At 40.9% G+C, this 72,089-nt stretch overlaps 1 protein-coding gene across 24 annotated transcripts; it reads right to left on the bottom strand.

The window, feature by feature from the left end:
- Positions 1 to 18,123: 18,123 nt before the first annotated feature.
- vit (vitrin) lies at positions 18,124 to 45,678 on the bottom strand. 24 transcript variants are annotated; one of them, XM_079439535.1, is made up of 21 exons: positions 45,575 to 45,676; positions 36,351 to 36,447; positions 35,550 to 35,609; positions 35,304 to 35,460; positions 33,638 to 33,771; positions 32,275 to 32,352; positions 31,736 to 31,885; positions 30,661 to 30,711; positions 29,738 to 29,776; positions 29,596 to 29,649; positions 28,402 to 28,464; positions 28,224 to 28,286; positions 25,796 to 25,870; positions 25,549 to 25,614; positions 24,986 to 25,048; positions 24,120 to 24,194; positions 23,873 to 24,020; positions 23,285 to 23,388; positions 21,588 to 21,814; positions 20,967 to 21,480; positions 18,124 to 20,035 (listed from the first exon to the last, which is right to left on the bottom strand). In XM_079439535.1, exons 2-21 carry the CDS (start codon positions 36,382 to 36,384, stop codon positions 19,857 to 19,859), a joined length of 2,334 nt encoding a protein of 777 aa, XP_079295661.1. In that variant the 5' UTR covers positions 36,385 to 36,447; positions 45,575 to 45,676; the 3' UTR covers positions 18,124 to 19,856. The 24 variants fall into 24 exon arrangements, with proteins under 24 accessions (XP_079295661.1, XP_079295672.1, XP_079295678.1 ...); XM_079439546.1 differs by having other exon boundaries at positions 28,224 to 28,283; XM_079439552.1 differs by lacking the exon at positions 30,661 to 30,711 and adding an exon at positions 30,562 to 30,594.
- Positions 45,679 to 72,089: the final 26,411 nt, after the last annotated feature.

Below are 72,089 nucleotides of genomic sequence, written 5' to 3'. Positions count from 1 at the left end.
TGTAACCTGAAGGTCGTGGGTTCGAGTCTCAGGTCCGGCAGGGATTGTAGGTGGGGGGAGTAAACAACACTCTCTCCACCCTCAATACCACGACTGAGGTGAGACCCTTGAGCAAGGCACCAAATCCCCAACTGCTCCCCGGGTGCCGCAGCAATGGCTGCCCACTGCTCCGGGTGTATGTTCACTACTGTGTGTACACTTGGATGGGTTAAATGCAGAGCACAAATTCCGAGTATGGGTCACCATATTTGGCCACACACCACTTCCCCCTGACTGGGTCTCCACCTCTAGCTACTCCTTCTCAGTCAGTCTTCTCCTTGGCTTCACCTAGCATGTTTAGCCCAGCTAAAAATAATATGGAGATTAAATTTTGGATTAATAAGGGCATGGTTCGACTGATGGATTTGATTAATGATAATATTTTAATGTGATTTGATGTCAAAGTTTCACCAATGAACAAACAGAACTGATAACACATGACAAGACAATGAACCTATGAGAACATGACAGATGGACTAAAGGAACACATGAGGAGGAAATTAATACAAAGTAAAAGACATGAACACCAGCAAAGCCTAAAACCAACCGTGACTACATAATATAAGTCAATATATGCTTACAGTTGTTGTTATTTTAATCCTGCCTGGGGTATGTTCTGGTGAGTTGTGTTACGGTGTTTTAAAAATCTTTGTAAAAACTCAAAGATATGTTATAAAAATGGTTGTGATTTAAAATGAAATGCTTGTTCTATTCCTCATTTGTAAGGAATTACTTATAAGGATAAAAGCTTCCACTAAATGCATAAATGCAAATGTGAACGACTGGATGACTGCGACAGCAGTGACACAGAACACGTGCATCACACACCTGCTCCCACAATCCACTGGGGTTTGTTCTCAACTCACTGGTTTGTATCAGAGATTGTCTTATTCAGCATTTTTAAGCCAGACAGGTTGCACAGACCCCTGGAGATTTTTCAACCCTCACAGTAAAGCCTTTTCTTATTTTTCCCATATACACCATTGTTATTCTAGAATTGACTATTTTTTTATAGACAAAAGTCTCCTTCCCTCTGTAAAGGGAGTAGAATATTCTGCTATTGTAGAGTCTGATCATGCTCCCTTATTACTAGATCTCTCCTTTCCATCTAATTTTACAAGCTATACATGGCAATTAAATTCATCGCTGTTGTCTGATGAATCATTTTGCGAACACGTGTCTTCCTCAATTGACAACTTCTTAGAATTTAATTCAACAGAGCATATCTCCCCTTCTCTTCTTTGGGAGACTCTAAAAGTGGTGCTTAGGGGAGACATTATATCATATACTGCTTTTATTAATAGAGAGAGGGAAAGGAAAAGGCAGCATTTGATCGATGCAATATCCAAAATTGATAGTCAATACTCTATCTCTCCTACACCAGAGCTCTATAAGGAGAGGATTGATCTTCAGACCCAATATAATTTAATTTCATCAAATCATGCAGAACAGCTTATTCTTCGGTCTCGAGGTTTTTTTTATGAACATGGTGATAAGGCTAGCCGATACTTAGCCCATCAGCTTAAATCCAGGTCATCAGCACAACATATTTCCGAAATTGAAAATGATGCAGGGGACTTAACGATTGACCCCCTTACAATTAATAATATTTTTATGAGCTTTTATTCTAACCTTTACACTTCAGAAACATCTAAGGATCAATCTAAACTGGTAGAGTTCTTTGATAAAATAAATGTCCCCACTATTTCTTTGGAGCATAAAAAAGACTTAGATCATCCCCTTCAGTTGCAAGAAATATCTGAGGCCATATCAGCCCTGCAGAGTGGCAAAACCCCAGGGCCCGATGGCTTTCCGATTGAATTCTATAAGAAGTTCTCAGTTAAATTATCCCCACTTCTTCTTAGTATGTTTGGATATTCTTTATCTCAAGGAACTTTGCCAAAGTCCCTTACCGAAGCACTGATTACCCTTTTACTGAAGCCCCAGAAAGATCCAACAAAGTGCAACTCATATCGACCAATTTCTCTGTTAAATGCGGATATCAAAATTTTAGCTAAATTATTGGCAATTCGATTAGAGTCTCCTTTAGTTAATATCATCTCAGTTAACCAGACGGGTTTTATAAAAGGTCGGCACATATTCTCTAACATCCGTCGCCTCTTAAATGTTCTTTACACTCCCTCATCCCAAGATACCCCTGAAATTGTAGCGTCACTAGATGCCGAAAAGGCATTTGATCGGGTGGAGTGGGACTATCTTTTTTTTGCTATGGGTAGGTTTGGTTTCGGTCCCGAATTTATAAAGTGGGTTCGTCTGCTTTATACTTGTCCGGTTGCTTCAGTGGTTACTAATAAATGGAGATCAAAAAATTTTCCTTTGTTAAGGGGCACTCGGCAAGGGTGCCCTTTAAGTCCTCTTTTGTTTACAATTGCAATTGAGCCATTATCTCTAGCATTAAAATCTATATCCTCTTTCCATGGCATAGTTAGGTGGGGGGTTGAACATAAGCTCTCATTATATGCTGATGACCTGCTCCTTTACATCTCAGATCCTTTATCATGTATCAATGACATTATCGAAGTTTTGCACAATTTTGGGACTTTTTCTGGCTATAAGCTGAACATTTCCAAAAGTGAATGCATGCCTGTTAACTCACTTGCCAGACATATGCCTGACTCCATGTTTCCCTTCTGCATGGCAAGATCTAAGTTTAAATATTTGGGCATTAATATCACTCAGAACTTTAAAGGACTATATGAAAATAACTTCACCTTTCTATTGACTAAACTCAAATCTGATTTTCAAAAATGGAGGCCTCTCCATTTGTCTTTGGTTGGCAGAGTGAACTGTGTTAAAATGACAGTTCTTCCAAGATTCTTATATTTATTTCAGTGCCTCCCTATCTTTCTTTCTAAAGCCTTTTTCAATACATTGGATAAACTTATCTCCAATTTTATCTGGGATGGGAAAATCCCAAGAATTAGTAAAGAGTTTCTTCAGAAAAACAGAAATGATGGAGGTTTAGCTCTCCCTAACTTTCTATACTATTATTGGGCGGCTAATGTCCAAAAGATAATTTACTGGATGCGCTCATCAGAGGGCACTGATTGGTTTGAAACAGAATCTAAATCCTGCACAGCAACATCTTTACAAGCTCTTGTAACATCTAGCTTACCTATTAAAATAGTTAAATATACATCAAATCCAGTTGTTCATTTCACTCTTAAAATATGGACTCAACTACGTCAGCATTTGAAGTTAAGACAAGCATTCTTGTCTCAGAGTCCAATATGCAATAATCATGCATTCCTCCCAGCAAAACTAGACTCGGCATTTAAACAGTGGCAAGATAAGGGCATTTCTCGTTTCAGTGATCTTTATTTCGATGGTATTTTTGCAAGTTTTAATGATTTGCGTTCCAAATTCACTCTTAATTCGGTTGACCTTTTTCGTTATTTTCAGATACGTCATTTCGTTAATGCCCAAAGCTCATCATTTCCAAACATCCCTTCTAAGTCTCCTGTGGATTCTCTGTTAGAAGTACCCTCCCATCTGCAAGGTCTTGTTTCAAGAATATATACAATTCTAATATCTTTAAAAAGTGCAAGAACAGACAAGATTAGAAGCAGGTGGGAGAGCGAGCTCAGTATGCAATTTTCAGAGGAATTTTGGAGGAATGCCCTCTATAGAGTAAACGGTAGTACTACTTGTGCCAGATTGAGTTTAATACAGTTTAAAGTATTGCACCGTATGCACTTAAGCAGAACACGGATTGCCTCCTTTGGTTCTACTTTTGACAAGACCTGTATTAGGTGTCATATGGGTGAAGCAGACTTGACTCACATGTTTTGGGCATGCCCCACACTTACTGCTTACTGGTCAACCATATTTGATACACTTTCCAAAGTGTGTGGAGCACAGCTGAAGCCATGCGCAGAAGTTGCAATATTCGGTGTTCCAGGTAATGAGTCAAATTTGACTCAAAGACAACTAAATATCATTGCCTTTGCATCCTTATTGGCTCGCAGACAAATTTTATTACATTGGAAATCTACAAATTCACCTAAAGCATCGCAATGGCTTCGGGATCTGATGTTATACCTACATCTAGAAAAGATTAAATATTCAATTAGAGGTTCCCATAAATTCTCTTATGTCTGGCAACCCTTGTTATCATATTTCACTGCTATAAAGGTACTTCCTTGACATTGTAGTATTCCTGATTATGGTATCCAGTTTAATTTATCTATTCATGTATGTATGTATTTATTCATTTTATTTTACTTTAACTTTCTGTAACTATTAATTTATTTTTCCAGTTTTATTCAACTATTGCACATCCATTTCTGTTCTGTCTAATCAATATCATTATTAATATTAGGCAGTATGTTCTGGGTTGGTTGGGGAGGGTTTAAGAATGTAAAAATGCAGTCTCTGTACAAATAATAGCATTTGTCCTTGAAATAAAAATAAAGGGAAAAAAAAAAAAAAAAAAAAGAGATTGTCTTATTATTGGGAGATGAGAGGGTCTGTATTACTATAAAGCGTAACAGCTGACTTGGATCCTGTGAAGCACCTCAGCCTATCTTCAAAGCCACTGGAAAGCAAGCCAGCAACCTTTAACCAAAAAAGCGTAACAGCTAATTCTAACGCTTCTGCTTTGGCAGTATGTGGGAAAGGAGACAAGAGGCCATTTTGTATGACTAGGTGTCAATGGAGGAGAGGCTTCACTACACTGAATAAAAAACAGCTTATAATTTAGTGATGCAGCAGTGCCCAGCATTTTATGACAGTCAGTTACCATTTACGACACACAGTTTCTTGAGGATAGGTGCACTTGTCTTGTGAATAAATGTTCTATAATTGTTGCTATATCGCTAATAAGCAGTGTATCTATACTTCAGTGATACCTTTACACCAGAGACTTCTCGGGAAAATGTGGGAAAAACGTGAAATTTGAAAGGCGTTAGTTAAGAGTTAAGACTAATAATGTTAATGTACTTACAGTCGGATTCCTTTGCAAACGTTTTTCTGCATCTGCCTTAGATGGGAGGCTTGCTTGCTGCAACTGCTTGCTTTCAGACTTGTATGACAATGATTATGTATTCAAAAAATATATACTTGAAATCTTTTCACTTGTTATTTCAGTTTATGTCATTCCTTGGATAGTTTATTACACTGTGTAAATTAAATTCCCTTTATAGTTTAGCAATAAAAAGACAAACAGCATGATTATGTTTTTATTTACTATGGGAAAATGACATGGACACAAATCATATTTTTATATTAAATATTTTTACCACATGGCAAATTGCACATCCATAAATGCAAGTGGTCTGAAAAGAAAACGATCCAGTTCAAAAATAAAATGCTTAATATTGAAACAATGCAAAAAGGCCCGCCGCGTAGTGCTACAGAGCTTTGGACTTTTAAATTCCTCCATTCACTTTCACTTTAACTACATGTATACCTTGTTTTTTTTCTTTGTGAATTATTATTGATTAATATGATCGATTGTACTTCATTTTCGTTATATTATGCAATGTGATGTTAAAAAAACAGCTATGACACGTGTTTTATATTTATTTACACAAATACTCGCATTTGTTTTTAACAGTAAAAGCTTTTTATGTAAACTTAATATATTTAATATTTATTTCTGAATTACTTTGTTATAAAAATAAAAGGGAAAATTATAGACCCAATTTTATTGATATTTAAATAGTACAAGCTTGTTTTTTACTTGACAGTAATTTACTTGACATAAATTACTAAATGAAAAAGCTTCCCGTTACCACATGTAAATGTCTAAAACGTTTGTTTATTTGACAAATATATCTAGCCAACTTCATCTAACTGCAATAAAGACAGTAAACATTGCGCCAGAGTGGCAGGAATCAGAAAGTATGACTTCAGTGCTGCGTTTCCAACTCCTCCCTCGACTTCAAACAGCAAATCCTGCCGACCGGTATTCAGTAAATTCGTTTGAGATGTCAGATGCCTCTCCTTGAATAAGGACGACAGTAGACAGCGGCAGTAATCCCCTAACCATATTTTTGTTAGATGTACAAGCGTCTGGGTGCACTCCATGCTGGTAGAGATAGTGCTTTCCTATGCTGGCGGAAGTAAGAATACCCTGCTTCGCGACAGAACGGAGGTTGTGTGACGTCATGTGAACAGGGCCTATTGCTAAGACCTGAAAATCCAAATAAAGAAAACCTTTTTTTTTCTTTAGACAATAATCACTCAATATTACACAACGCCTATTATTAAATACAAGATAACATTTTCCTCATAGTAAAAGCAACTTATAGTTCCCAACAAAAGTATTGTTTAGCATGAACAAGATTAGATGACAGGCAGTCAATTTCTTAAATGATAAGCTGTTTCCTCACAAAAGTGATTTATTCTGTGCCGTGAAGCCTCTCCTCTATATTGCTATATTGCAATCGCATATTGCTTACTTCCTCTACCCACATGTCTTTACTTAAGGCCGGGCATACACTGTGCGATTTCATTAAGGTACCAACTCACAATCTACGAGCAGATCCCATGCAATGTAACGTCAAAGCTCACGATTTATGTGCTCACACTATACGTGTGAAATACGAGTTGCGCAGACGATGACACCATATATGGACGGTAGTCAGAGATATCTGAAAAAAAAAACATCAGCTAACGGTGATATTGAGAGAATATGCCCCCCCCCTTGGCGACAGGCCTGACCCTACATTACCCAAAAATAACTCTTAACAAATAATTAAAGAAAACATTAAAGTAACTCATCAAAAAGTGCAATAAGCGCTTACGGGCTTGGAGAGCGGAACAACCTCAAACACCGCAATGTCTCTCTACTTCCCCATACTTTCTCTGCCATTCTTATACTGGAAACCAGCAAACACGCACCAATCAGGGCATGGACAGCACACACAGGTGGATGAGCGCAGGGGATCATCATTAACCCATTAGGCACAAACACACTAGAAAGAGAACAACAATACAAACACCAATAACACTCTTTATATAAATAATAGAAGCAAAGTTAATACGTGGATTTACTATATACTTTCTGAAAGGCTGCATGGCCATATAAACACTCAGCAACTATGAACGCTGAACCATACAAGAGAGAACATCCTGAAAGAGGTGGAGGGGGAGAATGAGTCAAAAGATCACATTATCTTTAGCGTGAAAAGCTACATAATTATGAATCATTATAAAATAATACAAATAATTTAATCCCACCACAATATAACAGCAGTTTCTTCATCAGCTCACACTTCTCTGCAAGTCTGTCAATTACAGTGTCTGTGTCCAGAACCACAAGAATGTCCTTTTCAATGGCCATCAACATGAAGGCTTCTGAAGGACTGGAAGACAGGTAACGCCTGAGCTTGCTTTTTATGTATTTCAGGGTTGAAAATGATCGTTCACATGCCACTTGGGTTATTGAGTGTCAGCAAGAACTTTTATGCAAGTCCAAGCAGGTAATATGCATCTGTGAGCATGCTGAATCTTTGGAGAATCTGAAAGCAGCACAGTGCTCACAGCTTTTGTTTTTATTATCCACATCCTCTTCCTTTCCATCAGGTCCTTCCTCCACTGCCCTGACTGTGTACTCTTTCAATGGAGATTGTTTCAGCATGTCCCACTGACCTGCTAAGCTTTTCAGCTCTGACTGAATATTTTCAACTGTTGGCCTGCTATCAAATTTACTCAGGCACTTGCTGAGATCTTCAAGTGCAGATTCTGGGAGAGCACTGGTTTGGATCAGGGGGAAGGTTTTAGTATCCAGCAAGGACAAATCTGCATAAAGAGTGCCATGGGTCAGACATCTTTGGTGGATGGCCTCAATAGCTGCATCAAGAACTTCATTGTGAACCTTCACCTCATAGGCTTTCTCTGGATCATTCATAGTTTAATCTTGAGCCATCTCCAGGCATGTTTTTTTCTTCTTCATTCTCTTCTGTGGCAGTGCAGTTTCCACGTCCATGTCTGTCTCCTCATCCAGCTCCTCAATTTTTTAATTAGCCCAATTCACAAAGATGTCAGCAGCATCCTTGACAGCCTGGAAATCGCTGGCTATCTGTTTGAGAGCATCTTGTGTTGATACGACCATCTTATGGGCAGAGAGGATGTCCATGCCTCCCGTCTGCAGGTATTTTGACAGTGGACCTGTATGCTGTATGGGATTGTGATGCCAGAAGTGCAGAGAAGCCTCTGTACTCCCCCTGCATATTTAAAGCCCCATCTGTGGAATTTCCAATGCACATGCTTATATCCAGGTTCAGATGCTCAAGGACCTCTGTCAGTAACTGTCCAGTGATGTTTTAAAAATGATATTTTAAAAATGCCTGTATTTTGGCTGGGTCAGGATGAACAAAGTTCCCTGTTCCCTGATCCCCCTCTCTCTCCTCCACTTCTATAACCTGGCTTGACTAGATAGAGAGATGATTAATTGAAGCATTTCTCTGCCAAAGTATTGCTAAAATCAGTACAATTTAAACAATACCATACTGGTGATGAGCAGAGGGGTTTATTCAGCATTTAATACATGGAGCGGTTCAAATTGGTTTTTTTTCAATTGAAAAGACAATTAAATATTCAGTTCATTCAGGTTTCAAATATCCAAATACTGATGATGAATATACCATAGGTTTACATAAGTGTATGAAAATGTAAAAATATATATTGACTCTAAAACTACAATAATAAAAAAAACCTGAATAAGTTCCACATTTTGATCTAAAAAAATTACAGTTAGATATTGTTTTTGCACAGTGCAGTACCAAACATTTCCACTAGATGACACCTAGGCTCAATTTTAGACCATATAATCATCTTTATCAAATGATGATTACCAAGGCAAAGTGACTCGCAACAAAAATGCAACAGTGACAAAATAATAGCTAGTTAATGATATATTATAATAGTCAGTCAAAGTTATGCCTACTTTAGGAACTAACGAGTAGTCTAGGCCTAAACATTAGGAGAGGTAACCTCTCTCATTCCTCCATTATAATGAAGCTACTTCTTACCAATTCAACTACCCTCTTCTCCTTCTCCTCCTTGTCTCTGCTCTGGCCCTCATCACTCATCACAGAGCAACAAGCCTGTTCATCATGGCTCGTCACCTGCTCAGCCTCTTGTTGTTGCACAGACTTCAGCACTGCTGTCGAAGTAGAGGCTACTGCAGAGGTAAACATATCTGTAACTTTTGCACATTTGGTGGCATCCACCTCCAAACTTTTAATTCTCTTTTCCCAGAGCTTTTCAGCACCACCTTTGCATTTTGGTCTGTCCATTTTGAGATGCAATTCACACAACGGTGAAGTTAGGAGGGGTGAAGCAATCTTTATATAGGTGGAGCAAAATACTTGAGATAGGTATAAACGGAGGTCAGAGCCAGCTCCAAATGGGCGGGTCAGCTCCAAATGGGTTGGGCCTTGTTAATATGCCCTACACCAAACCCAACCCTAAGCCTACCCTCCCTCTTGGAGCTGCCCAACCTACTTGTGGCATAAATCCCTCCCACTTGGAGGTCTCCGGGCTGCAGCGATTATATACTTGAAATACTTCATTACTTCGTCTATAGTGTGTTGTTATTGGGTGGTTTATGCTGTCCATACAGGAGATAAACCAACTGGCTGCTCACTGTCCAGCGTAGTAAAACTGCTTGATTTTATTTTGTGTGATTTCTGAATGCTCGAGACTATAAAAGCTATCAGACAACTGTATTAATAAAATCAGTTAACTGTCTAGAGCTACAATTGTAATAATAATACAATTTAATTACAATTTATTTACTTTTATATTTTAATAAAGTCCTATTTTGACCCCTCATAGTAGGTGTTTTTTTTGTTTTTGTTTTTTTGAGGGATGGTGCACAACAATACTGTTCTGCTTAAGGCACCCATTTGGCCAGCAGCAGCCCTGTGTATTACACCCAACAACAAAACAGGAGACATTCTTGTTTACACTTGCTCCGGCATCATGACAATGGCGGACTGATGACAGCTCACTCAGGGCGGGTCTAAGGTAAAACACCAGTGTCAATCAACAATGGTGGGAAGGGGCTGCCAAAACTACATCACATTGCCAAGAATCTGTGAGCAGCTTGTTTTGAGAAAGAGCTTATTTATGAGGATTAAAAAAAAAACACACTGGGTTGATTTTTGTCAATATAGGGTGGTTGTGTACACACATTGCCAACACACATTAATGTTCAAACACCATGTAAAAGTTAATTCTGCATCTGATGTCCCCTTTATAATAATCTTATGAACTATGCTATTTTGGGACCCCATGAATATGAACTAAAATGTCCTTTTAACCTACTATCACTCTATTAAAAAATGTATTTAGTTTCCACTTGTAGTACACTTGCACCCATCTTTCATACACTAGTGGGTTCAAGTGGTATCTAAATTATTATTATTATTGTTTTCAATACAGGGATAGTATGTTAAAAGCACATTTTAGTTCATGTTCATGATGTCCCAAAATAGCATATTTGTGTACACCTAACTGTTCTTAATATTATCTTAAGAAGTACTAAATAATTTTTTTTTTTAGCATATTAAGTACAAAATTAGTTTGTGAAATTAGAGAATTTTAAGTACATTATGGAAGTGCATTTTTCCCTTTGGTGTTCAGGTAAAGCACAGAGGACAAAGATATGTTGCCCAGGATCCCACAATAAACCCAGAGATGATGCCCAAACTCACCATGGAACCAAAGCCTGAGTCCATGTCTGCTGCGTACCACAAGCTTGAGCCTCCTCCATCACTAGTGATAGAGCCAGCTACAGTGTCCACCCCAGAGCCAGAGCTGGTCTCCTCGTCCGCTCCGAGGCTGGAAATAATCTTTACCTCTCAGAACTCACCTGCCCCAATGATGCTTCGCAGCTCCTTGGCTATGTCCACACCGCATCTCCCTCCATCTCGTCAGCTCTGCCTCAGACCCTCTCACTGCTAGCACGGCACTGTGAAGCAGATACCCTGGCTTCACCTCTGGGCATCTAGGCCCATTGCTCCACCTCACCCTGTCGGCTCTATATACTCTATATACAGCCGTGGTCTGCCATCACTCAGGCTCCACCAGGCTCCCTCATACTTCTGGCTCCACCTTGGTTCATTGTCACCCTGGTTTCTCTGCAGACTTTCAGGCCTCCATGTGCACCTCAGTCCTCCATTCCCTCAGCTCTGGTTCTGCCCTGGTTCTGACTACCTCCAGTTGTCACCCGGTTCTGTCTGGCCTCCATCTTCGCCTCATCCAATCAAGCACTGGGTGGCAGGGGGACTAATGTCAGGGTTATGTTATGTTTATTGTGTTTTTGTGTTTCATTTGAGTTTAGTTCCTGTTTGCAACTTCTGGGTGTGCTCATGGTGTTCGTGTGTGAGTGTGTGCACTTGGATGGGTTAAATGCAAAGCACAAATTCAGTGTATGGGTCACAATACTTGGCCACACATCACATCATGTCACTTTCAATTTAAGTTCTCTGTGCTTAAGCATTCCTTTGTCAGTTCTATGTTATGAGTTACTGTGGTTATTCTGTGTCTTTGACACAATATGCATGATGCTGAATTTCTAGGAACCACCACACATATGACAATACATCAGAAAAAAACTGAATAATAGCATTAAACAAGAGTGTAAAATAGGAGCAGAATTGAGAACTACTGGATTATGAGCTTTGACTCTTTTTCAAGGTCAGGGTCAAAGTTTATTTATTGTGACGAGTCGGCTGCCTCCCCCCTTATTGTCATCACCACCCCGTTCCGTATTCGCCGCCCTTCACCAGGCTCCCGACGGGAGTGGGTGTGTGAGAGAGGAGGGGCGCTGAAACAGCCAGGGCTGGCGGCGTGTGATGAGGCGCACCTGATGTGAATAGAGCCTCATCACCGCCGCCGTTTAAATGCCGAGCGCGCCTCTCCTCGGGAGACCGGTCTCTTCCCCGTGCATGCACGCTGGTGTCCTCGTGGGTCCAGGAAGGGAGTGTCGAGAAGTAAGACTGCCGCACCCGTTAGATGGCCGACGGGCCAGGATGCCGGGCCCTCGAGTCCCCCAGAAGCTCCGGGGGCTTAGGAGAAGGACGTCGCCGCTGAAGGAAGCCGCCGCCACTCGCCCCCGGACCCGAGAGGGGAGCGCGTGTGGCCACTGGACTCCGCCCCTTCCCTGGACCCTTTCCTCCTGAACACTGCCCTCCTTCACAAGCCCCGCAGCACGACGAGGACACCAGATCCCTGTTTATTTTGGACACTTTTTCCCCTTGGACACTTTATTTTAATATTTTTGTTTAATAAAAACCTCTCCGAGGCCTGACGCCACACCCACTGTGTCTGTCGTTTGCTCCTCCCGCCACATTATATAGCAACTTAAAACAACACAAATGTTGACCAAAGTGCTTCACAAGCAGAGAAAAAGACATACATAATAAAACAGAAACACAGCAAGTATTTTATCTGATAACTTAAAAATAATACAAATAGGAATCATAATAGTCAAAAAACAGTAATGACCTGCTACATCACAAACCGCTACCCCTACCATTAAAAAAAAAATACATACGAGAATAAAACCAAGTTATGAGTAAGCAGAAAAAAGATATGTTTTTGCATTTCTAAATTGATGCTTTAAAAATTGTTAATGTAGGGGAAGTTCTAATCTTTAGGGGTAGTGTGTTTCAAAGTCTATTGAGTATATTGTTTTAATAGAAATAGGAATAAAGGAATATCTGTTGTCAGAGAGTCAATAAAAGTTCGGGTGTTCTTTGCAAACAAACGCATTCCTTTGGAACGCAGGGAGGATGAAAGGGGGAGTTGTCTGGGGGTCATGAGTGTCCCGTTGGGCATGTATCTGTGAGACTTCAACGCCCAGTCTCATCATAAAAACGTCTCTCCTGGTTGATACAATCATTGAATTACATGTTAAGCAGTCAGGAGGTCGTGTCCAGATCCAGAGGTCTTTGTCCTGTTTCTGGTTGAATTATGTTTAAGTGATAAGAAAGCCACAGTAAAGTCCTGTTCTGCAATACGTCCAGATGCTCCCTCAAATTTATCCTGGTTTTTAGAGGTCTCCTGAGATAAGGAGATTTAGGGCAGGAAATTGGCCAGCCAGTCAAATGCAGATGCTGGGAGTGAAAGTCTTGACTCCTGCTAAAGAATGTGCTGTCTTGAAATTATTTTGTGTGTGTGTGTGTCCTGCTCTACAAGGCATTACAGCTGCTGGTAACACTTTATTTCGATAGTCCACTTTAGACATTCTACTACCAGTAAGTAACTTTGCAACTACATGTCAACTAGCAGTCATTAGAGTATTAGTAGACTGTCTGCTTAATATCTTCTAACACTTTATTTTTATGGATCCACAACATACAACATACTAACTATCAGAAACTTTGCAAGTATACGTCAACTTCTTCTACTAACCCTAAACCTACCCTAACGGTCTACTCTGAGAGTTAGTAGATATGTAGTTGCAATTTAATGATAATTGGTTGACATGTAGTTACAAAGTTACTTATAGTTAGTAGCATGTCTAAAGTGGACTATCGAAATAAAGTGTAACCCAGCTGCTTATTTTGTTTGGTTTTCTTAACTTTGAGAGGGACAACTGCATTTAATACTTTTGTACAAGAAGCATTCAAATGAATAACCATATACTCAACATCCAAGCCTCGTGATGCCAAAATAATACTTCCAGCTGCAGAAGCTAAAAACAAATCTTTAAAATGCGTAGCGGTAGATGATTTTAAGAGGCGATCAAGGAAAGTAGATGGCCAGTAAACAGACCAGCAACAAAAAATCTCACTGTCAAGACAAACCAGCATCTCTTACATAGATGTCTTTGATGGGGAAACCTGATGATAAAACAAGATACTGGGGTATATATTTTTTCAAAAACGCTTTTGAAAACTGAGTCAAGCCCAGTACCAAAACAAACTTGTAGCCAATCAGCAGCGAGGGGCGTGTCTACTCATGATCCAGAGGAGAGAGCGCTCAGTGCACATGACGGACATTGCCGAGCGACGACAGAAAGATAGAGATGGCAGGTAAAAAAAACAAAAGAGCAAAATAGGAAAAGAGGTTTGCGGAACAAAAGAAGACACACCGTGTGTACACCGGACGCCGCGCTGCGCCGCAACAGCTCAAGTCTGTCTACACTGGATGCAACAAAGCAACCGTTGAAAATCATTTGAAATTTGTGTCAGTTTGTCATAAATAGAACGCGGCAGCAGTTTACTGTCGGGGCTTTGTCGTGCCACGCCGCATCCAGTGTAAACAGCGTCACTGATTATTATGAGTTCTATAGTATTTTCTTGCGCTGCTCGCGTCCGGTGTAGACATGGTGTTACGATAAGGCAAGAAGAAGGACCTGTGTAAATATCGGATCAGCTTTCCAGCGCTACAGAGAACTCAAGGAGTGGGAAGGCCTGTGATCAGAGGCCGAGGTTGCTTTTGTTTCTTCTCGATAGGTGAGTACCATTGGTTTTGCTTTGTTTCACAGAACTAATTGTTGCCTGGGTTGCATACGTATGTGTGGGGGGGCGGAGCTATCAAATTAGGGGCGAGCCCCTTTGGGGTAGGGGCGTGATTATTTTGATGATTTCAAATATCAACATTGGCTTCCAGAAATCGCTTACCCCACCTTTAAAGGTCCCATGACATGCTGTTTTTTGGATGCTTTTATATAGGCCTAAGTGGTCCCTAGTACTGTATCTGAAGTCTCATTCCCGAAATTCAGCCTTGGTGCAGAATTTCAGCTACTACGAGCCAGTCCCACAATGAGCTTTCCTTAGGACGAGCCATTTATGTGTCTGTAGCTTTAAATGCTAATGAGGAGGAGAGAGGCGGGGCAAGGTGGAGGGTGGGTGTGTGGCCTGCAGTTTGCGGCCACGGTACCATGTGCTAATGTTGAAAGTGGATGTATGGCAATGGCTCGTAGACACGCAGTCGTTCAAGCTTTTCAGTTTGACCCAGAATCTGGGTCAATGAATCTGGTACGTACTGCTTTTTTATTCTGCATGTTTTGATGTGTACTGCTTACGCAAATGTAGCAAATACATTCCTTATAAGCTTTCCATCGAAAAACAGCGATCTGTCGTCGATGCTTGAGGCTTAGACCTTCAGAATGATATATAGTTTGTCAAGATTAATGATATTCTTTCATGTTAAATTCATTCATAAACATTAAACTAGTGGGGAAAAAAACGCTTCAGTGCGCCGTCGCTCTGGTAAACGTTAACAGGTTAAATAGCACAGTAACAAAATCGGCAGATTAAGACATTAACTTGTGAGCAGAAAACACAAGATACTTCTCTTTTCAATATAAATAAGATTTGTAGTGATGAGTGATGAAAATGTGAAATCCCAAGTTTACAGCAACATGTTCAATTGCATAGACCTTAACAACCATCAATCACTTACTTAACCCTCGCTTTGAGTTTCTCAATGAGGCTAAAATTTATATTAACTGCACTGATTCAGTTAGAACTTGGAGGCATTACTTGCTTGCTTTGCCTGTGTTAAGGGGTTTCCTTTGTGTCCTCTGTTGCAGACAGGGGGTTCCCCGAAGTTGCTGATTGGCTGGAAGTTCAATAGTCTTTGAAGTGAGGTCTTGGGCGTTGGCTGAGGATGTGGAGTTGGTCTGGTCAAAGTTTGAAGCGAGTGCAGTCGGAGCTGGACTTTGTAGCAAACTTACATTAGAACACGAAACTCCATGGAAAGAAAAGAAACTAAAGTAAAAGAATAAAAGGATGTAACGAGACTAAGTTGTTTTCTTCTCATTGTGGTAGCAGCTGGCACGTGGGCCAGAGCAATCTCAAAGAGCAGCGTCAAAACGATGAGGCAAAAGAGAAGAAGGGCGTAAGAGAGCAAGAGAGTAAGAGAGCATTTTTACGAAGAAGAGTAAGAGAGTAAGAGGGTGTTTGATGGTGTCCTGAGTTTTTAAACTCAGCTTCCAGACCGTCCCATCTGGACGTCTTGACCAATTAGATACTGTCCTTGCTTGGGGTATTGCTTTGTTTCTCCACCCCACTAATAAATCGTTGTTATCTGTTCAGTCAGAGGTCCGAACTTTACAAGCTCTTGCAAAGCATACTTTTGAATGCGATTTCTATAACCAGAATATGATACATTTACAAAGAATTAATTGGAAGAAACATTTAAAGCATGAATTTTCAAACTCATACATACCAAACATGAATGTTAATCCATCAGCTATTCAATACTTATTAAAAGCAAGACATATACAATGAGTGATTAAAACAAGGATATTCAAATGTGTGTGTTACATACATAATATGCAGTTATGCATAGAAATGATTAGTTTCATTAAAAATTGAAAATGAAAGTCTTTTATGTAGTTCTATGGAGAACGAAGGCGTGTTCTTTTAGACAAAGGAATTTTGGTTTGGTCTGTCTTCTATGTGTGGAGACCTGCCCAAGAGTCTGTAGCTCATGATTTTCTATCACAGGTTTACATGTGTCCATCAGTCTTGATTACTTGCAACAAATTTGACGGTCTCTTTCCTGAATTGGAATCATCAATATGTGTTCTTTTGTCTCAATGTTGAAAGCTGTTTTGTATAAGAGGCTTGCTGGTTAGGCTTGCTTCAGCTAGTTGGAGCCAGGAATCTGATTTATGACGTTGTCCTGTTACAGCTTTGAGGCCCCCCTCTTTCTGGAATCTCAGCTTCTCGGGTTTCAATGTTCTGATGCATCTTAAATTTTTCTTATTCAGTCTCTGAAATCTTACATATCCCCCTTCGATCGGTGAGGTGTTTATTTGAAGACATCGTCGAGCGCTGGAAAAACAAAGACAGAAGAAGCAGACAAAAACACAGCAAACAACAAGACAACACCTCCATGACAGTTACTGTACTGGTGCAGGGCCTCAGCTTATTTGAGGTACAGACGGTTATATTCAATTAGTCAATATAGTTTAGTAAATTGAACAGTTCAATTTGGAAATTGTTGTTCTAATTCGGTTCAATACTTTGATTCTTCGATCAAGTTTTGTGATTAAATTTGTTTGTTCCTTCTAAGTTGTCTTAACTTAAGAATGTTCACCTTTAGTTTCTGATGGCATCATTTGTGGTAAAATGAATTGACCTATCGTGCATGGAGCTCTCTGGCTTCCATTCAGTTTAGAGTGGCTTGCGGATATTAGGTGTGACGAGTCAATCCTAATATCAGACCTTTGACCCTTGCAGGGTGTCTAGGTGTTTCACCTACTAAAGAAAGAGGGGAAGGAAAAGGAAAGGTGAAAGAAGAACAAAATAAAACAAAGCTGCTGTGGGTTTTCCTAGCGTGGTTTGCAACTTATGTTGAGCTAGGATATCATGTGCAGCTAGGGAGTCAAGTACCTTAACTTAGTGTCAGGTGCTCTACCTATTGTGAGGATAGCTGCATGTTTCTTCATGGTGGTGTATGTAACTTTGTTATGCTCCAATTTGTATATTATACTTGTGAGAAGAATATGTTTGTCGAATGTGTTATCAGTAGGTGTGGTTACCTCTGGGTGTAGGTAATGTTATGTGTGTTAATGATGTAGTGTAGGTGTGGTCAGATCTGTTTCAGTCTGTGTTGTCTCCCCCCTTTTTGGGTATGTCAGGGAAGACTGGCTCTCTGCATCCTTGGCTTGGATGAGGGCGTGTTCATGATTTAATGGGGGTCAGTCCAAGAGAGTCTGTAGCTCATGATTTTCTATCACAGGTTTACATGTGTCCATCAGTCTTGATTACTTGCAACAAATTTGACGGTCTCTTTCCAGAATTGGAATTATCAATATGTGTTCTTTTGTCTCAATGTTGAAAGCTGTTTTGTAAAAGAGGCTTGCTGGTTAGGCTTGCTTCAGCAAGTTGGAGCCAGGAATCTGATTTTTGACGTTGTCCTGTTACAGCTTTGAGGCCCCCTCTTTCTGGAATCTCAGCTTCTCAGGTTTCAATGTTCTGATGCATCTTAAATTTTTCTTATTCAGTCTCTGATATCTTACACGATGTTGCGATAATAAATCAGGATTTAAGGAGTATAGTGAGAGTGATTCAGGGTTAACATGTATTATTAATGGGTCGTGTTTACTATTTATACTTGTTTTACATATGACAACAGAAAATATGTAAATGTGAACAGCTTTATTGGGCATTCAGTTGTATTACAGTATGTGACAGTTCATAGAGTAGAACAGATCTGAAGTGCCAAAAAACAATGCTTCGCTCGTTTGCAAGCCATGATGTCTCTCGCTCTCCTCGCACGGTCGTAGCTCATTTTCTCTTGGGCGGGCAAAGCAGAGAAAGGGGAGGTAACCTTTCCCCACATGACGACATAAGGGGAAGATTCCAGATTGGGCCATCTGAGCTTTCATTTTCTCAAAGGCGAAGCAGGATACCCAGGGCTCGGTTTACACCTATTGCCATTTCTAGCCACTGGGGGACCATAGGCAGGCTAAGGGAACTCACATCAATGTTAAAAAACCTCATAAAGTGAAATTTGCATGCCATGGAAGAGTCGATAAGCTGTACAAACTCTTTTACAAGAGGCTTTCAAGGACAGCACAGATGTATATTGAAATCAAATTATGTAGTATTAATAACGGTTCTATTGTGAATGTTTGGACAGATTCATTTAATATCACCACTGATTTAATTTCAAGTTTGTTGCTTTGTATAAAATGCTTCACTAAATGACGATGTTGACTGTCAGGCAGGTTGTTTTTCAACAGTAGCAAATATCTAATGCTACTACATGAATAATACAGGGCCTAGAATGCCTATGCATATATCCAGCCCTAACAGTCTGACCAGAGAAGAATGAGCAGTTCACCGTTCACCATAAAGCCACAAGAGGACTGTCTCGTCCTCAGATTTCTCTGAGCAGTGTTCTATTTTACTCTCAATAGCATGGCATATGCCAGGCACTTAATAAGGCACTAACACTCTTGGCCATGATTTACATTACGTTTTGTTTTTTTATTTTATTTTGTTTTTTAAATCTCAGCATATAAATCTACTTGTCATGTGTGCCTGAAATGTAAAGAACAAACAAAAAATGTACTTGCATGCTATGGCATGACACATTAATTACCCTAACTAATTATCAACATTTTAGCATAAGATAGATAAAAGATATTCTCTCCTAGACAGTGTACATTTCAATCCAAAATCGTGAATTTGCTGGTTTTTAATAATCATTTTATTAAAAACTGCATTAAAATATATGATCAGTTGACAAAAATACAAGCATTTTTTATATATACAAATACAAAAATTACATTTTATGAATTTAAACTAACAAGAAAAAAAAAAACAGTCTGTTAGAACAGTTAGGACAACATGAGATTTTGAAATATTGCCATTTTTCTTTAAATTTAGTTGTATTCTCTGTAACTCATCAACATCTTTTTCTTGTGCAGACAGTTAGCTATACGCTTTCCATATGAACAAAGATATTATTGTTAATTTATATATATTTTTCATATTCTTGTGTTCAGCATGTAAAATATAAATAGTATATAACTGAAACTATTTATGCAAAAACTGAAAGCAAGTATTTTCTCTTATACCTCTGTGGATGTGCACATCAGAAAATCTGTAACTCTGTGAAATCCATCACGTTAATCCAAAATCACCGAACACACATCCACTGATGTATTTACCCTTTCCACATTGTATTTTGTTTAAATTGCAAAAAATCTAATCTGGAAACATGCTGCCATCCTCTAAGCTTTTCATCCAGAAAGTAAGGCTTCTAACTACAGCATGCTAAATTTATAACGCTGTATTTCTAACTGTGTGGTAATGCACTTACTCCTTGGATTTTTGTGATATTCCACAATTTCCATTGGTAGGCCTGGTTCAGTTACGTGGCTGGGAGTTGAACTCATTGCAGATATTGTGAATAATCTTTGGTACATACTTATAGAGGTTGTCAAACTCATCCACGAAGAAAGAGTGGTCTCTGTCGGGGTCGGTGGCGATGTATTCCAGCTCGTCCTGTGCTGCCCAGGCTATACCAATGGAGTATGCGATCACACCTGGTGCATGAGATACGGGAGAGTACAATACTTAAAAAATGCAGGCAGTGCTGGTCTGGAAGTCCACTTCCTTCACATTCATAGACACTGTAAATACATCCTCTAAAATATGTACGTTTATCCTTCAGTAACTGAGAATTTTCTTGCTACAGCCTTGACTGTGAATTTTGATATTTAATGTGATTTACCCATATTTCTGGGTCTACATCTCTGACTGATCCTGGAACAACATTCCTATAAATCAGTCACTGACAACATTTACATGGACATCAGTAATCTAATTATTTACTTAATTCTAAATAAGACAATATTATGATTAAAAATTACATGAGTTGCTTTTAGAATGTTCCATTCATGTTCCCATTTTACATGTTATAGTACACGATTAATGGCACGTCATTACATCCCCATGCGATGCCATCCGACGTTCCCTACAGAATTTCGAGTTCCAACATTTAGTTAATCTTCGTAATGATGCAATATACAGGTTTGAGTGTTTCATTTAAATTTTTTTGAAAGCTTGAAGTGCAGTTAATTATTTATCATGCTATACGTGCAAACAGACGACGGCGTTGTTGAAGCCATGCTCTTTTGTTTGCCGTCAAACGGTTGACCACTTCCGTGTGTGGATCCTGTTGCAAAATGCAGCGAGAAGTCCTACATGATGGTAATATTGTGATTAAGGTGTGTACATTTCTGTACTGCACTTCGATAATGCAACTAAAATAGGAATACTCCACATGTCCTGATTCGATTGGTGTTTACTTAGAGTATGACTTTAGCCGGATTAGGTAATCAAAAATCTCTGTTTGGTAGATTCTTAATCGCATTAAAATCAGATTATTGTTGTCCATGTAAAAGTACCAACTGACTGTTCCAGAAACAACCACGGGTACTGATCCAGGGACCTACTGCGTTCCACTGCACTCACCTTTACGATGTACCGCCAGTGCCGGGGCCCGGACGTCATCGTAGGAGCGTCCGTCTGTGATGACAATCATGATCTTGCGCTTGTTGGGTTTGGATTTGCTGAACAGTTGATCTGCAGCAAATGTGATGGCAGCTCCCGTGCTGGTACCTCCGCTCCAGTAGTTTATACGCTTGATAGCATTGAGCAGATCAGCTTTGTTGTTGTATTGCCCGAAGGCGAACTCAAGCCTCTGTTCATACGTGTATTGTACGATTCCTACACGCGTATCCGTGTCTGAGATCTCAAATTCCTGCGTCACGTTTGCGACGAACTGGAGCACGGTGCGGAAGTTTCCGGTTCCCACGCTGCTGGAGCCGTCGATGACGAAGGCAATGTCGTTGGCGTTAAGGCAGGTCTTACTGCACACCAGGCGGTCTGTGTCGCACACGCGCTTCACCAGAGGCTGTACTGCTTTGCGCAAAGCAAACCAGCTCATTATAGGGAACGAGAAGAAGCCATTGGTTCTGCACACAGCCTACACACCAAAACAAGAAATAAAGTTCCCTCTGTGTCCCTCAATTATGTTTGTTTGCCATGAAATTCTGGTATGTATCAAACTGTACCTTTAATCAATATTAATACCTTGTCAACAAAGTTGGTCTCCACCACGTTCTGTTTTTCATTCTCATCTGGGCCCTCGATGGTGACAAAGAAGATGTTGATGCCTGACTCTCTGGCCAGACGTGAGGCCTCCTCCACTTCGTCAGTGGGCCAGCCGTCCACCAGGACCACAGCCACATTAGGCGCCCCACCTCGGTTTCCATTAGCATCACTGAAGAAATGCTTGTTGATGTAGGAGAGGGCCTTTCCTTAAAGGGCCACAGAGCCAGAATCAGTACAAAACAGCTACAGTTCCATCGACCTTCCTCCCTGTGAACACGCTCTGCCGTTTTTCAATTGCAGCACTGTTTCGGGTCCAGTCTCTGCCCTGAAATGCTTTCCTTAAATGCTTCCAGGACTTCAGGAAAAGGCAAGAGTGCAGCACGCTAAAACTGAAAACTATCAATGCAGTAGTTACTTAAACTGCAAAACCTCTCTTTATCTTTGTTTCCACCACTTGTAATTGATTGCTCAAATTTTCATACTTATACAAATGCTACATTAAATGGACCTTAAAAAGTACTGGGGAATGTAAGGCACACCTAAAAGCTTCTGAATGTTGGTGCATGAAGGATTCTAAAACTCTACATGACTTTTGCCCAGATTTCTGCCCCATTGTCTAGATGAGTTTCACTCGTCGTCTGGACATTTTCACTCATCTGGATGAGTCAGTGCTAAGATTTGGAGTCAAAGGCAATCTTCAATCGATTTGGCAATCTTCAGTCGAAGTTGACTGATTTCAGGTAAAATTACGTAGTATATGATGGATAAAGATTGTTCGGTGTGATTTTCAGTTCTTTCCTCTCTAACCATTTATAAAGCCAGCAAATGTACGATGCCTAGTGTTTTAAAAAGTCATGTAGTATCTTCCAGCTTTTAGATCAAGTGTCTGTATCTCTGTCTCAAATGCAGCGGGAGAGTTTCTCTTTACTAACTTTAAATATTCACTATCATTTATGCTTAATGTACTTTAATGATTTTTTGTGATTTTTAGTGGATGCAAGAAAGTCAGTTCTCCTCTAGTTCACCAAGCTTGATACATTTACCACAACCAAATATCTATATTTTCAACACTAGATCTATTGTTTTAACATTCCAGTTTAAGCAGTGAAATGTGTAAAAAGGTGTATCATGTTTCTCTACAATACATGACACTTGCTTTGATATGCTGCTATCTAAAATTCATATCTTGCTTCATATCTTTAGTGCCCAAATAGTTTTGGGGGTCACTGCAGCCCTCGGGGATTTCAGAGTCCAAACAAGCAGGATTGTGTAAATCATATACAGAAGATGAAGGGCTATGGTCCTGATTAAACATCATCCAACCAGATTCATCAAAGCAGATAATGTTGTGTCCTCAGGCTATCTTTAACTTTACAGCTCTGCTAGAGAGGGCAGCTGCTTTTTTTTACAGGATTCCTCTGTTATATTAAAGTGAAACACAAACCATACAACCATTGTGAAAAACTAATCTCTAGGTTGGATAAACCTCAGGCATTTGGTCAGCTTACACAAAACCACCACAGAGTGGCACCAGCCCTGTAATTTAGCCACAGTTCCTAGCTCAGATTTAGATCTTATTTGAAACGGAGATGTGCTAACAGGGTGAAATTCAGTGAAACCATGTGAAGACTTCTGCTCTTTGGCCATTGGGATATAGTTCAGGGTTATTCACTCACCTACATTGGACAGACCGCCCTTCTGGACTATTTTGCTGATGGCCGGCGTCAGGTCAATGGAGCTGGAGAAATGTTTTAGACTGAATTCTGTGACTGGATCATCCCTGGATCAGAAATGAAATGTTGATACGTTTTATCAGCATGATCTACCTGTGTATACGTATGTTTTAGTACGTTGGGTACACACTAAATTGCACATTATCAATGTAATTACAGCACTGACATTAGAGATGTACAAATGTGCCTATAGATCATTAAGTTCACTGAATAATATATTATACATTAATTAAACCATGCTATAAGTTCCTTAAATTCAATAGTGTACAATCTTCTAAGGATTCATACACATTTATGCATACGTGAAGACCTTGTGTAAATGTGTTTTCATTTTAGACACTGTCAGTATATTGATACTGTATGTTTCAGTGGCTATCCAAGTGAGTGAACATTTATGCATGCTAAAGCCTCATTTTACTTGTGAATATCTACCAATACTAATGATATTATGTTTTATGTGATAGTCCCTCACTTATTCTTATTAATACTTCAAGTATTTGAGTGTTTTCTGGGACAGGGACACATTATTACCCATATTGAATGATGCCCATCATGGGTCCAGCTACACCCACGTTAATGACCTGAGAAACCCCCACAAGGAAGTCTTTCTGAATCTCAAAACGGCGTTTCCCAATGCTCCAGCTGCCATCCATTAGGAATGCAATATCAACTTTACAGTCTACAAAGACAAGATGAGCATAAAATGAGAGCCATGACAGGAAGTGAATAATAGTCTCACAATTAGTGACAGTTTTGAAGGAGCATGAAGGAATTGTACTTGAATCTCCTTGAGACAACACTTCAGGAACTGGGGAACTGGTCTCAGATGGAGGCTTGTGTTCTGGCGCAGGAGCTGAAAACAGAAAACATGCACACATGAATCAGGCCTCCAGTTTCACAAAGACACAGTGGCTCACAGTGTTGGTGACCCCTTCTCACTACAGTTACACAACCAGTAACATACTCACTAGAGCTGTGCACACAACTCCGATTTCACAGCCATGATGACTGATGCTTTGAATAAATATGCAGTAAATGGCAAATGCTTAAACGTTTCTTCTCATTAATCCAGGCATGATTTGTAGTATAGCATTTATGAGTAAAGATACTCTTTTTGGTACATGCTGCATATATACCAATGCTTATATTATTAGCAATGATGTAACATACATAATCTAACTTATTTAAATAAGCTATCTATCAAAATGTTTATGAAAGGAAATTTGGACTAGGCAGGGACATTTTTTGCTAGATAACTCAAATATTAACTGACCCTGGATTTCTGACCCTTTGGTACAAACCAGAGTCCAGCAGCATTAACAGCATGACTGAGGCTCTCAACAAAGACTCTTTTGAATCCAGACACGGGGACAGACGTTGTATTTATATGGAGTGTGCAGTCCACACACTGCTCACTGAGAAACCCATTAGACCAGACCATCTTGAGGATGTTGGGAGACCAGCTTAAACCAGCTAAGACCAACGAAGCAGCTTAGGCAAGGTTATAATGTTATTTCAGTTGGAAACCTTCGCAGAGAGCCATGTTCATATGTAACATGTTTTATAACTCATGTATAACATATACTCGCTGCATAGACTTTTAAGCATAAATGTGTTATTCCAAAATAAAATGAGAATACTTACAATACTGTCCAAAGTTATACAGCTGGTACTCATACTCTGTGTTATCAGGCCTTGGGTCAAGAGCTGCAGAATAGAAGCAGCATTTGCAGGAACAGTTAGTTCAGCATTGTGCATTATGGAAAATATACCCATAATGCCCATAAAAAAAGCCAAGCAATCAAAATCTGTACAGAGGAGTACAAAAACCTGTAGCTTACCACCTATTCTGTGACATGAATGATGAAGTTAAAGTCGTATAGCTCCAGCAGAAATGCATGCTGCTCTGAATGTTTTTGATAGCATATGGGTCGCACATTGGCATGGACTTTTAACTTGAAAGCTAGTGGCATGGCCTATTTAAACCACGTGAAGGAAGTAAACGCAGTGTTAAAACGAGTAGCAGATATGGTAGGAATCTGTGTACAATGATATGATGCTATGGTGATATCAAAAACAGACCTGAGCTGTAGATGCATACTATGAAGGCATAATTCAGATTTATGTGAATATTTTTCTTTTACATACAGGTATATTCTCCTCTGGTACATCAGTAGACATATAACATCAGTGTATGAAATCCTTACCTGCGGGGTCACCAGTACTCATCCTGCTCCATTTAGAGCCTGTGTTTGGCACAGACTGGCTACTATCTGAACACAGAAAGTGATGGTAGGGCCTCATGTCAGATTTTGATTAGCATGAATTATGGAATGTTTATGGATATTCAGTTGGAATTTAAAAGGATATTTAATCTACGTTTATGTCTTTTTTATCGCTCACTTATGGAGGGTTATGTTATTGATGATGAGACCTGCATAATGATTATGATACCTGTTGGTCTTCTGGTGCCAGAGAACCAATCAGGTCGTGTGTATGCAGGGTGCGGCCAATCTCTTCTTGCAAATGCTAGATAGGGAGATTGAAAAACTATTTACAATACATTACTTCAAGACATCAAATGGACTTTTAGATGTTTACGTAGCAAGGAAATATTTTATATTAATCTGTTAATCATGTTTAGAGGTTTAGAGATAATTTACTGTCCGATTCAAGAAAAACAATGTGTTCTGTCATGTCAACTATGATGCCAACTCCAGTCAGACAGTTCTGATAAAATAATCACTTTCTATATCACACAAGCATTAATGGCATTAGCCATTTTATTTATATTCTTATTTTGCTATCTACTAATTTCATTTAATTAAAATAAAAGTAATATTTTAAATCTAGGTCAAAACTTTTTTCTTTTCTTTTTTAATATTACTGCAGTTAAAAAGTGACAAAAAATGTTGAGGTATGGTCTGAAGACAGCAGGTATTTTATGTGAGAGATCAGTCAAATAAGGAATTGGTATATGTGTGTTAAAAACATTCTCATGTTCTTCTTTGATAATCAACCAGTTAGTTCTGGTTCTCAAATTACATTGGTTTAACAACTCAAAACACCCTGATATTTAGTCCAGCAGCACTGGGACTTTTCACTGTCAATCTGTGCATCAGTCAGGGGATTTTACAGTTATTCTTTCTGCAGGTGAGTGAGTCAATGAATCATTCACTTAACCGATTTGTTCAAAAATATAGAATTATTCAGAAATAAACACCATAACTGTATTTATTGTCCTCTTGCATTATCAACACGCTATTTTCCTGTTTAACACAGTTAAGCTGCTTTGACACAATTTGTATTGTATAAAGAGCTTTATAAATAAAGGTGACTTGACGTGATTAGTTGCTTAGAGACACAACTGTCCATTCAGCTTTGACTTTGTTTGACAAGACTGGTTTAATTAGCAATGGAGCATAATTAGAGAAATTAAGTGGCAATATTGTGTCTAGAAACGATTTGAACCATGTCCTGTTTATTGAACTGTTGTACTGTATAAAAGCATTGTATATTTTGTGTCTGCGATATGTTTCAAGAATCTATTAGGAGCCCAGGAGCCCCATTCATGCCTTAAAGGGGTTAAGAGGGGAACTGCCTCTGTTTTTTTTATTTTGTACTGTTTTCTAAGATCCACTACTAATGTTATCAAGATTTTTACATAAAAAAACATCATAATTTAGAAGCAATAGGGAATGTTTTGTTTTGTTTTGTCCTGCTTTGATCCCTTCATCAGAACGCTCTGTTTGAATAGGCGTGGAGGATTGTCGACTCGGAAGTAAACACCCACTGCTGTGATTGGCTAATAGTTGTGTATGTTTGACAGCGTACATCCTTCACAGATGGACGCATAAATACTCAGTACATATCAAACGATCTGTAATAACAGACAAAGCAATATTGATCACATAATGAAAACAGTTACTCACACTTGTGTGTTGCGACATTACTGTCAGATCCAATATAGTCGGCACAGCATTGTCTTTTATTTTCAGTCTTTCTGAAAATTCTGCGTTGAATTGTGCCTTGTTTGTAAATGAAGTGAACAAAAGTCCAAGTTCATACTGACATGGTCTGGCATTTCATTAAAAATAAAGTTCATCAGATAAAGTTTATCATTTGGATTCTGCATAGACCTGCATTTGTCCTTTACCTACTATGTGTGCGGGGCTAAACAGGCAGCGATGTGGAATCGGTGGGCGGGGCTAAACAGGCAGCAATGTAGAATCAGTGGGCGGGGCTAAACAGGCAGCAATGTAGAATCAGTGGGCGGGGCTAAACAGGCAGCAATGTAGAATCAGTGGGCGGGGCGAAATAGACAATGATGTAGATGCAGGCATTGATCTTCTTCTGCGGAGGCAGTGTTTAGCCACACTATTACGTCACAAAGTGGCACATTCCACAAGCTGTCGTTTTGGAAGACCGTCTTTAATATAAACTGTTTTTAGACTAAAGAGAAACAGAAGGTTTTTTTAATAGCACAATGACCTCTTATATATCAAAAGATCAAGGGAATTGTTATTTCTCAGTTAATGACCCCAAATGACAGTATGCAAGTGCATGGTGTTGTCACTCATCTGAGTTGCCTTACACTTAGTATCCAATTTATTTACTAGTCTTTAACTTACCTGATGTCACTGCAGTAAGCTGGTAAAGTTGTTAGTAAAACCAAGATGTACTCAATATTTATTTACAGTCAAGTATGATTTGAGCATGTTTATTTGCTTTGCTATTTCTAAAGGTGCTAATTTCAGACAAAGCTTTACCTGATCCATCTGATGCAAAAGGAGCATTGGACTTTCAAATGTGTTGTTTGATGTGTATCAGCACACATGCAAAGACACGCACATGCTAATAGACGGCATCTGCAGATACTTACCAGGATTAGACTGCGCTGTGTGCTGCTTCCTCTCAGACTGCGGCTGCACCCGACTGAAAGCTGCTTAACAATGTGAAACAGATGTAAAAATATCCAAGAGAGAAGAAAGCAAGAGTTCATGCCTGCATCGCAGCTGCTACTGAGTGATGTCTGAATTGAATGAATGAGTCATGTGAACCTGAAGATGAGGAAACATGCGGCTGTCTTCGGATTATGGTGCCCGTCTCTGGCCTGTGCACACCTGCCGTCAAAATGCAAACACATTCAAGACAAGCCACATGTAAAGCTGCACCTCACTGAAAGAACACAATACATCTAAATTAACAACAGAAAGTCTGAGCTGATCTATCAATGCGATATACTAAAAAATGTGTCTTTCATATACTGTGTGCCAAACAGTATGTTCTGTCTTTGGGGAAAGCTGTAAGTGCTCTTTGTCTTCAACTATTAATTATGGAAAACAGGAATTAAATTGTCACCAACAGAGGAGGATACACTGAGGATACACTAATTTCCACAAGAGAGGTTTATTTGCACGTAATGTGTGAAACAAGCCATGTGAACCATGTCAAGCCATGTTCAGAGAATTTCATCAAGCTTAGCTCAGATGGTAATAGGCTTTCTATTTTGCAGGCACAGCATATAAAACAGTGCAACAGGTAACCATGAAGACAGACGAAGACGGAAGACAAGGACAATCCACAGCTAAGAGTCTCTGGTAAGGAGTCAGGTAAGTAATAACGGGGTAGGTTAATGTGCTGTCTAACCTAGACAAATCAATTTCTCCATTTGTGTGAAGAAATTAAATTGTGAGCAGATATTTTATATTTCAAATGGTTTGATCATGGTGAGGAAATAGATTGATCTAAGGAAGAGTTTCATTTCTTCTGCATGTACCCTTGGACATGGGCAAAGCTTATACAAAAGGGCATGGAGTAGAGAGACTTTCTAAATTATGGTCATTAGCTCTGAATTTTTTATCTCAACCGGTGTTGCCATGGTGAGGATTTAAATTAATGACAAAAATGGTAAACAAAGTATCTGATTTAGATCAAATTGGATGACTGTGGCTATTGTGGTTCACAGTCATAGCGCCACCAGCTGGCAGAAGGAAGTATAACATATACAGATTTTGAAACAGTTACATATTTGGATTAAAGAGACAAACATATACAAGAGAGAGATAGCTAGGAATCTTGGAGGAAAACAGCAAGTGAGATCAACACTCATCTAGCTCAGGACACAAACAATCACCAGCAATATATTAAATTCCAGACAATATACCTATTCCTAGAGTACAAAGAAACTTAAACACAATAGGCAAGCATCACAAGATAGAATACACAGTCAGAGTAAAAGGAGTGTGGTTTACCTGTGTTTGTGCGGGGTGAAAACCTATTGGCATAGACGGAACTGCCTCTAAATGCTTTAGACAAATGTTATGGTTAGAGTTTTGGGCTTGTGTTACTGACAGAGGAAGTGAGGACTATAGACAGTGTCAAAGCAGAACATACCTTGCGCAGGACCCTTTCCTTGGGTGCTCTGTGACTGTCCTACATGCAGTGTTAAGAGAAAACAAATGCTGAAGCACTGATATATTCTCTGTTTCTTTTTACTGTAACAGCAACCTTAAAGTCAACATAAAATCCTGGGCCCGTATTCATGAAAAATCTTAGTGCTAAGAGTTGCTCCTAGTAACAACATTCTAAGAAAATTCTTAGAAATGTTTCACTCGCGGGCCGTGCCCCCCCCAAACGAGTAACTGTGCCCCCCCACTTTCCATCCTCTCCCCTCCTTGCTGAACGCGATCGATTTTGAAAGCGAAAGTACCGATAAAACAGCGCACATAAAGCGATTGTACGCTTTAGCGAGCGTCAGCAACTGCATGAGATCACAGATTGCAAATAGGAGCTCTCTGAGAGGATTCTTACAATCTTTATGAATACGGGCCCTGGTCTTACTAAGCAGGACTCAGTGCATGTTAGTCTAAAGAAAAATATCTTAAACCTTCATCAAAATATAGTAATAAGTTCTGCCTTTGAAACAACTGGTGCTCCAAAGAAGAATTTGCATTGAATATCTTTGTTACTCAGAAAAACGTCATATTTCTGAAGTAAAATGCTGTTTCATGCCGACTTTTCACAGGCCAACACCATCTACACCCCAAAAGACAGATGGTTGCTACGAAAACAAAGAACCAAAAGAAAACGGCAAGAGACCATTAGTTCTGTAAACCTCTAAAAACACACCCAGAGGGCCTGAATAAAATTATATGACAGCAGACAGCAGCCATAAGAAGTGCCACGTGAGGGAGATTCAACATGCCTGCTTGACTTACGTGCAACAGAGCTGAAATACGGGTGACTGCTGCCTAGATCAGAAAGAAAGAGTTTGCTTTAGAAATAGAGAAAGGAAAGAGGTTGGATAGACAGGGAACCTGATCCATATCGTCCAGACAGGATGCTCATTTCAATAGGGTACTGAAAAACTGACCCAAGAACAAATGGATAAAAGTATTGCATTGAATTTACTGTAATAAACTAGGATTTATTCAATTAAGGCACCTGGGCCCGTATTCATGAAAAATCTTAGTGCTAAGAGTTGCTCCTAGTAACAAAATTCTAAGAACATTCTTAGAAATGTGGCTGTTTCCTCTTAAAATTAAAGAAAAGATCCTAGTAAAGAAAAAAGTAATTCAGAAAGCATGTTAACCCTTAAAAGAGGTCTTAAGGTCCAAAATTGTTAGGAGTACGGACGAGGACTTTTAAAGGGCTTAAGAGTTTCTTTAGCAGCGGAGAAAATGGACAAAACATGAAGAGGGAGAATAAATGTGTTGCACACAATGCATGACAGTGAGTTAATAAGACGCTACACATTAGATCGTGCAGGGATCATGTTTGTGACCGATCTTATTAGAGACACGCTAACATCTCCGACACCACGCAGAAATGCCATAGCGCCAGAAATGGACGTAATCACTACATTAATATATTTGGCAACTGGAAAAATGCAACTATGCAGCAGTGATGATTTGGGTCTGTTACAGCACTTATTATGTCGCTGTTCATTTCCTATAAAATATATTAAGTATGACAGCATGGTAAATAAAAAATAAAGAATATATATACATATATAATGTGTGGGTGTGTGTGTGTGTGTGAGAGAGAGAGAGAGAGAGAGAGAGAGAGAGTTTTACAAGTGAAGGCTTAAAAATTACAAGTGAAGTCTTATAATAAACCCTACTCTTAAAAGCGCTCTTTTATTTCTTGGACAACAAACCAATCACAGTCTTCAAAAGAATGTGTCATAGCTAGCAACGGGGTCAGCCCCGCCTCCTCACTAAGATAAAAGTTTTTGTCTTTTCCTCGCTCAGACTTGCTCTCAGATTAGTCCTGAATCACTTTTAAGCTAAGACTCCTACTTAGAATTTTTTAAGATGAATTAGGAGCTCTCTAAAAGGATTATTAGAATCTTTAGGAATACGGGCCCAGATCTGTAAAAGACTAGCTCACCTGCCTCGGGGACTCTATGATTGATGACCCGTGGCTTGGCTGATGTGGTAATGGGTGGGGCTGTGGTGATGGGTGTGGTCACATGAGTGGTTGTGGGCGGAGCTGCAGTGGAGCTCGGCTCCGTCTCTACAGCCTCTGTCACAGGCGACGCTGTGGAGTACAGTAGGTTTTTGGGATCACCTTGGGATCAAGGACATGTGACTAGATGATGAGCTGCGATGGATGATTCTGAACATGGATCCACACTCTGCTAGGCTCTGCCAGATGGGAGCTGTGAGTGGCTTTAATCACAGTGTTTGTCAGACAGATATCCTTTGGCATACTTTCCATTTTTATTCATTTCAGATTGAAGTTTGACCCTGGTAGAATCTCACATTAGTTGGATCTCACCTTGTCTACTCAGCTATTATGCAGTCCCAAGAAATTAAACCCTTGATCTTGGCATTGTTAGCACCATGCATTACTGTTTAAGTTAGAGGAAAGGTTTAATGACATAACAACACATATTGGAGCATTACGAGCCAGCTAAAGCCACTTACCTGTTTTCACTGTGGTGGGTCTTGAGGGTACAAAGACCAGAGTGGATGGGTAGGTCACCCCCTTCTTTGGTTTACCCACTGATACACATAACCAAAAGTTATGAATCCAATATTAAAAAAAAAAAAAAGTTAAGCATGTGAGAATGTACTCATCATGTGAAATTACTGTGTCTTAACTCCCAGCCAAACACAGAATTTTCAATTATTTATAATACAACGCTTCCCTGTCAAAAACAGAACTCTCCAGGTTTTCACTGTTATACACTCGGGGGCGCTATTACGCATGTCCTGAATCAGTCCAGAATCTCCCGATCAAAAACACAGCCGAGGAAGATGCAGAAACGAGAAGTGGTAAAGGCCTGTGCAAGCTTTGGGAGTGCTGATGAAAGCCATCTACTGCATCTTTGCTTTGATCATCGTACTGAATATGATCCAGATGTAGTATTTGATAAAAATGTAATTTTCGCAGCTTTTTGCTCAAAACTGATTTTTTTATGAGACTTACACTGCCCTCCAAAAGTTTGGAAACGCCCTAGAAAAGTGGGGTTTTGGACAATATTGGCATGAATCCTTTTTAATTTGTGATACTTTTGCACTGATAAGGGACAACACAAACTAAGAAAACATATTTTATTACATAAACAGTTTATACATAGAAAAAACTAAATTTTTCGATTCATCAAAATATCCACCATTAGCAGCTATTACAGCTCTGCATAATCTGGGCATCCGAGCTGTCAGTTTATTCAAACATTGACTTGATACTGTATATTACTCCAAGCCTCCTGAAGGATTGCCCAAAGATGATTCACACTGGTTGGACACTTCTTACAGACATCACGGTCCAGTTCCTCCCATAGTAGCTCAATTGGGTTGAGGTCGGGTGATTGGGGAGGCCATTCCATGACAGACATGATGCCAGCTGACTGTTTCCTTTCCAAATAGGATTTGCACAGCTTGGAATTGTGCTTGGGGTCATTGTCTTGTTGGAAGGTTTAGGAGGGTTGGGGTGTTTCCAAACTTTTGGAGGGCAGTGAACATACATTCAAGTGTTGATAAAAAATTAATCTTGAAGCTAGAATAAAACAGATTTGTTTTTAAGTAGAGGCTCTGTTCTTTGTTTTGATGTATTGCATGTTCAGATATTCATACAACAAAATATTCTGGGGGCCTTGAAATTTTAGTGAAAATTATCAAAAATGCTGGCGGTGTCTGGCAACTTTTTTTCAAAATCACTGGCGGAAAAAGAGTTAATATTCTTTTGGCATATCTATCTTTTCTATTTGATTGCTATACAGAGCCTGTTTGCCAATACATATAGGTGTTTTCCAACAGTGTTTGTTCAGAGTAAGGTCTACACTACCTGAGACAGAAAAGGATTCTCTCCGGTTGGGTAAGGACAGAGAGCGGACACCGTTGGCAAAGCTACCCTTGTAGATCATCTGTCCTGCCATCTTCGTCACAATTACCTTTCCTCCAGAGTTAGTGATGACTCCACTGACAACAAAATAACAGCAAAAAACACCAGGGATCTGTATTGATTTGGGTAGCTTTAATAGAGTGATTATTGAGTAAAAAAAAAAAAAATCTAGAAATGCTAAAAAATGCTATGCTATACATTGGCTGAATGATTTCAGCTGAGATCATGTAACTTAAATTTGACTGAGATCCAATGGCAAAGACAGCCTGATCACTTCTGAGGGTGGTCTATGGAATAAGAATATAATCCAAACAAAATGCATGCCTTCTGCTTTTTACTGGCTGCATACATCTCCCACATGTGCACTGACTGATACACCATAGCAATTGATAAACTAACACAACCTCCTCAGCCGACATTATTTGCTGAAGTTATTTTTAAATTATTTAAAATTAAAATTATAATTATAATAAACAAACAAATATATGTTAGAAAAATAGACCGAGAGACAATAAATGCATTAAACTATACATTAAAATTATAGCAAATTAATAAATCATACAAATTAAAAACTTCAAATAATGAATAAAACACAAATTTAACAAATACATTAAATTATAATTTAAAATGCCCCATCGGGACAAGACCACGGGAATCATATAAGCCCTTTACACAATCTGACATGGCTGCAGTTGGAATTGAACTGTGTGTTTCGTCTGTCCAGAGGAGAACTGCCCCCCGACTGAGCCTGGTTTCTCCCAAGGTTTTTTTCTCCATTCTGTCTCAGAGGGAGTTTTGGTTCCTTGCCGCTGTTGCCTCTGGCTTGCTCAGTTGGGGACACTTCATTTCTAGCAATTATCGTCAATTTGATTTCACAGATACTATTTAAACTAAACTGAGCTAGACAATGACATCACTGAATTCAATAATGAAATGCCTTTAACTGAAAATTGAGTGTTTAATCTTATTATTATAAATTACTGACACTCTATCCTCCAATTTTATACTTTGACACAATCTGTATCGTTAAAAGCGCTATATAAATAAAGGTTACTTGACTTGAAGAAGCACACACATTTTGTTCAGCTTTCCCTTTGATCCACCCATGTTATTCTAATCATTTATCAAGTTTTATAGGGTCAGAACTTGACCCATGAGGCCTCCTACTCTCTAAACCTCTCAGGATGTTGTGATTACACTAAACAACCATGAAACAGATGACTGACGATCAGACACTACAGATGGCAGATGTTCGCAAAGCAGGGAAGACTATGAAAGATCTCTAAAGCCATCTTCTCCCTTCCTGAGGTAGATCCATACCATCATATACAGGTTTCCCATACTTTTTGACTGCTAAAATGTTATGAAAAATCTCTGAAGAGCTGCTTGTCGCACCTCAATAACTATAAAGGTCAACTGGAGTTGCAACAACTTCTGCAGGTGCAAGAGCTGGTGTCATGTGGGGTACGTTTTTGCAGATTTCTTTTCAATTAGATTAGCAACTTGTGATTTCATCAAGAAACCTCAAGCTTTTGCATAATATTTTCATTCATCCTATTAACACCAGGTGAACACCGGGACTCACAGACTGCAAACTGTTTGAGCTCACCTGTGAATGGCAGCATTGCAGATACTGGATATGGAGGCAAATACACCTGTCCCATACACCTTCTCCTTGGTCTCCCTGCAGTTAGCTGGACACTTAACAATAAACTCTGAGAGATTGATCTTCCCAGCCCGCATATCACATTCTATTGCTGGCACAGCTGGAAAAGCAGAAGCAATGTCAGAAGAACATAATTTAGTGGCAAATGTCTCAATAATGCATATTACTATCAACATATATTGCAGCTACCTTGTTTTGGCTTTTTGTTCTTTCCATTTGGCTTTGCTCCACTGGAAGTCAGTAGAAATGCTAGGAACATAGGTCATACAGAACATAATACAAATGCAAATTACGAGACAGCATAATCCAGGTTTTTTACAGTCCCTAAAAGAAAATAAGACAGCAATAACACTATTTGGGGGGGGGGGGGGGGGGGGGATGCTATTAAAACCTGCATTAATTCACATAGTGAATAAACAGATCACAAAGCTAATGTACATCTGTAATATTAACACTTTTTTTAAACATGTTATTTAAACTTATATGTAGGCTGTCCAATTACTACAACTGCTGCACACCCATTGAACTGTTACTAAACTTAATATATGGAGCAAGCTGCCATCTACAGTTCACTGAATTCTTGATTCTGATTGGCTGATGAACGTTCAAAGGTGTGCAATTATTTGTCAGTAAATGCTGCTATGTACAGCTATGAGGTGTTCATATCATCACCAAAAAAATTCAGTTATTTCAAAGTCCATACAACAGCAAATGAACCAAAACCAACAAAGGCACTGATCAAACAAAGAAATATGACTAACAATCAGACAAAAATGGGACAAAAAAAATAAAAAACATTTTTTTAATTTAATTTAGTGGTTTCCCCACTAAATTATCTATGGAAAGTTTGTTCTCTCCATCAAAGTTAATTTATTGAAGAATCACCAAATGCATATAGGAAAAATTTAATTTGAATGCATATAGGGGTCAAAAAACAAACTGTTTTAATAAACACAATTATTAAATGAAAAAATAAATAAACAAACCTACCTATAAAGACAGCAGTGAGAGTTGCTTTACTCATCTTGAGCTCCACAGCAAGAGTGTAAATCTGGTCAAATATTCTCTTAAGCCTCTGTATTGCTTCCTGTAAACATACAGAATAAAAAGCATTGCTAACTTTACAGACACATGAGACTAGCCATATCAGCTGACTTCTAAACCAGTCTTGTTAGAGGAAATATAATGAAAGATAGCTCATCAGACCATGTTATTTTAAATTCCTTATTTCAGGGATCCAGATTTTGTACCAACACATCGTCTCTGAACTCTACCCGTCTGCAGGCCTCACTGTCAGAGCTATAAGCCTCATTTACTAAAAGCCATTAGTGTATTCCAAACCATACTGTAGTTGACAGGACAGATATGTGGAAAAAAATGCTGAGTTACTAAAATTGTCTGCTGGGGATTAGGTTGTGGGCTGTAACATGTCTTTCTAAAGATTCTCTTTAGTTTTTTGCTGTTGTTGTTGTTTTTGGTTGATGCAAGTACGTTACAAGTAGTTTAAGACACCCACTATAAAGCGTAATCTTCAGTACAACTGAAGACATCTGGCCTACTGTACATTGCAGATCCCATCCCGACTGCGATGACTGTTAAATGAGCTAGTATTTAGAGACCTTCTTTCTGTTTACCCTGCTCAAAACCCTGCTTGAACCAGCGCAACCAGCTGAGAACTGATGCTTAAAGATGAGCTGGTCTCTTAATATGTACACCAGTATAAATGAGGCTTCCACTGTATATTTCTCTGTTTCTTGAGGCAACCTTTGTAGGAAATCATGGAATGTATCTGGTTGCCATGACAACTTCAGACGCACCTTCCCTCTAACACCACCACTGTCCCCACCACTTTCTGACACCCAAAGGCCTTTCTGGGCCCCAAAACAGGCAGAGTCTGTCTCATTAAACGCCACAATGACATACCTCACTGTAACAGGTGATTTAGGAACTTGTTGAACTCAAACTGAACTCATGTTTCACTCCCGTTTCATGTTGTGCTTTACCCCCCTAGGGGCTTCACCACATACAGTTTTATTTTTTCTGCTGCTATCATCATTCAGTGTAACAATAACACCCGGATTAGGGAGGAATTTTGAGATCAATGAACTTCTACTCTTCTTAAAGCCCAGAATGAGCAGACAGTCCAAACCAATGACCACATGGAGTCCACACATGAAAGAAAAGCTGAGACACATTCAAGCATCATAAAAGAAGTCAGGGCTGTTTTTCATCAAAGGAAACTGTACACATTATCCATCCATCACTCTGTTCTCCAAAGCTGCTGTCCTCTGTAGGGTCACAGGGATGCTGGAGTCTATCCCAGCGTCTCAGGCTGAAGGACAGAAGGCCAGTACTTCTATTACTAAACATCCAAAATTATATTAATAAATTAACTCATCAACATGAAAGCTTGTGTAGCTGAACTCCAAAACCACAATTAAGAAAACAAAAATAGGTACAATGTTTTCTGCATCACAAGAATGAACACAGCTAATTTTCAGATCAGGGGCAGCCGGTGCCTTGAGCTAAAGAAATCTCCTGAACAATCATGTGCTGTTCTAAGAAACAGTCTAATATCCCATAATCCGTATTTAACTGATTTACTCTCAAGTAAACTCATTCTACTGTGCGCTACTGCAGCAAATGCAGAACAACACAAAGAATAAAAACATTGAACCTTACGTTAACTTATCGTGTAATAAGTAACCTAATACAGGTGCATCTCAAAAAAAAATTATATCGTCAAAAAGTAAATTTTTTCATTGTAACATTTTTTAAAAATATATCAAAACTTTCATTTTTGTTTTAATTTTGATTAAAGCTTACAGCTCATGGAAGTCAAAAATCCAGTATCTCAAAATATTAGAATATTTACATTTGAGCTTTATTAAATGACCATCTCTACAGTATAAATTTGAGGTATCTCTTGTTCTTTGAAACCACAATAATGGAGAAGACTGCTGACTTGGCAATGATCCAGAAGATGAACATTGACGCCCTCCACAAAGAGGGTAAGTCACAGAGGGTCATTACTGAAAGATGTGGCTGCTCACAGAGTGCTGTATCAAAGCATATTAAATGCAAATTTGACCGGAACGAAGAAATTGTGTACACTGTAAAAAACAATCTGTTAAATTTACGGTAAAATACAGACAGCTGTGGTTGCCAGAGTTTCACCGTGAAAAATACAGTAGCAACATTTTAGGATTTACAGAGCTGTTTATATTTACAGTGAAAAACTATATTTCATTAACTGATACAATGTTAATATACAAACTTTTCCGTTAACTCATTTTATTTGCAGAAACCGACTGCACTTAAATAGTCCAACTGCCATTTGTTCATAAACTAATATTTATAATGTTTAAGTAAAGTGAGTATAAGAATATTGAGAACTGTTTTGCTTAAGTACATGAAGAGAAGCCTACTGATTTATGTAGTCATTAAAAGCATCAATTCAACTCAAATCTCTTGCAAGTAACAGCAGCACACACGTGTGATTACAATTAGCGAAGAGATTCTCACCGCATCAGTAACTACACAGTTTTTGCCTTTAAATAAAGCAACATGCAGAAAAACATCAGTGTTTCTTTGTCTGTCCTTAACTTAAACACAGGCTCTACTCTCCAGCACAATGGTGACCCACAAAAAACAACAGGAAGTTGACTGTTAGGTTTTACAGTATTTTGCTGTTTTTTCTTTCTTGATTTTACGGTGAAATACCGGTAGCTGTGGTTGGCAGTAATCTACTGTTTTTATTTTATTTATGGTGTATTTCTGTTAAAATTATGTTTGTGTATTTTTTTTTAATCTCACGCATTTAACCCCTTTAATCCCACAGCAAAATCCTCTGTAGTGTGGACATATAAGTGCTCTTTAAAACAGAGTGTTGAAGTAACACTGACGTTAATGAGAGAATGAAGTGATTAATTAAATGAGGATTGAGCTTTAGTGATGAACACCTGCTGTTAACAAGTAGAATCACCGAAGGAAAGAGAAACAAGAGCAGAGAAACAAAACGTACAGCCAAAGCCAAAGACTAAATCAACTGAAATAAAAATCAAGATCTCAGAAGAGAGTGATTAAACAACTCCACAAACAGCATCACCAGCTTCTTATTACAAAACACTTTGACTTTATTTCTGTCATATGTGTACAAAAGCTCTTTTAGGTGTTGTGCTTTCATTTGACGTCACCATATTGGCGATCAGTAGTTGCTTTAGTTGGGCTCTTGAACCTCAACTTTTTAAAGTTAGCATTTATTTGGTTGTATTAGTTAAATGTGTTTGTGTACAGTTTTTAAAGTGAGAAAAGCCAAAAAAAAATCCACGATCTGATGTTTGCGATGTCAAAACCATCATAATCTAATTCACTGATCTTACCCAATATTTTATCTTTTATTAAATATGGGATACGTTAATACACTTAAACTGCACTGCTGATACTACAACAATCAAATGATGTGAAACAGTTCTAAGCACAATGTGCACAAATAAATGTATTGCGCTCCGGCAGAGCTTAACCACACACAGACATCAACAATCAGCGTATGAATCTCAAAATTGGTGACAATCAAAAATGATAAAAACAACGGTTCAACTCTGAACATCACAAAACAGTCTACTGAAAAGTCACAACCAAAAAAACACCAAAATAAAAGCAAATAAAGAAAATAGTAAGAACATTCAGCTGCGTAATTTATTAATGCCGCAATTAGTGATGTTACGTTCGTGAACGAATCGTTCTTTTTGAACGAATCTTTTAGGTGAACGAATCATTCTCGTTCACGTAATCCATTGACTCATATTTCTCGTTCACTGAAACTCCTCCCTCCACCGCAGCGCGCCGCTATTGCGCGCATGCGTAGCTCTGGACCGTTTCATCTGTCAAAGAATGACTAAACCTCGAGCCAATAGCCTTCGAGTATGATACGAGGACGGAGCATGTGATTTGTTGAATCTAGTGAACGAATACGCCCTTCATTGAGTTGCTTTGAGTTTGAAAGAGTCAAATGAACTGTTACATACATACATCTCGGATCGAACGAACGAATATAATAGCATCATTGACCGAGATGGCTCTGTTTTGAGTCTGAACGAGAGAGAGATCTCCCGTTCGTGAACGAATTGAACGAACTGGTAGCTATACCCAGTTCCTTGACCGGGTAGGTCGGCCATTCTGTCAATCTAGTTCATCAATCAGCAGAAAGCGGATGCAAAGCACAGGTATCCGTACTGTGCACGCTTGTTTATATTCATATTTTACATACAGAATAACTCCTCGTTTAAAATAATCTCAGATTTGAACGTGTAAATCTCTGCCTAAACAATTAAATGTTAACTAGCCTAGTATGCAAACAAATAAACAAACACTTGTGCATTGGTCATCCGAAAAGAGTGTAATTTAAAAGATAAAAAGAGTAATGACTTTGATCACTTATTTAGACTTATTTTATTCATTTAATGAGAAGGGCACACTTTTTAATGAAGCCAAATCGGTTTTTATTTTGTAACAAGTAAATACGTTAGTTGAACGGCACATGCTGACGTATTTGTGTAATATGGAAAAATGGTCACTGAACGAATTAGTGAACGAATCTGAACGAATCATTTTGGTGAACGAACGAAAAATGAACGAGTCTCTGGAAAGAATCAAAATTTCCACCACTAGCCGCAGTGCATGCTGGGAGTTTTGTACTGGCACCCAGCATGCTTTGCAGCGTGAATTGTTTTTTATTATTGATAGTCACCATTGTTGAGGTTCATGTGCTGATTTTTCAACCTGGACTCATAAAAATACGTACCTCTATGCATTTTCTGTGTGACTGTTGTACGTACCTTACTGTCTGTTTCGCTGCAGATTCAAAGAGAAACGTTCACTGAGTGGTGCTAAAACACAGGTTAATTACGTGAACCCTGACACGTTTTTGTTATGTTGATATAGGTACGTATTGCTGTCTTTTTATTATGTTGCAACAGGTACGTCCTGCAGCAGTTCAGAATTCAGATATCCGGGGTCTGTCCCTTAAGGTTAATGTCCTATCATGTTGGAAATATACCCTACACCAAACCCAATCCTAAAACCTACCTGATAGTGTTAACAAATGCAAAACTGGTATAAAAACGTATCTGTTGATGCAACTGTGCCATTTGAACTGTCTTTTATGCAGAGTTGAACTGTTTTGTCGAACCGTAGTTACACGGGATTCGAACCGGAGCTTCTCGCTTTCTAAGTACGGCTCTGTGAGCTACCGAACAAACTTTCTGTCTATGAAAACCCATAGATACGAGGTTGGATATGTGCGATGCTAAAATTCAAAAGCATCAGTTTTCAAATCTCCCAGCATATTAATTTTGTTTTGAAGTCGTAACATGATATTCTTAAAGTAATTGTGCGAAAAATACGTTTTATTAATCAAAACTCTGTACATTTGTGTGAAAAGGAGTAAACGGTGTCTGAGTTTTACTGCCTCTAGTGTTTGTTTCTTTAGGAAACTGAAACTGCAGTAAAATGTAGTTATTGGTACGTATTTCGTGTCTTGCTAAAAAGTGCACCCAGGTACGTCAATGCCATGAGACTAGGTTGTGATTTTGTATGTCTTGTGTTGTGTGTGTCTAAATGGTGCTATAGCTATAAAGGTTTTGTGCACAAAATGTTTTTAAATTCCTTCATAATAGTTTGTCAACTTATCTTGTAGAGTAATATTACTAACATAAACAATATGAAATTAATTACAAAGCACCCATATTGTTTGACACTAACTGAGATCAGTGAACCGGGTCATCAGTTGATGATGACCATCAACATTTAATCAAAACTACTTAATAACAATTTCTCTCGGCTTGGCTTTTCTTATCATAACAAATATGCATCACAAACAGTTATAACTACCAAAGAAAAACTAACATTAAAGAGTCAAGGGTCAAGACCATAACTAAAGCAAACACCAATCACCAAAATGGTGAGGTCAAACAAAACTTTTGAAATAAAATATAAACCTCTGTTAATTCGTAGATATATGACAGAAATGAAGTCAAAATGGTTAGTAATAAATGGAGGTGGCAATGCGTTTTGTGGAGTTGTTTAATAATCCTCTGCTGTTTTATTTCAGTTGATTTAATTTAAGGCTGTGGCTGTATGTCAGTTGTAGTTTTGTTTCTGGTTCTTTCCTTCAGTGATTGTGTTTGTTAACAGCAGGTGTTCATCAGTGTCTGAATTCACTCATATGTTCTCAATTGCTCTGTCTAGTGGACTATATAGTTAACTAATGTAGGAACTAGTGAATGAGGGTGTAGGGTGTGGTTTCAGACAGTTTATGAATGTCAATTCTGAGGCTACTTTCTCAAAAACAAAGGTTAGATCTATTACAGTTATTCACTGTATATAGTAAGAAAACTTACTGTTAATCATTTAACAGGTTTTTACTGTGGCATTTTTACAGTCTTTTACTGTTAAAATCATGATCATTTTTTACAGTGTAGGAAAAGGTGCACAAGCAACAGGGATGACCGCAAGCTTGAGAATACTGTCAAGCAAAGCTGATTCAAACACTTGGGAGAGCTTCACTCTCAAGGAGTGGACTGAAGTCAGTGCATCAAGAGTCACCAACCTCAGGCATCTTCAGGAAAACGGCTACCAAGCCAATTCTGAACCAAAGACAACGTCAGAAGCATCTTACATGGGATAAGGAGAAAAAGAACTGGACTGTTGCTTAGTGCTCCAAAGTCCTCTTTTCAGATGAAAGTAAATTTCATTTGGAAATCAAGGTCTGGAGTCTGGGGGAAGACTGGAGAGACGCAGAATCCAAGCTCCTTGAAGTACAGTGTGAAGTTTCTGAAGTCAGAGATGATTTGGGGTGCCGTGACGTCTGCTGGTGTTGGTCCATTGTGTTTAGTCCAAAGTCAATGCAGCTGTCTACCAGGAGATTTTAGAGCACCTTATGCTTCCATCTGCTGACAATCTTTATGGAGATGCTGATTTCCTTCTCCAGCAGGACTTTAGCACCTGCCCACACTGCCAAAACCACTTACAAGTGCTTTGCTGACCATGAGATTACTGTGCTTGATTGGCCAGCCAACGTGCCTGACCTGAACCCCATATGGAATCTATGGTATATTTTCAAGAGATAGATGAGAAACAGTCGATCCAACAATCCAGACGAGCTGAAGACTCAATAGTGCCTCAACAGAGCCACAGGCTGATCGCTTCCATTCCACACCTCACTGATGCTGGAGTTTGTGCTAAAGGAGCCCCGACCAAGTATTGAGTGCATAAATGAACATACTTTAAAGAACTTGAACTTTTCTGTTTTGCAAATCCTTTTTTTGATTGAGCTTAGGAAATATTCTAATATTTTGAGATACTACTGGATTTTCGACTTTCATGAGCTGTAAAAATCATCAAAATTAAAAAAAAATTTTTTTTGAATTGTTTTAGTCTACATGCAATGAATCTAGAATATATGAAAGTTTCACTTTTTGAAATGTTACAGAAAACTTTTTTACGATATTCTAATTTTTTGAGATGCACCTGTATGTACTAGAATTTAAATGAATATTTTGATACAATGGAATTGTTTTGCACATAGTCCATACTTGTTTTTTTACACCTTCACCACCAAACCTGGCCCCAATCTTAACCGTATCAAGTGTTTTAGGTTACACTTTATTTTAAGGTGTCCTTGTTCCAGTGTAATTATACATTTAAATACTGAGTAATATCAATTAGATACATGTACTTACTATGATTAGCATTAGGATTAGGGATTGCCTTAGGGTTACATGCATGCAATTAAGCATAAATAAGTGTTATTATAATAGTAAGTACATGTAACTTGTGCAACAATGACACCTTAAAATAAAGTGTTAGTGTTTTACAACACAACATGAACATAAAAAGTACATTGTACCTAACTTTCTTTTGAGGCAACTACACAGCTGAAGAAACCTAATATAAAGTGTTACCAAACATCTTTCAAAAAATTGTTCTTTCTGCATTTGGAGAGCACTGTAAAACAAAAATAACTGTTGAGGAAAGTTTAAAACGATGCATTCAGAAGCTCTCTCAACTTTGTATTGTTAACTTGAATTTGTTTATTCACTAAATGCAAAAAGCCCCATTCAGCTAATCAATTATTGAAGGCAATACAAGAATTTCCAATAGTAGCACAACAAATTAGGATAACATTTGTGGAAATTCTGTTGGTGTAACGTGTTTTTATTTCACGTAATTCACCTGTGTGTCTGTTTTATTATTATTATTATTATTCAAATGTTTTCTTGCCTAGCTGGTGGAAATGGTGCACATGATCACTTATTAAAGTCACTTAGTAAACAGCATGCTCTCCTCTACAACACTGATCTGAGGAATCATTCACGTCTTTTGCACAAACCCTGCAGGATGATGCACATACTTGTTTAGTCATTACTACTACTTAGGTGTCAAGTCAAAATAGGGGGAGGGTCATTCTTATTGACAGCATTTGATTGGACAAAAATGAATACACCTGGGTGCAAGTTGAGTCATATACAATTTATTTCCAAACAATCTATTTATCTCTCAGTATCAATTTATTTATCTATTTGTCACATAGAGTAAATGGACAGTAAATAATGGCTGGATTTAAACCTGCAATACCTGCCTACATTAGCACCACAGCTCCGACACTGTATAAATATATACGCGCTGTATGCGGAATAATTAATGTTGACACGTATATCATCCAGAGACAGTTAAGACAGCTTCTGAGACGAAGAACAAAGAACAGAATGAGAAACACAGCAGACTCCCGCAGTCCTCAAAGAGCAGACATGTCTCTACAGAGCTTCCCTTCACATCTCCACACATCATTCACTCAATACAAGCCTGGTCAAGCTCACAGCGATTCCTCACATACTGCTGATATAAACAGCAGACACATGCGCCAGTGTGACAGAATAACTAGAGTAGAGAGCTGGGCGCAGAATGCCTCTTCCCAGCGGTGTGAAGCTGCTGATGGCGTACTGTCTCGATGCGAGTGAACTCAGATCACCGGCTCTCCACGCATTCCCGAAAGCGCACAGCTGTCTGTGACGCGACACTGTCTCTTTAATTACTTAGGGAAAAGTTTTAATAGGGGGAGAAAAAACTGAGCCACAAAGCCTGAGAGTTTTGCCTTTTCTCTCTCCGCGATAGCGAAACCTCATGAAAGTGAGTGAAATGAGAGAAGATCTTACCTCTAGCTGCTCGGCGGACGCGCAGAGACGCTTTGAAACTCCAATCACGCGCTCCTTTCGCTCGACCTGTCAGTGTATGTGTGTGTGTGTGTGTGTGTGTGTGTGATGCTGGAGGGGGGGGAAGTTACTGCCTCCTTCAGTCCCACCCTAAACACGCACAGCTGTGAACAGTCACAAAGGTCACAACCAAAACTCTCCATCTCCAAAAGATTACAGAATGGTTAAATCACAATTGCCTTCAACTGAATGTATCCAAAACTGTATGTATGTTTTTTAGTAAATCTAAAAGCCGCTGTGTTGAACCTGATGTAGTCGTAGCAGGGGAAAGACTACAAGTCGTCTCAGATTTTAAATATCTTGGAGTATGCATAGATAACAATCTTACTTTTAAATTACACATTAAGAAGGTTTGTAATCACAATAAGTATAACCTGGCAAATTTTAGATATGTCCGTGGCTGCATGTCAAAAAGGGCCGCTATGATGTTCATGCACTCAATGATTCTATCTCATATCACCTATATTGTTTGACAACCTGGTCACATGCTAGTAACACCTCTCTCAAACCACTACTCTCCCTATATAAAAAAAACTCTTAAAGTACTTGATAGGAAATCCATATATTATCATCATTGTCATGTTTTAAAAAATATATAATTTATTAAATTTCGAAAACTTGATTATATATGCAGATCTCTGTCTTATGTACAAAATTCTGCATGGATTGGCTCCTTCCGTATTTCGCCAGTTTGTAAGCACAGTACCAAATGCTTGCAGATCTACAAGGAGTGCAGCAAGAGGTGACTGCATTGTCCCATTTAGGAAGAGTGCACTTGGTCAAACAGCTTTGCTCGTGAATGGAATCTCATTCCAATTCACATTAGGAATTTCAAAACTTATGCTTCTTTTAAACTTAACTTAAAGAAGTGGCTAACAGGTAGTCAGGGCTGTCAACATTACATTTGACATGAAATATTGCTGCAACCTTGTCTTCTCTGTCCTGCTTGTTTGTTTGTTTGTTCTTCTTGCGCTATGCCGACGAGGTGGGCAGGCTTATTGTTTTCTCTTGTGTTTAGATTGGTGAAACCTCTGTTGTTGGTTATTGTCTCAGTTATATTGTTTTTTTGTGCATGTGTCCAAAAAATGTTTGTTAGATGGACTGGCAGTTTGGCTTGTGTGTGTATGTGTGTGTTGGTGTTGTTGTTATTGATCAATTGTTTTTTTGTTTTTTTTTATGTGTTTATTTTGTTTATTTTATTTTATACATTTATATGTATGTAATATTTTAATCCTTTTGTAGGTGTGACTTTAAGATCTGTCCAGGGACAGCAGATGTAAAATAGCCTTTTGGCTAATTCTGGCACACTGTACATTTAATTATGTATTATTAGTGTGCATTGTCCCTGTTAAATAAACCTGAAATAAATAAATAAATAAATCTATATATCAGAGTCTTGCTGGACAGAACATCAGCATGCATGTCTCAGTCATTGCGACCCATACATTTTTCACTCACCATCCAATTTGCAGATCATTTAGAACTTTAGAGAGAGAAAATAGATTTGCATCTGTTTATTATAAAAGCTGATTATGAATTATTGAAACACTCTCAGTTTTATGACAGTCAATCATAGTTTGCGAATAGGCTATCATTCAAATGAAAGAGTTGGCTAGAAGAAGAGTGACATCTGAATCTTACCTGTTTGCAAGTGTTCTTAGGCTAAACAGCTTTTATTTCAGTCTAAACTCCAAATATAGCTAACTTCACAATTAATGCTTCATGGTAAATGAGTTAAGGCAGGGCAGCTACTGAACCCAATTATGCACAAATGTCTTGAATATGCAGCATTTATCAGATGCTTAAAGAGTCAGAACAGGCTTAACGAGTGGTAATTGTAATAACCCCCAAACTGGCTGTGAGTTGCTAGCATTACCTGCAGTTGATTTTCACCCGTTCCAAACCTACAGTTTCTTTCTTCTGGAAAGTCTCATAACCTCTAATCTGATTAGCTGGCTTTATGCAACCTCCTGGAGTAAGGACACTCTTATGTTTTTGTCTGTAAATAAGGTTGTTTACAATATCATCCCATCTTTCCCCAACTTGCATCAGGAAGCATGCTTACCATGCTAACCCACAGGGAGAGTAGTGCCAAATATCTAGTTTAGAACAATGACTGTGTAAGAAATTTCATGATGTCAACAACTTTACAGCTATTTGTGTGGTGTCTAGAGATAACAATAACAGCTGCAGTGATCCTGTCATCACACAGCAAGAACTGATCCAAAGACCAGGCAATGATTTTGCCTTTTTCTTTTTTTACTTTAACTTATTTTCCTAAAGCTGCCATGTTAGGTGCTTCAGTCTCTAATAGTCATTGTAATACCAGTGGTCCAGCTCAGCTCTACTGTATATACAGTAGACTCACTAAGTAGGCCTACAGTGTGTGAATCCAGAGTAAGAAGCAGTGCACAGAAGCAGGTAGTTTAAAAAACAAAAAAACAATTCATCTGGAACTACAAAAAAATTCCCCAGGCCTATCAAAAGGGCACTATTATTCTTTCTTATATTTCACCCCTGTTTAAATGTGTACAGACATTAGGAAGGGTTTTCCATGGCGCATAAACCAGGGAAGTTTGTCTATATCTACATGCATGTCCTCAAGAAACCCCATCAATCTTAAGTTGCTGCTTCATTGCTGTAATGATAATGATGTGTACAAATGCTGTAGAAAATTGCCGGAAATTGCACAGGGGACGTCTGTTCTGTCACACAGCTGTTTTGGGTCATTGTGACAGAGCTTTACAGCAGCCGTGATGAAGCGCCATAGACTACAAATGTGTCTTATCACACAAAGCCAACTGTGTTGAATCAGTGGCCATGCATTTGGCCCACATCTGGGCAAGAGTTGGAAGCATTAGATATTTTATGATTAGGAGAATGTTTCTTTGTCAGCTAATGCTCAATCACTGATGTAATGCACAATAAATCTTTCATCTACATACACATGTACACACACCCTGAAGTGTCTGAAACACTGAAAGCAGATGCCAGGTCTTTGCAAAATATGGAGCTCATGCTAAAAGATATAAGGGAGTTGAACAGGCTCGCTGCTCTGGCCGAGGGCCGAGTGAAAATGTTCATGGTGGGTATATGAAAACCACAGGCGGACCACATGGACACCGCAGTATATGGAGGCTAGACCGCAATATAGGGCTCCGTAGACGACTATAAAAACCTGGAGTATACAAGCTGTGTTGAAGACATGGTCAAACATACAGTAATGCCTTGCCATTATATATTACCTTCAAATCTCATTGGAGGATGCTGAGCAAGAACAAAATCTTTGGCGTGAATGTTCATTTATAGAGCTATTATGCATTACATATAGAAATCTGGGCCAGGTTTAATGTTTGGACATCTGGTTACCATGTTTGCCAACTAACATCTACAATTAGCCCATCATGAGACATCAACAATTAGTTTTCTTGCTTTACCACTTCACCAACTTCAAATCAAAGATTCAACATCTATTCTCAGATGTTTTGATATTTGGTGTAGATTTGAAAGATACCTCTTTTGGGTTTTGGTTAGTGTTCATGCTTTGCCAGCTAAATTGATGACTGCGGGATTTACAGTGAGGTTTGTAAATAACACAGTCAGAGTTTGGCTAAATTCAGCCTTAGTGAAGCTGATTACTGCTGTGACCGTAAAGATGCAAATTAACTACCATGTAAGAATGTTAAAATGTTTTTTTGTTAGTTTTTTTTTTTATCTGTGACACTGCATGGTCTCCAATTAATGCAAGGATATATACATTTCTATATTGTGATATGACATGAAACAGACATGAAATGTAACGTATATGTGTGTGTGTGTGTGTGTGTGTGTGTATTGCATTCTGTACATTAGATAAATACATACAAATAAAAGATCAACAAGGTGGACATAAAATAAAGTGGACAAATCACAGTCAACGCATGTCATATCTAAGAAAACATGGTTTCTCCTATATTTAACAAATACCGAGGGGGGGGGTGTCATATGGGATTTCCAAATGAATCACCTCTAAATATGGCTTAAACAATAAAACTTTATTATTTAACAGCAAAACATAACTGTTACGAATCCTGGCCATGCACTTCAGTTTACTCACCACCAGAGGTCACCCGCTCACCACATGGACTTTCACACTACACAGCACATTGGACTCCATTTCCCACCATCCATGCACTCACTAATCACTCACAGCTGTTCACACTGATCACGCCCACACCTGAGAACCATCTCGCAATCACCATCACCCAAACACACACTATGGCTGTGTCCAAATTCAGGGTCTGCATCCTCCTTAGGATCCTTCCTACCCGGTTGAAGGAGGAGGGATCCTCTGACGTCCGCAAAACCCGGAAGTCGGTGTTTGTGAATTTGGACAGCCTACCCTTCTTTCAGTTCCCTCCCTTACTCGTTGCTCATATCCTGTCGCCTAGCAACCGTGACAGCGCCAAGCAAGAAGCGGGAAAATGGACAAACAAAGAGTTATTCTCCTCATTTTAATTCTTTTGGAAGAAATATAAAGCAATTAAATAAATTAAATACTTTCTTTGCTCGTTGTCGGAGAGTTTTTTATATCAGACTACAAGACAGTCACATCCAGGTAAGCCATTATAGCCTATTTTTATTTGTTTTTAAGTATTCTACTAATTTCTCCTACAAATTCATTGAGCCGAAGCATAAACTTTAGCTTGTTTTGTCAGAGAAACTCCTCTCCCACTCCGCTACCGCTCGCTTCGTCCGCCATTACGCTCTGCCGAAAAGAATTATGGGATAGGTAGGACGGGAAAGGATCCACCACACCCATCCTTCCAATTCGGGGAAAAGGAGGACGTATTTGTGGGCCGCATTTGAAGGATCCTACGAATTTGGACAGCCTTCGTCGCGGCGCTGTGACGTAACATCCTTCAAATGAGTACTCCGAAGGATGCAGACCCTGAATTTGGACACAGCCTATTTAAGCCTGGGACTTGCGCTTGCTCACTGCCGAGTATTGTCTAGCCTAGCTACATTACAAAGCGTTTCCCTGTTTTCCTAGTTAGTTTTCCTGTGTTTTGATTCCTGCCAGTGTTCCTGGATTATTCTCTCTGCCTTGCCCTGTTTGGATATTGTACGCTGATCGTCGACCCACGCTTGCTCTAGGATTGCTCTTGTGTCTTGCCCTTGCCATACCTGTTTGCCCCTGTCTGACCCTGCCTGTATCATGACCATGTTTGCTAATAAAGCCTTGTGAATGGATCCGCACGTCTCACGTCTCGTCAACCCCGTAACAATAACATTCTGCATTAGCATATATAATATCAATTGCTGTAGATGGCAATATGTTAATGTTATGTTATGTATTACAGTTTGTGCTGAAAATATGCGAACCACAGTTAAAGTCACAATGAAACAGAAATATCAAGAAATATCAGAAATAAGCAAAAATATATTTTCTCCAGTATTCAGATGTACATCTGAGGGACTTGGATCTGAACATCTGTTGATGTCTGGATGAAGGCAGATCTGAATGTGAGGTTTAAGCAGGCAAATTGATTGGAACAGACTGGCATATGTCACCAGAGACATTTTACTTATCGTACAGTTGTGGCATCTGGTCACTGAAGCCCCATTCAAAGGTGCACAGGGATGGGTTTTCTTCTCATTATCTGCATAAAAATGCATAAGTAATGCAATACAGAGGTGGTGCTACAAATGGTACATCAACAGGGTTGTAAATATTCATAATGCACTATTTGTATGCATTAGTAATAATATTGTTTGTATAAAGCTTGGCATTTTAAAATTAAATGTATCATAAAACATGTGTGATAAGAGCTATTTTAGTCTTAACAAGATTCTTGCCTTTTTTCTTTTTAGTCAGTTCACACAGTGTACCAAAAAATACAACAACAACAACAAAAAACACTTGAAATCATCTTTGCAGATAATAATAGAATTAAATAAATATTGCGAGCTTTCCTCTTAAATATATTAGCATCCTGCACTATGTATGGGAGTATTTCTAATAGTAGATGCTGGTGGAAATAGTGGCAGAGCTCTTTGCATCAACCCACTATTATATTGCACCCAACTGAAATACTAACATACTGTACACAGCCATCACTGTGACACATTTATTGCGTGCGTGTTCTTATGAATACTCTACATGGAACCCCTACCCCATAAACATAACTTACAATTATAACTACTGTTTTACTACAGTAAATGTTATTTGTATTAAAACCACTGCAATCACAGACACTACAGTATTATTATAGTGAAGACATTACTATAGTTTCAAAACCATGGTTTCTCTAACAAACAAACAAACATGGTTATTGCATTCATGGTTGCTACTATATTACTATTTAAGTTTTTTATTTATGTATTTTTTAGGATTCATCCATTCCCTACCCCTTTTGTGATAAAGCCATCAGCCTTTGTACAAATGTATATGATGAGCAGGTCATGTATAGTGGACAGTGTATGTCTTATAGATTCTGTAGCTGTTGCCAGTTTTTCACTTCCTTACTAGTTCATTTTAAGGGTCTTGATGTATGACAAATTAATTTTTAAAAGGTCATAAAACTACATTCAGAGTAACAATAAAAGAAGAAGCTTTAAGATGTTGAAGATAAAAGATTGATGAAGATTACCTCATTTAAAATGTCACCCCTCAGGACATGTCAACTTTGCAAAGTATTCATGCCTATCACTCAAGATGATCTGTTTTTTTTTTTTTGTTGTTTTTTTTTTGTCTTGATGCAGCACAATGCCAGTGGCGCTGTATTTCTCTATAAGTCTCTCCTAGTGAATCTTGTCCCACTGGAGTACATGGACACTCAGGTGCAGGCTTTCAATGCAATTCAGCCCTTGTGTGGCTGGTCGTGTCCCATCATGTTGATAGAGTAACCTGTTAATGCTTCCTACATGCCTGTCTAGCTCTCTCTCACTCTTTTTCTCACACCCACATCTCTCTTCCACTTCCAAAGGAAACACTGTCAACAAAATTAACTTAAATGAGATACTGTATAGGTTACCTTTTGCTTCTTAAATTTTAATTGGCCAGAATTTCACATGCCTTGTCTAGAAGCAAAGAAATGTTCACTATTTTCATTCTGTCATAGAAATAAAGGTTCACATTCTCAAACAGGAGGATATAGTCTTGTTATTATTCCCCACACCCTGTTTTTCTAAGGTTCTACAAACAGTTCTCTCACACAAGGCGACCGTATCCCACTGCATAACAGGCTTCGAGCAAGGAAATAAGCCAAAAGCAGCCCACATTCCAAGCTAAGTATGAAGACAATGCTAACAATTTCCCTGTGACAATGATGAACACCATATTCTATCCTCTGAACAATTATGAGTACACCATAATCAAGAGATAACATAATCGAGAAAATGTGGCACCAAAAACTTGGGATGTGTTGGTTCTCAAACTTGTATTTATGGGTTTTAAAAAGTTTGTGTTTTGGAGAAGCCATTTAGTTTCATACACAGTACTCTCAGGCTGTGGAGGTGTTCACTTTTCTGCCAGCGACAAAAGTCAGTCATTGTTCAATGTATATAAAAACAGGTAGAAATAAACAGTGTTTTATCCAGCCCAGACATAAAGAGGCCATACTACTACTACTTCCACCAGCTCAATGCAACACTGTGCTCATAAATGACAGCGTGCAACTTTTGACCTCGACGCTAACTCAGAAAGGTTCGGTTACATTTCTTTGGCATGGCTTCAATTAGTGGGACTCCTAGACCTCCATTTTAAAACATCTAAACCTTTTCAAACCAGAGAATTGCACAGTATGATACTAAACATCAGTAATGCAACAGTCAACACACTGTGACAGGCCAGGGTCCTACTCTGGTCTGCTTGAGACTCATTACTTCAGGCACTGTGTACTATCAGTAAGGGAAACTCATTTGTAAGCTGATCATTAGAAGAATAAAAGAATACAGACTAGTGAAGCCATATACAGAAAGCAATCCTTAGCAGCATTCATGAAGGCCACCAAGCCGTTATAAATGGTGCAACAGTTCTCGGTATCTAGTTTGGTGGCCAGACTTGTAATCCCAAGATACGACACATCTCAGTAACCCAAAGTGCCCCACTTAATGATACTGTTTTGCTGACTTCAGAGGCAGCATGTCCAAAGCCAGTAGTAGGCTTGAGAGAGGTAAAATAAAACCTACCCACGCAGTGCAGATATTTCTCGAGTTGAGAGTCAGAGATCAGAGTCGCAGTGACAGCAGTAAAAGAGGCTTTTGTCAGTCACAGCATTCCAGAGAGGACTGTCACACACTGCAACCCTGACAGAGACCTTTAAAGATTTTGCAAAAAAACCTGTACACAAGCTGTCTGCGCCATTGTTAGGATATAATGGGGAAATCAGACACTCTGTTTGTCATTTCTTGGCAGTTAGAAAATGAATATCATGGACAGAATTCCTCTCAATGTTCTGGTGCAGACTTAAAACAAATCTACGGTGGCCGAGAGAACTCAACGCACTTCAAATTAAAAAACACTTGCAAATAGGAAAAAACAACAACTGCAAATTAAGAAAAAATCTTCATCTGTTTGACAGCACATGTGCTGCAGATACAACACAAACAAATACGATCGAGTTGCAAATATGCACAGACTACATCGGAAATGTTTAAGGGAACTGCAACAAGTGGTGAACCTGGCTGGGATATGTCTACTCTGATGGGTAAGATTTTTGTTTATTTTAACATCCTGATCATTTAGCTTTTTTTTTTTTTTTTTTTTTGATATTATTAGCTCAAATAAGCTGACAAAATACTAAACAATTACTGTAACTTTAAAATGTAAGCTGGTGTCACGCCTGTTTTGGGTTTTGATTATGTTCATGTTTTCATGTTTTTATTTTGTCATAAATCATGGTTTATATTTAGTCATGTGGTTCCCTTATCCTCATGGTATCCTGCCAAGTGAATGTGTCATGTTCTGATTGGTTGTCTTGTTCATGTGTCTTGTTCTCATTAGATGTTTTCGACTTGAAGCGGCGCTGTGCAGAATGATCAGTGTATGACATCAAAGAATCACGAGAGCGATTCGAAAGCATAAGGATCCGTCGGCTCTCTTATCGTTCTCACGGTACTTTGATGTCATACACTGCTAATCATCATTTGGCAATTATCTGCAGTTCTTCTCCTCACCTCTTCACCTCTCAAGCTCTGTCAGGTTGGATGGGGTCAGATGCAAATTTTCAAGTTTCTCCAGAAATATTTGATTGGGTTTATGCTCCAACTGTGGTTGGGCCACTCAAGGACATTCACAGAGTTGTCTATAAGCCACTCCTTCTGTGTGCTTAGGGTCATTGTCCTTTTGGAAGGTGAACCTTCTGCCCAGTCTGAGGTTCTGAACGCTCTGGACTAGGTTTTCATTAAGGCAATCTCAATATTTTGGAGCATTGAGTCCCTCAGTCCCTGCCACTGAAAAACAGCCCCACAGCATGAGGCTGCTACCAGCACACTTTAATTTTGGGATGGTACTCTGCAGGTGATGAGCAGAGCTTGTTTCCTTGAATTGAGGTTCATCAGACCAGAGTAAATAGTTTCTCACAGTCTGGGCGTCCTTTAGGTGCTTTTTTGCAAATTCCAAGTGTGTTTTCATGTGTCTTCACTGAGGAGAGGATTGAGTTTGGCCACACTGACATAAAGACAGGATTGGTGGAGTGTTGCAGTGATGTTTGTCCTTCTGTAGATTTCTCCTATCTCCACATATGATCATGGAGCTCAACTAGAGTCACCATCAGGTTCTTGGTCACCAGTCTAGACAAGGCCCTTCTCCATCAATTGCTCAGTTTGGCCATGAGGCCAGCTCTAGGAAGAATCCTGGTTGTTTCAAACATCTTCCATTAAGGGTAACAGAGACTAGATGCTTCTGTGACTCTTCAGTGAAGCAGTTTTTTTATCTGAACTCTTCCCCAGATATGTGGCTTGACACAAACCTGTATCTGAGCTCTACAGGCAGTTCTTTTGACCTCAGGGCTTGGTATTTGCTCTGATATGCATTATCAGCTGTTAAACCTTTTATTAAAACTTGTGTGCCTTTCCAAATCATGCCCATTCAATTGAATTTGCCACAGGTTAACTTCACTCAAAGTGTATTAACATCTACAAGCAATATGAATGCTCCTGAGCTAAATTTCAGCTGTCCCAGATAAGGGTATGAATACTTATGCAATGGAATCGTGTAAGTTAAAAAAAAAAGGCCTCTAACACTAGCTTGCTCTATTCTTTTTCTATTCAGTCTTTTTTGGTAACACTTTATTTCGATAGTCCACTTTAGACATGTAGTTATAAAGTTACTGATAGTTAGTAGAATGTCTAAAGTGGACTATCGAAATAAAGTGTAACCTCTTTTTTTCTTTTTATTTATTATATAACTTAAAAAACAAACAAACCTTGCTACATGTACTGCATTAAGCTAACTGAGACTTGTTATACCACTTGCATATCATTGCTCTTTTCTTGATTGCTTCCATTTTCCTCATTTGTAAGTTGCTCTGGATAAAAGCGTCCGCTAAATGACTAAGTTTTTTTATTTTTAATAAATTTGCAAAGATGTTAAAAACCTGTTTTTTACTTTATCATTATGGTGTATGGAATGTAGATTGATGTGGGGGGAAAAAATAACTTAATATCAGTTTAACATAAGACAGTAACATAAAACGTGAAAAACTGAAGGGGTATGAATATTTTCGCAAGGCACGACGAAGATTATAACAACAAATACTTTTAATGGTAATCCACATGATGAAGGTCTAACACACAGGGTAACATTCAACAATACCGGACAAAGACTAATGGAACAGACCACACTATAAATACTGAAGCTAATGAAGATAATTAGACACACCTGAACTAAATGACAATCAAACAAGAGAAAAACTAGGTCACACAGAGCACATCAGGAATGAAAACAGACAGCCCACCAACACCACATCGCAACTCCCAACACTGGGAGCGCGGCAGACAGGGGTACGACCTCCGGGGTTGTTTGAGGACAGGCAGACAGCTCAGGGCAGACAGAGAGTTCAGATGAAGGCGGGAGAAAATGGGGCATGTCTGCATACATATCCAAATCCCCTGAGCTCAGCTCACCCTCAGCCATGGTGCAGTGGGCGGAGCTTCTCTCCGCGCTCTCGCTGTCCATGGCCTTCTCCGTTGTGGCGAGTGCTGTAGCTGGCTCTCGCACCTGGTCTGACATCACTCGTTCTGGCTCCGAGGCGATCTTCAGCTCTGTCGCTCCCTCTGGCGATGGCTCGTCGGTCATGGCGGGCGATGGCTCTCCATCAGCAGTGGGCTCAGGCTCTTGCTCCGCGCAGAGTGGTGATGGTGGGCTGGTCTCTGGGTCCAGAGTCGGGGTGTGATTTGCAGGACACCAGCACCCACTCAATGAAGGAGGCAAGGCTCTCTCGAGGACTGTCCCCGGACAACTGCTCTCGTGTGGCTGCGTTAAGTCCCGCATGGTAGAAAGAACAGAGGCAGTAGTCCGGGTAGTGTGTGAGGTTGGCGAGAAACACAAAGTCTTTTGTGTGATCCTCGAGAGAGCAATCCCCCTGCTCCCGCAGGAGGACGAGGACGGCCGAGTCATCCATAACCAAAAATAAAAACAGACAAAAACGGAAACAAAACGCGGAGAAGTGGCGCTGCTTACTTTTTGTTTGTTGTTCCGGTATTTACACTGCTGCTGTTAGGGAGACGAAGGCACGACAAAGATTATAACAACAAATCCTTTTAATAGTAACTCACACGATGAAGATGGTCTAACACACAGAGTAACATTTAACAATACGGGACAGAGACATGCATGTGTTTGTATTTGTGTATACATAATTAACATAGACAGTATACACGCACATATATTATGTAAACAAAAACTTTTATTTTGAATACGATTAATCACGATGAATCATTTGACAGCTGAATACTGAATATATATGTGTATATAGATACACACACACACACACACACACACACATACACACACACATATATATGTGTGTGTGTGTGTGTGTGTGTTTATGTGTGTGTGTGTGTGTGTATATATATATATATATATATATATATATATAGTGACGAGTCGGCTGCCTCCCCCTAATATCATCACCACCCCGTCCCTTATTCGCCGCCCTTCACCAGGCTCCCGACGGGAGTGGGTGTGTGAGAGAGGAGGGGCGCTGAAGATGGAAAGGTTTGGCGGCGTGTGATGAGGCACACCTGAATCGAATAGGGCATCATCACCGCCGCCGTTTAAATGCCGAGCGCGCCTCTCCTCGAGAGACCGGTCTCTTCCCCGTGCATGCACGCTGGTGGCCTCATGGGTCCAGGAACGGAGCGTTGAGGGAAGTACCCGCCGCCGCCAGAGACGCGAGCCGCCGGACCCGCAGTCCGGTTGATACCGCACCCGTGGTACGGCCGTCGGGCCAGGATGCCGGGCCGTGGAATCCCGTCGAGCTTCCGAGGACTAGGAGGTAGACGAAGCCGCTAGAGAAGCCGCCGTCCCCCGCGCCCCGGACCTCCAGACGGGAGCGCGTGCGGCCACCGGACTCCGCCCCTTTCCTGGACCCTTCCTTCTCGAACACCGCCCCTCCTTCACGATCCCCGCAGCAATACGAGGACACCAGATTCCCCGTTTATTTTCAACACTTTTTCCCCTTGGACACTTATTTTGATATTTTTGTTTAATAAAAGCCCCTCCGAGGCCTGATGCCACACCCACTGTGTCTGTCGTTTGCTCCTCCCGCCACTATATATATATATATATATATATATATATATATATATATATATATATACTAGCTTGCTCTATTCTTTTTCTATTCTATCTGTTTTCTTTTTATTTATTATATCATTTAAAAAACCTTGCAACATGTACTACGTTAAGCTGAGACTTGTTATAGCACTTGTGTATCATTGCGCTTTTGTTGAGCAATATATATACACATATACACACACAGTATATATATGTATATATATATATATATATATTAGTGCTGTCAAAATTAGCGCGTTAATGTAGGCGATTAATTTTTTCAGTTTAACACGTTAAAATGATTTAACGCTGTTAACACAGGGCCGGGGCCTAGGGTTTTCCACCCCACTCATAACTGCTAATTCTGTCTCTTTTTTCTTGACAAGAAGTGCATTTATTCAGTCGCAGAACGTTTTACGATCAAGAGATTTGAGAGAAAATATGATGTATGTAAGATCCGCGTCAGGCTCGGTAGCGGCAGCTCTTAAAGAAACAGCAGCCAAAAACAACCTAATAACCAGCTGCTCTGATGTCTGTTCATCAAGAACAAAAGAAAAGAAGAGGAAATAACTTTCAAAACTAGTCAAAAACTCATCACCAAACACCAATTGAGTTTTTGGCTCAAGGTCTGCATATAAAGTCACACCAGAGGTGTTCAGCTGGGATCAGGACTTGGCTTTCTGCAGACCAGTCAAGTTCTTCCACACTGACTCAATCAATCATGTCTTTTTGAACCGTGTCTTATACACAGAGCACTGTCATGTTAGAATAGAAAAGGTTCTGTCCGAACTGTTGAATAAAATTAGAAGTACACAATTCCCTAGAATATCATTATATTGTGACGAGTCGGCTGCCTCCCCCCTTATCATCATCACCACCCCGTCCCGTTATTCGCCGCCCTTCACCAGGCTCCCGACGGGACTGGGTGTGTGAGAGAGGAGGGGCGCTGAAACAGCCAGGGCAGGCGGCGTGTGATGAGGCGCACCTGATGTGAATAGAGCCTCATCACCGCCGCCGTTTAAATGCCGAGTGCGCCTCTCCTCGGGAGACCGGTCTCTTCCCCGTGCATGCACGCTGGTGTCCTCGTGGGTCCAGGAAGGGAGCGTCGAGTAGGAAGACTGCCAAACCCGTTAGACGGCCGACAGGCCAGGATGCCGGGCCGTCGAGTCCCCCAGAAGGACGTCGTCGCTGAAGGAAGCCGCCGCCACTCGCTCCTGGACCCGAGAGGGGAGCGCGTGCGGCCACCGGACTCCGCCCCTTCCCTGGACCCTTCCCTTTCTGAACACTGCCCTCCTTCACAAGCCCCACAGCACGACGAGGACACCAGATCCCCTGTTTATTTTGGACACTTTTCCCACTTTGGACACTTTATTTTAATATTTGTTTAATAAAAACCTCTCCGAGGCCTGACGCCACGCCCACTGTGTCTGTCGTTTGCTCCTCCCGCCACAATATGCTTAAACATTAAACATTGTACTCATAGAAATTACTAAAGTAGTCAAACATGTTCATTAGAAGGGGGTGACCCAATACTTTTGGCAATATAATGTACATAGATAGATAAATAAAAATGGTTAACATGGTAAATTAACCACACTAACCTAGTTTAACCATGGTATTTGTACAACTGTGGTTATACAAGTGATACAAATAATGTATTTTACTTCTGCATCAGAAGATAGAGAAGGATTCTGCTCTTCTGGCATGTAAGGGAAATTTATCAGTCTTGTAGTAGGTACGACAAGATGAGGGAACATCGAAGTTTGCAACTGTATACTAACTAAGCATGACTAAACAAACTTTTAGGATGAAATGGATAAAAATAAGCCTTGGTCCATTGATTTACCAGCAGGTAAGATATGGGAGAGGTCGGGGACTGGTCTCATTGTATGGGAGGGTTAAGGCCGTGCTATTCATTCCTGGTCATGGGGACTCTGCACATTCTGTAAGTCTAACTTATTTAACAAACCTGATTGTGATCATCAGTTGGTTAGCAGAGAGATCCATGAACTCAAATCAGTGTCAAATATGAGAGGCATAAAGAGCTGTTCCCAGGTTCAGAATTGAAAACCACTGACCCAAGGGGAAAGCGTAGGGTTGACAGTGTAACTATAGATGTAACTAGATAGTACAGTTTGTAGACAAACTTTAAGTTGGCTTGAAAAATCCTAGCCAGAAAGTTTGTAAAAGGTGCTATGGTTGCTAAGGTGTTGCTATGCGGTTGCTACAGTACTCAAGGTGGTTGCTATTTATTGCTAGGCTACCTGGGGTGGTTGCTAGGTTACCTGGGGTGGTTTCTAGGATGTTGCTATGGTACCCGGGGTGGTGGCTAAGGTGTTGGTAGGTGGTTGCTAGGCTACTTTGGGTGGTTGCTATGGTGTTGCTATGCGGCTGCTAGGGTACCTGGGTTGGTTGCTAAGGTTTTGCTACAAGGTTGCCAGGGTAGCAAGAGTGGTTGCTAGGGTGTTACTAGCATGTTGTTAGCATGATCAACAAGTTACTAGCATGTCTCTTGCATGATTAACATGTTACTAGCATGTTGGTAGCATGATTAGCAAGTTACTAGCATGTTGTTAGCATTATTAGCAAGTTGCTAGCATGTTGGTAACATTATTAGCAAATTACTAGCATGTTGCTAGAATGAGTCTAGCATGATTAGCATGTAACTAGCATAATTCTAGCATGACTAGCATGTTGCTAGCATGTTGTTAGCATGTTATTAGCATGATTAGCAAGTTACTAAATTGTTGTTAGCATGTTTCTATGCTAATCCAACTAAAACCAGTTGATTCAGTAAAAAAAAAAACAGTTAAATACCCACCAAGACCAGCCTGACCTGCTAAAAACCCTGCTGAAAAAAAACAATAGATCCCTGCCCAAAACACAATAGAAAATGTAATGGATTTAATGGTTATGATGGGAATTGTATTGGTTTTAATGGAAACTATAATGGTGTCTACTGGTATGTGATGGATTATATTGGTGGGATGTTAAATCCTTTTGGAAAAATGCCCAAAACACACTACAAAAAGGAATTTTGTAATGGTTTTACTGGAAAAAAAAATAATGGTTTATAATGGTATTTTAATGGAACCCATTGGAATATCTGTGATGGTTTCTATTGGGCTTCTGTTGTTGTTTTTTAGCAGGAAAGTGGCCAAAACCACTTTAAAATCAGCTTGGGAGATCAGCCAAAGCAGCCAATCAGCGTAGGCTGGTTTTAGCTGCTTTTATCAGTAGGGAGTTGTTAAGCTTTAATATACAGTAGCAATAGACAGCTTAAATACACCAAAAGTTTTGGCCCCCTCAATGAAAGTCTGTGGGATTTTAGGTAGTTTTGATGGTCTGGTTTACAAAAACCGTAAGCCGGATCAGTTAGAAAAGATATAGCAACCCGAGTCAGACCAGTCTGAAGGTCTGGGCCGAGTTTGGTGATTGTAACTTTAAGTCTAGAATGAAATACACTTTAAAATTTGATCTCAGAAGAAGAAGAAGAAGATTAAATAGGATTTCAGTAAGTTGGCTTTTTTACAGGACATAAAATACAGATGTATTGACATTCAGTTTTTTTTTTTTTTAATGTGAGTAGAATGTAAAACATGCATGTACACAATAAGTATATTGTTTCATGATTGAATACACTGATAAATGATAAATGATAAGACTCAAGTGTTAAAATATATCAGATGGAATTACCATCAAAAACCTCAAAAGTTTTCAATGACATCTCAAGATTCAAGATTCAAGAGTTTTATTTGTCACATACACAATTATACAGGGTATAACCAGCAGTGAAATGTAGGTCAGGTCCGCTCCAAGGACAGTGCAATTATATAGAATACAAATATTAAGAAGGAGAAGTACAAAACATAAAATAAAATAAAATAATAAAATAAAATAAGATAAAAAATATAATATAAATGTGCAGGTCAGTATGTTGTTGACTTAAATAGTAATAAGAGGAATGTGCAAAAATAATGTGCAAAAAGTTGTACATCTGTCATTACTACGGAGTTATCATGCTGTTCACTTTAGAATCCTGTTCAAAATAATGAACAATTCCTTTAGATGGATGTAATAACACTAATTACACATTATGCATGAACTTTTTGGCAGCGGCTATTTGCACTAAGTGTAAATAGCAATAGAGGCTATTTACACAACGTGCAAATATCAATGGATTCTATTTACAGTTAGTGTTTCAAATCAGTTTTTTAAATATATAAATAAGAAATGTTGGGGATAATGCAATAATAGGCTGCTTTAAAAAATATGAAAGTAAACCGCAAGTAGGTGGCAGCATAAGTGAGTCATTGAGTCATTCATTCAAAGCCACACAAAACTAATACATGCTGAGATTGATTAGATGGTAAAAGTAGGCTATAAAAATATACACCAAAGGAAGCAGTCAAGCCTTTTTACTAAATAAACACAAGGTGCGCTTAATGTCATATCTAATGGTGTGTTGAGATATTTAATATGAAAATAAATGTAGCCTAATTTGGTTATATGTATTTTTTCTTATTTAACCATAATCATGATATGGTAACTGTCATGTCTTGCTCACTTTTCTTTTAACAGCCGCACATAAATCATAGCTGGGACTAATGAAATTCAATAAATAATGGCAATTGTATTTAAAAATAAAGGCTTATATTTGAATATGTTCCTTTCTTTATTTATGAAGAATTATACGCGTGTGTATGATGTGATTTAGCATATTTTTAGATTAGATTAGATTAGATTAGATTCAACTTTATTGTCATTGCACATGTAAGGTACAGGGCAACGAAATGCAGTTAGCATCTAACCAGAAGTGCAATAAGCAGAGGTACAGGATATACAGTGCCTACAATATGTTACATATGTACAGAATATACAGATAAGGCAGTAGTACTATGGACATAATTTACAAATTTTTAAATACTATCAGTATGATATACAGATGGGTGATATGAGCATACTATACAGATGGATTGTGCAGTAAATGTATGTACACTATGAGCAAAAACTATGAATATAATTACAAATGGATATGAATAAGCTATACATTAAGATATATAAACACTAGTGCAATGAACATTGAAAGTGCATAGAAATAAAAATGTCCAGTACATAGTACTCAGTGTGTAGATAGTTTTTTTTTGTTTTGTTTTTAAATCGATTTAATGATGGGGAGGGGTGAAGAGTTTGTAGTGGTGTGTGGGGGGGTATCATTGGGCAGAGTTTAGTAGGGAAACAGCTGTAGGGAAAAAGCTGTTCCTGAGTCTGCTTGTCCTTGTTCGGAGGCTCCTGAAGCGCCTCCCAGAGGGCAGTAAGTTAAACAGTCTATGGTCAGGGTGAGAGGAGTCCTTAAGAATGCCGCGAGCTCGACGTAAACAGCGTTTCTCTGGACGTCCTCAATGGCAGGAAGTGGTGTCCCTGTGATGCGTTGGGCGGTTTTCACCACCCTCTGCAGTGCCTTGCGGTCAGCAGCTGAGCAGTTCCCATACCAGACTGTGATACAGTTGGTCAGGATGCTTTCAATCACACACCGGTAGAAGTTAACCAGGATGGCCGGAGACAGGTGGTTTTTCTTCAGTGTCCTAAGGAAGAAGAGGCGTTGGTGAGCCTTCTTGACTAGGCTGGATGTGTTGGTGGTCCAGGTCAGGTCCTCCGAGATGTGGATTCCCAGGAACTTGAAGCTGGAGACACGCTCAACAACCATCCCATTAATGTGGATGGGGTCATGCGTTCCACTTTTCTTCTTCCTGAAGTCCACAATAAGTTCCTTTGTCTTGCTGGTGTTGAGGAGCAGGCTATTGTCAGCACACCATGCAGCCAGGTGCTGTACCTCCTCCCTGTAAGCAGTCTCATCGTTGTCTCTGATGAGGCCAATCACTGTGGTGTCGTCAGCAAACTTGATGATGGAGTTGGATCCATGCACAGGCCTGCAGTCATGGGTGTAGCGGGAGTAGAGGAATGGGCTCAGCACACAGCCCTGTGGTACGCCGGTATTGAGTGTGATGGTGGTGGAGCAGGTGTGGCCTGACCTAACATGCTGAGGTCTGTTGGTCAGAAAGTCCATAATCCAGCTGCAGAAGGAGGTGTTAACACCCAAGTCACCAAGTTTAGTGATCAGCTTGGAGGGAATGACGGTGTTGAATGCTGAGCTGAAATCAACAAACAACATCCGTGCATATGTGTTGTTGTTTTCCAGGTGTGTGAGTACCGAGTGCAGTACTGTGCATACTGCATCCTCAGTGCTTCTATTGCTTCTATAGGCAAATTGGTGTGGGTCCAGTGTGGGTGGGAGGCAGTTCTTGAGGTGTGCCAGGACCAATCGCTCAAAGCACTTTGTGAGTGCTACGGGGCGGTAGTCATTCAGGCACGTTGGGGAGGAGTGTTTCGGCACTGGCACAATGGATGTGGACTTAAAGCATGTTGGCACCGTTGCTTGGGTGAGTGACAGGTTGAAAATGTCTGTGAAGACCCCTGCGAGCTGCTCTGCACATGTCCTGAGCACACGTCCAGGAATGCCATCGGGGCCAGCAGCCTTGCATGCATTGATCCGGCTCAATGCTGTGCAGACATCTGTGGAGGTGAGTTTGGGGGTCTGATGGTCTCCTGAGAGTGTGATCTTGGTGGCTGTCTCCTTGTTGTTGTTGTCAAAGCGAGCATAAAAGTAATTTAGCTCGTTAAGGAAGGAGACGTCTGTGACCGTCTAGAGTGGAGTTGCATGGCTTGTAGTCACTGATGACCTGGATGCCCTGCCACATGCTCCGGGGGTCAGAGTTGGAAAGATGCTTCTCTACCTTTAGCTTGTAGCAGTGCTTGGCCTTCTTGATGCCCCTCTTCAGGTTAGCCCTGGATATGCTGTAGGCCTGAGCGTCATTTGATCTGAAAGCAGTGTTGCGGGCTTTCAGCAAGAGCCGCACTTCCTTGTTCATCCATGGCTTCTGATTAGGGTACGTTGTGATCTGTTTCTCTGTTGTAACACTGTCAATGGAGGTATTGATGTAATCCAGTACAGAGGTGGTATAGATATCAATGTCCGTGTGAGAGCCACTGGCAGCCTGAGAAGCAAACATACTCCAGTCCGTGTGTTGAAACTTGTCCTGAAGTACAGACTCTGCTCCCATTGGCCACACTTTGATGGTCTTCACTGATGGCTTCACACGGTTGATGAGGGGTGAATACTTGGGGGTGAGAAACAAAGAAAGGTGATCAGACTGTCCTAGGTGGGGAGTCGCGATGTAAGCTCCTGCGATGTTTGTGTAAACATGATCCAAAGTTTTTTCTCCTCTAGTGTGGCAGGAGACATGCTGATGGAATTTGGGGAGCACTGTCTTTAAGTTGGAGTGATTAAAATCACCCACAACAATAAATGCAGCTCCCGGGTGTACAGTCTGTTGTTTACTAATGGCCGCATGCAGTTCTTTCATAGCAAGCTTGGCATTAGAATCCGGGGGAATATAGGCTGCGGTTATGATGGTGGAAGTGAACTCCCGCGGCAGATAGAAAGGTCTACACTTAACCATGAGAAACTCTAGGTTAGGTGAGCAGTGTTTTCCAACAATGTCAGAGTTCGTACACCAAGCTTTGTTTACATAAATGCACAATCCTCCGCCTCTGGTCTTGCCGGAGTCATCTGCCGTTCTATCTGCTCGGAGCGTGTAGCGTCCGGTTAGATCAATAGCATTATTGGGTATGTCGCTATGTAGCCATGTTTCAGTGAAAACCATGACATTGCAGTCCAGAAGTTTCTTACTATGGGTGATGCGAAGTCGTATCTCATCCATTTTGTTCACCAATGACTGCACATTAGTGAGGAAAATGCTGGGTAAAGAGAGCCGATGCGGTGTTAGCTTTAGCTTAGCTCTTAGTCCTCCGCGCTTCCCCCGCCTTTGTTTACGATCTCGGCACCGCCTGTGAGCACTTCCGCCCGGCCGAGCAGAGTGCGTAGCCTCAGGTGTTCTGGAGATCTCAGGGATGAGTCGATGATTGGTTATAAAACTGTTGGAAAAGTGCAGACCGATATCCAAAAGCTCCTGTCGGGTGTATGATGTTAATGCAAAGCTGTTCAGTGCAAACAGACCCGAGATGAGCAGGAAAAATACTGCAAAATTGCAAAAACTGGAGAGACGCTGAGCCTCGCGATGTGTTCGCGCCGCCATCTTGGTCCATATTTGTTCGAAAGCCTGGTAGAGTGATCACAAGATGGTAGGTCAAGTTTTGTATTGTTTACAGAAAGGCGCGGTCTCATCTTTTTTTCTGTTAATTATCATGTTGCTCTGCGTGTCTGTTTTTCTTCAAAGCACCAACTTGCCTAATGTTGGTTTGATTGCTTGTGTTACATGAGAAAATAAATAATTTTGCCTACCTGATGTTGTAGATTAGTGCGGGTTCGGTTCGGGTTGCGACTCGCGGTCTTTATGTCAAATAGTTATGGTCTGGTACAGAAATAAATTAGTGCTGCTGTCAGATAATGGGTCGGGTGTTCTGTTAAATACTGCTGGTGCACGTTTACCAAACAGGACCTGTGCAGGACTCTGCTTTAAACTGTTTTGCGTCTCTCCGTCAGATAACCTCATGTGCGTGATGTGCCATTTACAGGTATTTCCCTAAACTGTCACACAGCTCATATATTTTTCCAAGGAGTGAGGACATAATGTTTATGAAAACGATTATTTATTTTTGTTAATTATTATTTTAGTTCAGTTAGTTCCCTTCCAGGAACTTCGAGCTGCGTCGAAAACGCATATGGGAACGCCTTCAGCGTGACCAGGCTCTGAATATGATGTGTAATCAGTCAAACAAGGGCGAGGCGTCACGGGCGGGGTGACGTCACGACCAGGAAGCATATAAGCACGTGCGGCGGAGCCGGCTTCAGCTTTTTGTCATTCAGCGAAGCGCTCTGTGTGTGTCAGTCTTATTTACTGTTGTTTGTCCTAGTTTTAAGTGGAAAGCATTCAGTATCATGCCAAAGCCAAGGGCAAGCTCAGGGGTGAAGCTTTCAGACCACGTTTTGAGTTGTGTGTGCATCCTTGCCCTCGCTATATCACGAGCGAGGACACACACGATTTGCGCGTGGTCTGCCTGGGTGCGGAGCACGCAAAATCGGTCTCCGCACCCGGAGGGCTCTCTTCGAGAAGGGAGCCTTTGCGAGCTCCCCACGTGGTGCCGGTCCCGCTGCTGCCGAGGCAGAGCGGCGGCTGCACTCGTGGGGCTCGCAGGCTGATCTGGCTGGCGAGTGTGAGACGGGCATGTCCCTATCTCCTCCCGTATCGGCCAGATCTGGCGCCCCGTCTCTCGGTGTGGAAGCTGTCTCTTCCCCCGAGACGAGGGCTCAATGCTTCGTCTCTCTTCCTCTGAGGAGGTTGATGTGACGAGCGTTCACGAGGTTTCGCCGCCTCTGTCACCCCAATATGATATAACTATGAGCTTTGTAAGCTGCAGTGTTTGCACAAGCATAAAATGAATAAAGCCGGTCCCGCTTGCCTTTAAATCAGAGAGAAAAAAAGGCAGAGCGGGGCTTGCAAAAAAAAAAAAAAAAAAAAAGAGAAAAAGGCTGATCTGGCTGCCGAGAGTCAGACGGACATGTCCCTATATCCTCCCGCGCCTGATCTGGCGCCCCGTCTCTCGGTTCGGAAGCGGTCTCTTCTCTTCCCCCGAGACGAGGGCTTGACGCTGCGTCCTCCGAGGAGGTTGATGTGACGAGCGTTGACGAGGTTTCGCCGCCTCTCTCGCCCCAGAGAGCTACTTCTACACAGGAGCCTTCCGTTTTCCCCGATCTCCTCACCGAGGTGTCGAGATCGCGGGTGAAATCTTTTCGTACCGGCCATTCGTTCCCGCGGGAACTGAAAGAGCGCGGGTATGCGGCGATGCCGCGGGTTGAACAGACGCTTGCGAGCTATCTGTCTCCCTCTACGGCATCGCCTTTGAAGGCTCCTGCTCTGCTTACAACATCTTTGGTGGGCAGAGGGTATGCGCTCTCTATAAACTCAGGTGGCTGCTGGGCAGGCGCAGCCTCCTCTGCATACCAGCTCCTCGCGCAAAAGGTCCTGACGGGCGAGCCCCAGGACCGCGGAGGGCGACCCCTACTGGGGTGGAGTGGCTTGCACCGCGGCACTCGGTGACCACTTCACCTCGGTGCCCTCCAGGGACTTGTCTGCTGACCCTGCCGCTGTTCCAGGGCACAGCCGGTCCCAGCGATTATATTTCTCAGGTTTGTCCGCCCGGCAGCGCGGAGCCGAGAAACTCGCCTCAGCCGCCAGATTACGCGTCTCATCCCGGTGCGCCGCATCGAGACAGCGGTCTGGCCGCTTCTCTGAACCCAGAGGTCAGTCTCGAGAGACTGATTCCCTTAAGATCATTGGGCAGCGAGCTGCCGAATGTGTCTCTTTGGGTCCTGCCTTGCAGGGTCTGGTTCGTTCAGAGGTCCTGACGGGTGAGCCCCAGGACTACGGATGACGACCCCTACTGGGGTGGAGCGGCTTACACCGCGGCACACGGTGACCGTCTCCCCTCGGTGCCCTCCAGGGACTTGTCTGCTGACCCTGCCGCTGTTCCAGGGCACAGCCGGTCCCAGCGAGTATATTTCTCAGGTTTGTCCGCCCGGCAGCGTGGAGCCGAGAAACTCGCCCCAGCAGCCAGGCCACGTGCCTCCTTCCGGTGCGCCGCTTCGAGACAGCGGTCTGGCTGCACCAGAGGTCAGTCTCGAGAGACTGATTCCCTTAGTAGAGCATTTGACAGCCTGGCAGCGGCTGCCGAATGTGTCTCCTTGGGTCCTGCAGACCGTAGCGAGAGGCTATCGTATTCAGTTCGGCGGGCCACCCCCGCCGTTCTGCGGGGTTGTTATGACTGCGGTCCGCCCCGGGCAGGCTCTGGTTTTGGAACAGGAAGTTGGTACTCTGCTGAGGAAGGAAGCCATCGAGTTGGTTCCTCCTCACGAGACCCAGTCCGGTTTCTACAGCCGGTACTTCATTGTTCCGAAGAAGGATGGAGGGCTGAGGCCCATACTGGATCTGCGTCTACTGAACCGCTCAGTCAGAAAGCTGAAGTTCAGGATGCTTACTATCAAGCAGGTCGTGACTCAAATCAGGTCCGAGGACTGGTTTGTCACGATAGATCTCAAAGACGCATATTTCCATGTTTCCATCCTTCCTTCTCACAGGAAGTTCCTGAGGTTCGCCTTTGGGGGGAAAGCGTACCAATATCGGGTTCTTCCCTTCGGCCTAGCACTTTCACCCCGCACTTTCACCAAGTGTGTGGATGCGGCACTGGCCCCGTTGCGGCTTCAGGGCATCCGCATACTCAATTATATCGACGATTGGTTGATCCTCGCTCAATCAGAGCGGTTGGCGGTTCGGCATCGAGATGTCGTTCTCGCCCACATGAAAGAACTGGGGTTGAGACTGAACGCCAAGAAAAGTGTGCTTTCTCCGGTTCTGAGAATCACTGATCTAGGCGTGGTGTGGGATTCGACCACGATGCAGGCACGATTGTCCCCTGCTCGGATCGAGTCGATCCTTACTACAGTCAGGAGAGTGCGAGAAGGCCAGTCACTCACTGTCAAGCAGTTTCAGAGACTGCTGGGGCTCATGGCAGCTGCGTCCAGCGTGATACCTTCTGGCCTGCTGTACATGAGACCCCTACAGTGGTGGCTCAAGACCAAGGGGGTCTCCCTGAGGGGAAACTCACTCCGCGCTGTCAAAGTGTCACGCCGTTGTGTCCGTGCCTTCGACATGTGGAGGAATCCTTGGTTCTTGTCCCAGGGCCCGGTGTTGGGAGCTCCTTGTCACCGCGTCTCGCTAGCGACGGACGCTTCCCTCACCGGTTGGGGTGCGGTCATGAGTGGCCACCCTGCCCGCGGTCTGTGGAGAGGTTGCCACCTGACGTGGCATATCAATCGGCTAGAGATGTTAGCGGTGTTCCGTGCACTCAAGCACTTCCTCCCAGACCTGAGAGATCACCACGTGCTGGTGCGCACCGACAGCACGGCAGTGGTCTCTTACATCAACCACCAAGGAGGTCTGCGGTCGCGCCCCTTGTATAAGCTGGCACACCAGATCCTTGTGTGGTCCCAGGGCAAGCTCCTATCACTGAGAGCTGTGCACATTCCTGGGCATCTTTATGTGGGAGCAGGCGTCCTGTTGAGACAGGGGCCGAGGCCCGGGGTATGGATCCTTCACCCTGAGGGGTGAAGCAGATGTGGAAGGTTTTTGGCCAGACACAGGTGGACCTCTTTGCCACTCGAGAGTCAGCGCAATGTCCCCTCTGGTTCCTCCAGCTCCTCCGGGACTGGACGCTATGGTACAGACGTGGCCGAGGCTCCGTCTGTACGCCTTCCCCCCGATCGCTCTGCTCCCTGGAGTTCTGGCGAGAGTGCGCCGGGACGAGGTCAGTCTACTGTTAGTAGCACCGTTCTGGCCGGGCCGAGTATGGTTCTCGGACCTGATATCTCTCCTCGACGGCACTCCGTGGGAAGTGCCCGTCAGGAGGGACCTCCTCTCACAGGCCGGGGGCACCGAGGTGCACCCTCGCCCGGAGTGATGGAAGCTGTTGGTGTGACGCCCTGAGGGGGCAGAGCTCATAGCTTCCGGTCTGTCAACCGAGGTTGTCGAGACCATCCTCCAATCCAGAGCTCCCTCTAAGAGGAAACTGTACGCCTTGAAGTGGAGGCTCTTCAGTTCTTGGTGCGGGGACCGCCAGCTCGACCCAGTCAACTGCCCCGTTGGTGCAGTACTGGAGTTCCTGCAGGCCCGTTTCTCCGCAGGGGTAACCCATTACACTGTTAAGGTGTAAGTGGCAGCTATTTCGTCATACCACGCCCTTACCGGTGGCCAGTCAGTGGGTAGACACCCCCTGGTTACACGTTTCCTCCGCGGTGCGCTGAGGCTGAGGCCTCCGGTACGATCTCGTCCCTACGTGGGATCTGGCTGTGGTTCTGGAGGTTCTGTGCAATGCACCTTTCGAGCCCATTCAGGAGATAACTGAGAGACTCCTCACTATCAAGACCGTTTTCTTATTGGCTATCACCTCTCTGAGGAGGGTGAGTGACCTTCAGGCCCTGACTACGGCCTCTATTCACTTTGCGCCCGGTTCGGCGAAAGTATTCCTCTACCCCCGCGTGGGGTATGTTCCGAAGGTCCCATCGATCGTTCCACAGCCGGTCGTACTGCAGGCCTTCTGTCCTCCTCCCTTCGGGGAGCCAGACCAGGAGAAGCACAACCGTATGTGTCCAGTGCGAGCACTAGACGCATACATCCACAGGTCCTCCCTGTGGAGAAAGTCGGACCAGCTGCCTGTGTGCTATGGTCCGCCTAGGAGGGGTCTTCCTGCTACGAAGCCCTCCGCTTAGTAGGTGGATTGTGGGTGTCATGGCTTTGGCATACGAGGCCTCTGAGCTCCCCCCGCCGGTGGGAGTCAGAGCGCACTCAACCCGAGGTGTGGCGGCCTCCAAGGCCTTCTGGGCAGGTGTTCCATGCAGGACATCTGCAACGCAGCTGGGTGGTCCACGCCCCTGACTTTCGTTAGGTTCTATGACTTCGACATCCGAGCCACTCCCGGCTCCTCTGTCCTTTCGTCCTGACACCAGGCAGGGACTTGTCAGTCTGGCGGCGTTGGTATCTCGTACCCATATGCGTTTTCGACGCAGCTCGAAGTTCCTGGAAGGGAACGTCTCAGGTTACGTATGTAACCATGGTTCCCTGA

Source organism: Barbus barbus (genome assembly GCF_936440315.1).
Source record: "Barbus barbus genome assembly, chromosome: 18".
In the NCBI taxonomy this organism is placed as follows: domain Eukaryota; kingdom Metazoa; phylum Chordata; class Actinopteri; order Cypriniformes; family Cyprinidae; genus Barbus; species Barbus barbus.
Note: the sequence above shows the minus strand (reverse complement) of the source record. Positions and strands in the feature narration are given on the sequence as shown.

Excerpts from the sequence above, each read along its gene's own strand:
- vit (XM_079439535.1), bottom strand. The coding sequence starts at position 36,384 with ATGAGTAAAGCAACTCTCACTGCTGTCTTTATAG. Across the intron at positions 35,461-35,549 it reads GAACAAAAAGCCAAAACAAG|CTGTGCCAGCAATAGAATGT; the intron begins GTAGCTGCAATA and ends CTGCTTTTCCAG. Across the intron at positions 29,650-29,737 it reads AGGAAAGGGTCCTGCGCAAG|CATTTAGAGGCAGTTCCGTC; the intron begins GTATGTTCTGCT and ends ATTTGTCTAAAG.